Below are 72,089 nucleotides of genomic sequence, written 5' to 3'. Positions count from 1 at the left end.
GAAAAATACAAGCTCAAAGCACATCAAAACAAAAAGAAGATCTTACACCAAATTTTTATTCTTGTGTAAAAGCTAGAGTGATTCTTGTAATCATCTAAAGTGTTCTTTGTTTGAAAAATAGCAAGTCTATATCAATTGTATTATTGAGAGTGTTGTGTTGAGTGCTCGGTGTTGAGTGCTTAGTGGTAGAGAAATCTAAGTGTTTGGTTATAGCACTTAGTAAGAGTTGAGTAGACGAATAGAGGAAGGTACTCTTGCATATTCAACTGCCTTGTAAACGGTTTGTGCTCTACCTTTAAAGAGCTCAGTATTGGATTGAAAAGCCCGGAAGGATTCTGGGGACTGGACGTAGGCAGAGAGGCCGAACCAGGATAAGTCGTACTGAGTAATTTCTAACTCTCTCTCAATATATATATATATATATATATATATATATATATATATATATATATATATATATGTTTGTGCTGCTTGTTATAGTTACTCAACATATTAATTATTTGAGCTGACGCTGAGTAAATCTGAGTGCTGAGTTGAAAGCTGACCACTAAAGTGCCAATTCACAACTCATACGTAAAACAGTCTTAGTCAACATCTAACTAAAGCTGTCTTATGATACAATCGGCTGTGCTGATCAAAGCTGAGTTAAGAAACTCTTAAAATTACATTAAGTCAGCATAATTAAAAGTGAAAAAGTTACATTAGTTCCTAACCCCCCTAGAACTAATCACACGGGACCAACAAGGGCTACACTAAGTCAAACCCTCAAAAAGTTTGTAAACTTGCTAAATCCATCCATGGATTAAAATTAGTAGGCGTTAGTGGAACAAGGAACTGATTGATGTTCTAGTTGCTTTTGAATTTTACAAATCCATATATGATTGTTGTTTGTTCCTCCAAGGTTCTTATTCTAATTTGGAAGCTTTCGTTGTTTATATTGATGACATTTTGATAACAAGATCCACTATATCTATTATTTAAGTTGTTAAAGGTTTTTTTAGACAATAAGTGTACAATTAAGAACTTGGGCAACGTTAAATACTTTCTAGGTGTTGAGTTGGCTCGAGATTCTACAACGCTTACACCCAGTCAGACAAAATATGCTTCTGGCATTTTGACAGACGGAAGGGTTCTTGATATGTACGCCACTCCTAGCCCATTGCCTCATGGAATTATACTCACATAACCTAGAATTGCTCTTCTAGACCCATCTACACATCTCAAACTTGTGGGCATATTGCTCTATTTGAATTTCGTAAGACCACATCTCACTTTTGCTACCTAGTAACTGTCTCAATATATGTAGACCTTATGTTAATATCATTTACAAGATGCTACGCATGTTTTGATATACTTAAAGGGTGCTTTACGTATTGGTTTTATTAAGTATATTCATCATTCAATCTTCAAGGGTACTTTGATGCAGCTTTGGCAATTGTAAATGTGCCAAAATATCTATTGGAAAGCTAAAAAAGCAAGCTACAGCCAGTCGTTCTCCAGTTGAATCAAAATATAGAAGTATGACAACCACTTCATGTGAGCTCAAATGGATATCTTATCTCTTTACTGATTTGGCAATTTCTATACATTTTCTTATTCAACTTCACTTTGATAACACATCTGCAATTCAACTTGCCAAAGATCATGTTGATCATGATTGAACTAAACACATAGATATTGGCATTCATGTTTTTCGAGAGCATGTTGGGAATGGTTTTCTAGTCGGTACATGTATTGAATCAGAACACTAACTTGTTGATCTCTTTACCAAGCCTTTATCTTTTGCTCATATGTTTTTAGCATTGGTGAAAATGAGATTAGTCACATTACCCTCACTTTCACCTTAAGGGGAGGGTATTAAAGTGAGGCATATTAATTCAAATTAGCTAAGATGCATTGTTTTAGTTAATGATAATCTACTACTATTTTACCCTTTTATTTTCTATTATGTTTCAACTTTATCATTTTCTGTTACTTTACTTTTTATATTTAGCTAAGCTTGTGTAGAGTCTATATAAGGCCCCAAGATATCCCATTCAACCCATAAGCACCAGTTTTATTATTTCCCATCATAATAAATTTAGCATACGTTGAAGCTCCACAACTGTAGAGATAGGAAGTAAAAAACACTCATAAAATAAATAAGAATAGTTTGACCTGCAATCCGAATAAGCAGAGTTCGTCCAACTTTAGAGAGAGGCTTGCCTCTCTACCGTTGCAATTTATGCCACAACCTACCCTTAAAATGAGCAAAGATAACATATTTCTTCCTCCCTACGAGAGAAGGTAGTCTCAAATAACAGCATGTATTGATAGGTTATGAAACCCCAAGAATACGAGAAAAAGCTTCAACAAGCTCTTGGGCCACATTACTATTACACATCATGCTAGATTTGTCAAAATTGATAGCTTGGCCCGAAGCTTGCTCATAAACTTCTAGTAAATTCTTAAGAACTCCACATTCTTCAATAATTGCTCTAAAGAAAAAAAAAGAAGCATCATCGGACAAAAAGTAGATAAGAAATTGAGAGAGCTCCACAACCCACCTGACAACCATATAAATAAATTTACCGAAAGTTATGTAGTTAAAATTGATATTTTAATCTCCAGTTATGAATATAATGAACCCTTTTTTATAATCATCAAAATGTGCATTAATTTAAAAACTAATTCAACATCAGTTAAGGATAAATTGAATACTTTTTTAAGAAAAAAAAATTAAAGGATATAATATGGGCTAGGGAAGCAAAGCCCACCTAACCCCTAGTGGCACGACATGGCTATGATCTATAGGTCCATTACATCACATACACACTTTATAAAGACACCCCCGATTCCTAACGGACAATTCTGTCACATTCTCTCTCTACTTTAATACATTATTTCTCTCTCTCTTCGCTACTAACTTGACCGTGGGATGTTCCTAGAGACCGTTCCCAATGCAGGGATGTTAAGAGCTCCAGAGGTCACCTGCTACACCACATCTCTATTATAAACTAATGATACTTTGAAATGAAATTTTCCATAATTATTTTAATAAATGATAATTGTTTTTCATATCTTTGTTTATGAACAGTTTTTAGATCATTCTTCTATTAGTCCGATATAAGATAACAGATGGTCAGAGAGAGGTCGACGTCCGACGGATCCGCTCCGAATGCCTAAATTATAGAGATTGTAAAAGAGTTGAAGATATTCAGAGTATTGATACTAGCTGCGTAATTCACGTACCTTATATAGGTCATATACTTTTCCTATTAGTAGTGGTTACAGCGAGTATTTTTAATATTCTGATAATATACCTTGATGAGTCACAAGAGTTAGCCTTCGGTTGGTTCTACCGTGTTTGGTCTGTTAGTACAATCTGCCATGTTGCACACGCTCTGTGTCTGTCAGGTGGCTAGATTTCATTGGATCTGCGGCCTTCAGACTTCTAGTGTGTTAGACGGCTCTCTGCTCCTTGTCCTCTGTCCTTGACGTAGCCGTCTTTCTTGATCAAACGGTTGCTCTTTCCAAGTCGTACGACTATATAGATGGATGGTAAAGATCTTTCCACGTGGTCGAACGATTTCATTCGATTCTTACATCAAACGGTCATTGTGCATCCTTTGAAACAAATGATGGTATTGGTTTACGTGTTGAGTGTATTTACATATAATATTCTTTAGTATCATTTTTATTTATTTATTTATGTATGTAGTTACGTTAAAATAAAAAATATAATATTTTTCCAATAAAAAAAAGAAAATGTGATATACATTTTTTAATAAGTCCTTACTAGAACGTGAAACTCCTGATTTATTAGAAGATTGATATCCACTTACAGTTCACATCTATGCGACACAACGTGAACAGCAAATTTTTATTTTTTTTTAATTTAAATGTAGATTTAGAGAATCAAATTTGTCATTTTCATAATACTTTATAGACTTATAATACTTCTTTTTAATTTAACTTTTTTTAATGGATTGAAGATCCCAATTTCGCAGCTAATAATATTTAATTGTGAATTACTATTTACCACCTCAAATTACTTATTACCGTCTCCTCTCGGACATTTTTGCCCTTTTCATTTTTTTAAACTCAAAAACTGAAATTCTCTCAAAACCCGAACAACATTCATGGAACTTAAACACGGTAAAGGAAAAAGACTAATGATTCTCCGGATAAGTATTTTTATTTGAAAATTGAATCGAAAACACGAGTTTCATCTCCGGATTCGGAAAAAAAATTCATCGAAAATGTACTAAACGGGTGATTCATACCATTCTGCCTAGGCAGAAACGGGTGATCCACCCATTTCGCCTAGGCAGAAATGGGTGATCCATCCGTTTCCGCCTAGGCAGAAACGGATAGTTCCGTTTCTGCCTCGGCGGAATGGTGTGAATCATCCGTCTAGCATATTTTTGATGAATTTTTTTTATATATTGATTAAATCAGTTAGTTTTTGGAAACGAATTTCAATTAGTGTAAATAGGAACTGTAGTTATTCGATTTCCTCGACGTTCTCGAGTCTATTTTTCATACAACCAATTTTTGACTCGGGAGAGAGAGGATATTAAGTTTTTTTGAATGGAAAAATGAAAAAGGCGAAAATGTCCCAGAGGAGGCGGTAATAAGTAATTTGAGGACGGTGAATAGCAAAACCCTAATTAATTTCAAATCAATTATTTTAGGCATAACACTCGTTTCACTCCCTAAACTAAGGCTTCAAAGTCAATTACGACCCTAAACTATCAAAATCATCAATTAGATTCATGAACTAGTTAAAAATCATCAATTAAGTCCTCATTCTAAACAAAAATCTTCAATTGAGACCTGATCGAAAATCATTCGGATGAACAGTGTTAGATCTTCTTCCCCAAACCTATTTTGAATCAACACAGAGATTATTACAGTCTATATAAAATAATCACAGTTTCCGATTTTAGGATACAATGATGACTCAGTTGATGATTTTTGCTTAGTTCAGGGACCTGATTGATGATTTTGATAGTTTATATACCTAATTGATTTTGAAGCTTTAATTTAGGGATCCAAATAAGTGCAATGCCATTATTTTATGAAAGATGAGTTCTAATCTGATGCGACCTTTATGCGAAAAAATATCCTCAACATTAACAGTTGATATGGTTAAATCTTAAACAATCCACATATCAAATTACAATTATACAGAAGCAAAATCAAATGAGACCATTATACAGTAAATCTTAAATGTCCACGTGTCAAATCATAATTACACAGTGGTAGGAATCTTATTAATACTAATTTTATTTTCAATTTCTTTATATTATTATTATTACAGTATTATTTAATATATAAAAATTCAAATTGTGACAATTTAATAATCAACTAGTATTAATTCCGCTCGCCACTGAACCTAAAAAAATCGTTTATTTTAATATGTAACATGTAACAGCTAACTTTCTAACTAAAACTCAAATAAAAATAAAATAATATTATTTTTTTTTATAGACGTAAACCGGATATTCTAGTATGTCCACACTAGAACCTCTATTTTAATTTGGGATCGTTGTTATTTTTTCCCAATTGAAGATCGCAAACGTATTACAATCTTCGTTATCTTCCTAATCAATTTTCTTTTTCTCTTAATATCACTTTAAACCCTGTATGTATTTATATCTTCAAATTAATTAATTGTATCAAAATTTCATTATTATGTGGTTAAATATAAACTTTTGCAAATAGGACATGTTTTTACCATTAATTATAGGGTATTATTATATACCGCATCCAAATTCCCTATCACCGCCCCTATTGGACAATTTTGCCCTTGCCACAAAATTTTTGTCAAAATTGAGAAAATAATTTTTGAAAGAAAATTTAAAATTTAGCCTAAACGGATGCGGCGTACCACCCGACCCATGATCGGAACGGATGCGGCATCCGTTCCCGCCATGGGTCGGACGGTATGCAGCATCCGCTCCCGCCATGGTGGGAACGGATGCGGCATCCGTTCCGCCATGGGTCGGGTGGTACACCGCATCCGTTCCCGCCATGGGTCGGGTGGTATGACGCATCCGTTTAGGTCAAATTTTGAAATATACAAAATCGTAAAATTTTTAGTGACGAAAAATACTAAATCATTCAATTTTTGTGACGAAAAATTAAAAATTCTCCTATTTTTTGTGACGAAAAATGCAAAATCGTCATGAAAAATATGTATTGTTTTCATGAGTTCTTTGATAAAAAAAATATAAATCTTAATGTTTCCGACTCGTAATCATCCATTTTTGAGGTTCGGATTGTCACATATCAATTATTTTCATAATTTTAATTATTGTTGTTCGGGTTTATGATTTTGGAGAGAAAATGCAAAGAAGTAGAGAAAATTTGAGAAAATTCCACTTTCTTGTTTCAAAAAGTGAGGAGGGCAAATATGTCACAAATGGACGGTAGACCGGAATTTGGATGCGGTATATAGCAGCTCACTTAATTATATGCATGCCACATTTTGTTTTTGTTGTTTTCAAAATGAGAATGTTCTTTTAGATACGTGACAATATAATTTCAATTATATCCATGACAGGATATGTCTTTTCTTATTATTATTTTCATTTTTAGCATTACAACGCATCAAATATCATGGTAATGTAACCAATTAATTTTAAAGAAAATTCCAAAAACAACCCCTGTGGTTTGATGTTGTTAAAAAAAAACCTTGTGGTTTGTTATTACCAAAAAAAAAGAATGTGACTGACGCCGTTACCACAATTACGGAAAAGGGGAAAACACCGTTTAACTAAGTGATGTGGCAAAGGGTAGATTTGCCCGAAAATATTGGGAGACCTATATAAGCTCCAGAAGTTTCCCTTCTTCCCCCAATTTTCTACTTCATCTCAGTTTCTTCTTTCAATCGAAAACCTAAATTCCAGATTCCTTAAAATCATGTTGAGTAATTAGCATATTCGCGATTCTCTTGAAGTTTAGAATGTTAACCCCATGATTTGGTGTTCGAATTTGGCCTAATTCGCGTAGAATTTACTTAACCCTAAAAGCGTGGAGAGATGAGTTCGTCCAATTCGTGCAATTCTCAAATTTCATTGGGTCAATGGCATGAATCAAACTGCTTCTATGGGATTAGAGCTCAAATCTGCCGAGATTCAACAAAGCTAAATAATGGAAGGAGGTTCGTTGGTTGTTCGAAATATCCTGATCGAACTGCTTGTCGTTATTTTGAGTGGATTGATCCTGATGATTTAGAAGTTTGTCGTGCTCGTGTAGATGAACTCGAAATGGAGTTACGGTCTATTTCTGAGGGTAAGCGAAAGGTAGAGATGGAATTGTTGCAGGTGAAGGAAGAAAATGGAAGACTGAGAAAGGAATTGTTGCTGGAGAACGAAGAAAACAGAAGTTTGAAATCAGAAAATGAGTGTTTAAGGATGAAATTAATTGTTATTGTGATTGTAGTGATAATTGGGTTGATTGTGATGATGATTGGCAGTATAGATAATGGTAGTAGGCTAGATGGTAGATTTGGGTTGCCTTAGTGGTAGGCAAACTACACTTTGTAATTCTCAGTGTATACCTATTTGTTTGGGTAAATGTTTGTGTGAAAATTGAAGGTGTATTGAAAAGCAAATTATTGTCTTTTGTTAATTGTTAGCCAAGTTCATTGGATTGTAACTTTGTGCAACTTATTGGATATTGTTAATTGTTAGCCAAGTTCTGTGGCCTGTAACGTTTTACAACATATTGGCTTGTAATTTTATGTTAATTGTTACCTAAGTTCATGGAAAATGACTAGAAATGATGGGATCTTAACCTGCACATACACAAAATGACTACTAATGTTATTTGTGCCACTCAATTTATCTAAAAATGTTAACAAGTTTATATCACACATCTCTGTAAATAGCAAAGAACTTAATTTGCATATAATGTCAAACAAAAGGTATTACATATAAGAACCTAAATTGTCACAAAGGTATTACATATAAGGCATTGGAAATGTACCTATAATGCCAAACAAAAGCTATACCATATAAGTTCATAAGTTTTGATCACCCGACACAAAAATTAGTGCACCATAAAGGTCACAATTCACAAAATATACAAAATGGTAACAAAAAGTAGTGATCCAATGTGCCTGTGCAAACTTCCTAGAAATCTTCGACATTTCCAGTGAAAAGGCCATGCCTCTTGGCTAAATCAGCAAGGTTTGCAGCTCTTCTTGGTCTTTGTGGGACACTTGGCTCTGCTGCAGTTGGGTTCACTCTTTTCCTGGATGTAGAAATTGTTGGTGCCATGAAATTTCTGACCCTGCCCCTACCTCTGCCTCTGCCCCTCACCACTGGTTGGCTTTGTCCTCGTGTTGACGGCTGTGTTGGGGGTGGCTGTGAAGCACTTTCTCTATTAACACAACCATCAGTTGCTTGTTGATGTGTTGGGGGTGGCTGTGAAGCACTTCCACTTACATGTCCTTGCTGCATCAAGCAATAAACAAGTTACACTATTATTCCAAAATCTTAACAAAACAGCAAAAACCTTAATACTCCACCAACTTACACTAGAATGTACATGGTTGGAAGTGGATGCATTAGTGACTTTTCTAGGCCTGCCTACCTTTCTAGGTGGACTACCCTGCAAAAAAACAAGGAAGCATTTGCCTCAATCATGATTAATGAACAATGGCCATCTAATGTTGATTATACAAACAGTAGGACTTACTTGAACTTGGTTACCACTTCTTTTGTTGGCTACTTTGCGCTGCCTTCTTTGCCATGGGGTTTCCCCTGTAATTCCTGCCTTGCAGCCCCTAGCGTTATGGCCAAACCTTTGACATAAGCCACACTTAACACCACCTCTTATCCTTGAAACCTTATGGGGGGGTCCCTTGGTTCATCTGCCCTCCTATTCCTTCTCTTCTTTGGTCTTCCGGGCGGTTTAAGTACAACCCCAGCATGAATGTCAGGTAGTGTTGTCCTTTCCCACTCTTCTTATGATGGCACAGGCCTGAACACATGTTGATACACAACCAAATACGTTGACTTCAAAAAATAGTCATGCACATATTTCTCCGGTTGTTCTCTATGATGAATGATGGCAGCCACGACATGCTTACAAGGAATTCCAGAAATGTCCCACATTCTATATGTACATGACTTATCCTTGAGATCAACAGCAACATTCTTTCCATAATGATCAACTTCATACAATTGATCCCCTGCTCGTGTGCAGAAACAGTTTCGACTCTCAACTTTTATCTTCTCAAGCATAGTCTGCTAATTTGGGCACACATCTCCATTGTAGTTCTTCATACCAGTGAACTTCGTATATTGTCTTGACATTAAGGCTTTCCTGATCCATTCCAGCAGACTAAGTATAGGCAACTCCCTACAAGGTAAAATCATCTTGTTAAACGACTCACAGATGTTGTTCTGAATTGCATCATATTTGGTTCTTGGGTTGAAGTGACTCCTTGCCCATGTGTGAGGATCATGGTCCATCACCCATTGATGAGCCGCAGGGTCAAAAGATTTGAGTTTCTCCATATGATTCTCCCATAACTTCATAGTACCAGCTGATGCAGCCTTCCATAGATGGTCTTTGTATTCAACCCATTTGAATCTCATTTTCATATTTTCGTACATGTGCTTGACACAGAAACGATGTTCCACATCCGACATTAACTCCTTTATAGCTTGCACCAGCCCTTATAAATTAAGAACAAACCATCAGTAGACTAATTATGAATTAACACTAACAAAAATATAATAACTATAACTAACCTTTTGTTGATCCGACATGAAGACCCATCCAGTTTCTCTAACCGCGCCAAAATCATCTTGCAAAACTTGTAGAAACCATGACCAGGATTCTTTGCACTCAGAGTCAACAACAGCAACAACAATTGGAAATAGGTTCTCATTGCCATCCCTACCAATTACAGCCAACTACTACCCACCCATCATTCCTTTCAAATGACAACCATCAAGGCATATAATTGGCCGTAGGCCAGATAAGTATCCTTGTTTTTGTGCAGCCATCCGAACGTACATGTGTTGAAACAAAACAATCTCCCTAGGAACTCCTAACCCATGGTCTAGCTTCAACTCAGTTTTGATTTTGACAACAGTTCCTGAATTAGTTACTTTGAGAGTCTCAGCATAATCATACAACCTCTTATATTGATCCCTGACTTGACCAGATATAATTTCCTCCCCTCACTCTTAGTCCTATAGCATTTTCGAATAGACACCTCGTAACCCAAATCCCTCTTAATCTTATTCTTTAGGTATGACACTTTCAAATCCTTATCATCCCTCATGTCTTCCAAATATTTCTCACAAAGGTATGAAACCTTACAGAATTTCTCATTGTATTGCCTAGGACAAATGTGATTGAGATTACATGTCTTTATTTTGAAAGTTTGAGTGCCCCTTACCATAGATCCTCTAATCCTGAACGCGCAACCATCTGCATCACATTTCACATACACGACTGAAGGTCCATTTTTTCTGAAACAAAAAGTGCCCTCCCTCTATGGCCCAAGCCCTCAAGGCTTTTCTAAACTCCTTAGCACTCCTAAATGTCATACCTAATGCCAAATTTTTGGTCATTACATTGTATTCTACATTTGGGGTTGCTCCCTCATCGTCCGAGCCTTGTAAGCTCCTTAACTCATCATCTAGGTCAGGAGCAGCCTCATTGAATTCAAATTCTACCTCCCTCCTGTTTGAATTGTGATTGAAACCATCACTGTGAACTTCTCTATTAGGGACATTACTGGTACCTTCATTTGGTATTTCATTGAACAAATTACCTTCACTATCTAATGACACATCCTCACTGTCAGATTTCTCAAACCCCGAATCAACTTCAAACTCACTATCTTCACTATCATCCCCATCTTCTTCCTCATCAGTGTCCTCATCACCATCACTTTCATCCTCACTTTCTTCCCCCTATCTTCTCCCATACAATCACCTTTATCTTCACCACTAATGTTACCCACATCTTCCCCCATGTCTTCTCCCCCATGTTCACCTATATCTTCCTCATTAACAACACCCATATCATTGTTAACAAAACAATCTTGAACTTCTACTTCATCTACTGCATCCCAATCCATACCTATATCCAACCCTACTTCATCTTCAAATATGTTTCCTCCATCAACACCAACATCCTCTAATACTTCTTCTCTATCTTCTAATATGTTTCCTCCATCAACACCATCCTCTAATACTTCTTCTCTATTTTCTATACCATCCCCAACTACTTCTTCTCTATTTTCTATACCATCCCCAACTACTTCTTCTCTAGCTTCTACTCCTCTATCTTCTAATATGTTTCCTCCATCAACACCATCCTCTAATACTTCTTCTCTATTTTCTATACCATCCCCAACTACTTCTTCTCTATTTTCTATACCATCCCCAACTACTTCTTCTCTAGCTTCAAAACCATCCCCAACTACTTCATCTCTAGCTTCTACTCCATGCACTACTGCTTCATCACCTACACATCCTCCATCCTCACCATCTAATGACACATCCTCACTATCTGTGCTATCAAATCCTGAAACAACTAAAAAGTCACTATCTTCACTGTCCTCACTATCATCACCTCCATCCACACCTATATTCACATTTTCAACTTGATCATATCCACCCACAGGTACATTGACACCCTCACCTTGTTCATCTCCATCAACACCTACTTCCTCAGCTAGTTGCACTCTAACCCCATCATCAACTATAGTTAAATCCTCTATCTCCCCTACCATCACTGGTCAAGACCACCAAGTATAGAGTGTAGGCTACTATCTGAGTTGGACGCATTTGACTCAACAGTTGCATGTTCATCACCATCATCCAGATTGATAAAAATATCATCCATAATCATTGACACAGGTTTAGGTAGAGCTTCAAATAAACATCCCAAGTATCCCAATTGTTATTCGCATCTGCCACACTAAGACATGATTTATCATCTACTATCTCCCAATAACTCCATGCACCTCTAAGTCCTATCACATACATCCACATCCTACACCCACCTGTATACCTTAGCCGCCTATAATATTCCAACAACCTATAATAGCCTAAATAATCTTTGTCTAGTGTAATCTCAGCTTCATCTCCCCCTAAATATTTCATAGACTCATCAAATGAGGACCATTTGCCTCCGTGGTGAAATACCAGAGTCACATAACTAGCCATCTGCACCCATTCATTCAACAAACTGGCAAAAACAAACAAAACAATAATAAATAGCTACATAATAACAAAAAAAACCACAACTCAACATATATATGAAACCAACAAAGCCAACAGACAACACAAATCGACAACTAGAAACAGAGTGATGCATAAAATGACAAGTCGAAAATCCTAACACCAAACGATTGAACAAAAACACTATTACATGCAATATAACTGTTGATGATTAATATACCCAACAAAAAAACCACAACTCCAATTATTCATCGTAAAAACAGAAAACCCTAACTTACTCAAACAAAACCCAAACCAGGAACACATCTAACATTCGAAAAAAATCGAAATTTCAATGGATATTGTGCCCTTACCTTGGCTGACACGTAACCCCTTGCAAAACCTTGTACTGTAGATGCCCTACCCACTTCGAACAAGCGATTCCAACGTCTATCTAGCTTCTTCGCTTCAGAAAACACACACCTTCAGTAGTATGAACTATGATCGAAGTGGTTATGGGTGAGTTCTGGGTTAGCTGCCACTTCGTATTCCGATTTTGGAAAGTCGATCAATGCAACTGAAATATGAAAAGTCACTAAAGATAATCGCTGTTATAGAAACTTTTGGAGCTTATATAGGTCTCCCAATATTTTCGGACAAATCTACCATTTGCCACGTCACTTAGTTAAACGGCGTTTCCCCCATTTCCGTAATTGTGGTAACGGCGTCAGTCACAGTCCTTTTTTTTTGTAATAACAAACCACAAAGGTTTTTTTTGAACAACATCAAACCACAGGGGTTGTTTTTGGAATTTACCCTTAATTTTATTATTATTTTATAAAGTTTTTTTTATAAAAAACTTCATTGAATTAATTAATGTACGCTCAATAATAATAAAATTAATTGGTTATTGTGCGGAATTTGGACGCTCTTTGGGTTCGGTTATTGTGCGGAAAGTACAGAAAGGATAAGATTTTCGGGGGCCCGAAAGAGAGAGCTCCTAATTGTTCATTCTTATGGAAAGGGGTTAACGCTGTTTTTGCAGAATTATGCTCTGGGATTGGTTGGTCGGTGGGCAATGACAGATCTATTAGTTTCTGGAATGATATCTGGCTTGATAAGACTCCCTTATCGGAAGTGTGTATTTCTCCTTTGCCTCTGGAAATCCGAAATTGGAGTATCGCTGATGTAGTAAACTCGGAGGGCGATTGGGTTTGGTTGAGATTTGAGTCTTACCTTAATCTTGAAACGCTCCTAAAAATCCGTGGAGTTAAAGTTAGTTGTAAAAAGCAGGATGGGGATAGCCATTGTTAGTCCTTGACTAACAGTGGTACTTATTCCTGCAAATCGGCTTTTGAAGCTTTCAGTCCTAACTTGGATATCCCTCCTTCTGTTTCCTGGAATAATATTTGGGCCTTAAAAGTTCCTTATCACATTAGGAGCTTCCTATGGCTTAGCGCCAAGAATAGGTTGCTAACTAATGTGGAAAGGAAGAAGCGCCATCTTGTTGAGGTTGATACTTGCTGTAGGTGCAAAGTGCAGGCAGAGACCATCTGTCATGTTCTTAGGGATTGTGCGAGGAGTAAAATTGTGTGGGAAAAAGTGATTCCGAGGGAGTTGCTTCCTAACTTCTTTTCCCACTCTGATAACAATTAGTTATTAAATGGTATAAATGGCTTGTTATTACCTCATTTGGAGCATGGTGCTATCCTCTTTGCCATTGTCTACCACCATCTGTGGAAGTGGAGGAATACTGAGGTGTTTGATGGTAAAGCTATTGTGATTCCTAATTTGCCTGGTTTTTTCTCCAAGAGAGTTAACACTATTATCAATAGCTACAAAGGGGACTATTTAGCCAGCACTGGCCAGAGATTTGCGGAGCATCTTTTAGGCTGGTTTAGACTGGGGGAAGGGATGGTGAAACTAAATACCGATGGCTCGTGCCTTGTGGACGGTAGAATTGCTGCTGGAGGGGTTTTGAGAGATGCTGGGGGCAATTGGGTGGCTGGTTTTTCTCAGAATCTGGGGATGGGCTCCTCCTTCTCTACTGAGCTCTGGGGTATCTTCTCTAGTCTCAAATTGGCTATTGACCTGGGGCTTAAAAGACTGCTTGTGGATTCTAATAACCTTGAAGCAGTTAACATGATTACTAATAACAAAGCCATGTGCTTGAGTAGCTGAAACCTTGTTAATGAGATCAGAAGATTGTGCTCTTCTTTCGAGACCATCTCCTTTTGTCATGTATACAGAGAACAGAATAGAGTGGCTGACCGCCTTGCGGCTGAAGGCCATGGAAAGATGCTGAAAATTTCAACCTTCTCTTCTCCTCCGAACTTCCTTTGTGCGATTCTGTCGGATGATCAGGTGGGGGTTAGCTTCCCCAGGCTAATCCCGGGTTAGGTTTTGTTTTTTTTTTGTTTTCTTTCCCTTTCCTACCAAAAAAAATTAATGTACGCTCAATACAAACAATATCCGAAATATGAGTTAGACAGTCGTCCATTAAAACAAGGGAAAAGTACAAAAATAAACCTTGTGGTTACACCTGTTTTCGATAGGTACCATTGTGGTTTAAAATTGTACAAAATGGTACATTGAGGTTCATTCCGTTAGCAAACATAGGCCAATTTGACTAACGGTGTTAAAAGTCAAATGAAAAATAGTTAATTTAGTTCTTATATTTATTTATTTTATAAATTAACTTTCATTATTATCTAATTATCACAAATAAACCCAAAAATAAAAAATAAAAATCAAATACGTCATCTTCTACGTCTTTCTTTGATTTCTTATTTTTTTTATTCTTTCCCTCTCCTCTCCCCCTCTTTGTTAATTTCTCTCTCTAAAAATCAATTGGCTTCCCATCAATCCTATTTCCATCTCTTTCTAACTATCATTCCAATTTATGACCAGCGAATCACGAACACTCTGTGCAGTAGCAACAAATGACTTAGGGAAGTGGAATCGTTCCGGGAAAAATGAAGGTGTGAATTCAGCATGGTATTTTATGCTTGAAGCAATGGAGGCAGAATCTGGAACAAAAGGGTCCAAAGAATCTGCTGCTGGAGTTAGAGGTTCCTTCAATTCTTGCCTTGGATCACTGGCAATGTTCCTGGCAGAAAGGTTTGTGCTTTTAGAATGGTTGAAAGATGGGGTTGTAATGAAGAAAAGCCCGGATTTATTAGCTCTGCAATTGAAATTTATGAAGCTAGAAACGAGTGTGGATTTTGATTGAGTTGCTGCTGGAAATGGTAAAGAAGCCATTAATTTTGAATCTATCTATGGCTGATCTTGGATTGGAAAGGGAACCGCTGTTAAAAGAGGAGAAAGGAAGAAGAAGAAGATGGCTTAAAAATCAAAATAAATACATAACAAGAAAAAGAAATAGAAATAGAAAATGAAAATGGAAGAGAGATATAGATATTGGGGGGTTACAGTAAGTAGGAGAGGAGCTGCAAAACAAAAGAGAAAACAATGATCTTATTCCATGCGGAGAGGAGAGAGTGGGAAGAGAGAAAGAAGTTTTATTTTAATGGATTCATTTGAATTACTGTTCCAGTTTCCCAGAAATTGGATTAATTGTAATAGATTTAGAGTAATAAGTTAATTAAAGATTAGATTTAGAAATAGATGGAAAAGCCAATTGATTTTAGAGAGAGAAATTAACAAAAAGTGGAGAAGAGAGAGAAAGAATAAGAAAAATAAAAAATCAAAGAAAGATGTAGAAGATGGTGTATTTTATTTTTATTTTTTATTTTGGGGTTTATTTGTAATAATTAGATAATAAGGGAGGTTAATTTATAAAATAAATAAATATAAGGACTAAATTAACTCTTTTTCCTTTAACTTTTAACACCGTTAGTCAAATTGGCCTATGTTTGCTAACGGAATGAACCTCAAGGTACCATTTTGTACACTTTTAAACCACAAGGGTGCCCATCGAAAACAGGTGTAACCATAAGGTTTATTTTTTCAACTTTTCCCTTAAAACAATCATGAAAGGTAAATCTTGTACCCAATTTGCTAGCAAATGTGCTACATTATTTCCCGTTCTACGAATAAAAGAAAACTGACATGACAAAAAAGTATGCTTTAAATTAAGAGCATTTTCATAGAGAAACGATAGATAAGAATATGGACATGAACCACTAATGAGTCGATTAACGATAACTTCGGCATCCGAGTCTAGTATTATTTGGTTGAAACAGCAGTCCCGCGTGAATTTGAGGCCTTTGATAACAACTAGAAGTTCAGATTCTTCAACTGTTTTACAAGGGGTAAGAGAATACCGGTTGTCGCCATAATTTGTCCTATAAAGTCTCGAGCAATAATTCCCACACTACATCTCTCCCCATTCGATCTCCATCCTGCATCACAATCAATTTTGATAGTCCCGAATATTGGTGCAATCCATTTTTGAAACGTATTTATCTGTTGTCGTTGTTGTATTTCTGTCTGTTGAACCCGTATAGCCATATTACTGATTCCATTCTTCCACAAAATTTAGGATCTTGTCTCTGATAATTGTCTGCGTAAAACGGACTCCCTCGTGAATAAATCGGTTCCCACGGTACCAAATCCACCATAACGTCACAACAAAATGCTCAGACGTCGACACGTTCTGGAGGACCTCCTCTATCCAATTCTGCATTGTACTGAATACTCTTTTTCCGTTCGATAAGACATGATTTTAATTAATATAATGTTGTATTTATTATGAATAGATCATTTTTAGTTATAGCTTTTTCTAACGCCTTTCCCAAATTTTTAATTTACACATAAAATTATTAAATTCTAATATCAATAATAATAGATTTATAATATCAAATTGATTAATTAATAAGTACAAAAAAAAACATAGTACATCTAATATCAAGGTTATACAAATTGAAGATTTTTGACACAGATGTAACCGTTAATCATCTAAATTTAAATACTAATTGTTTTTTTGGCCGAACTTTACAAAAATGATCAGAAAATAGTTCGTACAAAGAAAAGGTTTGTGATTGACTATAAACCCTTTAATGGATTTTTTAAGGATGACAAATTCTCTCTTCTAAGGATTAATTTCTTATTTGCCCATCTCAATGGAGCGCAAATTTATATTTTGATCTCAAAGTAGGCTTCTGGCAATTAGGGATCCATCTGGATAATTAGTACAAGATGACTTTTTGTATTCCTACACCCTAGCTAGTAACAATGGAGAGTTATGCCCTTTATGCTAAAAGCAATCACATCTTTATTTTAGAAGGTCATGATCAAAATCTTTGAACTCATTCTTTATAGTGCTCCCATCTAGATTAATGACATACTCTTCTTTAAAGATGTCCATGTCCATTATGATGTATTGGCCCAATTTCAGCACATTATAGATAAATATGGAATTATGCTTTCTGAAAATAAGAGCACGGTTGGATAAAACTCAATGGAGTTTGAGGCATGACATTCCATAATGGGAAGTATCAACCTGAAGCCGACATTGCTAAAAAATTATTGAAATTCCTTGATGAGAATCTTTCGACAAAGAAAATTTAGCAATTTTTGGGAATTATCAATTACAAACTAGAATTTATCCCTCATGTCTTTGAGCACACCTTCCAATTATAAAAAAAATATTGAAAAAGAATTCCCCAACATGAATTCCTGTCCAAACATGAATTTATCAATTACAAACTAGAATTTATCCAAACCAAAGTTGCTCACCACTTAAAAAATATTGAAAAAAATAATGCCTCAACAAAATCCTCTAGCATTAAAGATACCCAGCACTAGAAAACGTTTTTATAGAAAATTGCTAGTGATGAAGATTGGGGTGCAATATTAATTGAAAAAGCTGACGAAACTTCTTATTACTATGAACATGCTAGTGGATAATTCAAAGATGCAAAAAAATATATATTATCACACTACGACAAAGGAAATTCTTACAAGAAAAAATAGAATCAACAAATTTGAATTTCATCTCACCGGTCATCATTTCATTATCAGAATGGACAATTCATCGTTTCTAAAAATAATTGAGTTCAAAAATAAGTTTCTCCCTAGCCAACAATTATTAAGACTTTAAGACTGGTTTTGCAAAATATGATTTCATGTTGAGCATATAAAAGGCAATCAGAATCTCATCCCCGACTTACTCTCTAAAACTGCAACCTTCACTTATTACCTTCATAACTTATTTACTTATCATCTTCATATCATCCTCCACTCCCGAGAATCCCATCAATCTCCACTCTTTTCCTCCTAGAACTAATTTCAAAAGCCTCCTCAAAATTCAGTGTTATGAAAAAAATACCATTTGTTTCTTCACTTCAAAAACTTCCTCAATACAAGAAACCTCCTTAAACTTATCAACATTTACTGGAATTGTCATTTCATGATCCTTTTTCATCTGAAACCATCACAAGATCTCATATCCTCTGAATTATGCTGCATTTGGTGTTCAACAGTTCTCAATCATCTTGCCATTAAAATACCAGTCATGGAAATGTTTCATCACCTCAATGAAGACCAGCAATGTGATTATCTATTATGGACTTTATTGGATTGGTATGCCCGATGGAGAAAATAATTTTAAAAAATAATCGAAAGATTCAGGTTTTGGACTAGCTCAACTTCACTTATCAACGAGTGCAATCTTCATAATTCATAGGCCATACTTCCAAGATATATAAGAAATTTCTGGACTCAAAATGAAGCTTATGAATAAAATACTTCCAAGAAAGGAGGCTTAGTCGAAGCCCTAAAGAACTTTGATAGTCGAGAGAGAGGGGGGGGGGGGGGGGGAAGACATGTCATAATAGTGCCAATTAAACTAGTATACCACGTGGACCTAGACCCGTTCACGGGTCTGGGTACCCGCCCAGGCCTGTATCCCCTAGACCGGGCTTGGATATGAAAATTTGTCTCTAGGCCCAGTCCGGCCCAGGTCCACTAAAGTCCATCTCTTTTTAGGGCGGGCTTGGGATTTATAAAAATAGCACGGGCCGTTCCAGTCCGGCTCGCCTACTAATATTAATTATTAAAATTTATATATTTATATATTAATATTTATTTTTAGTATAAATTGAATTCTTTTATTAAAAATTATACATATATATTTAGGTGTGGTTATATGGGCTGGGCTTGAGATTTGATTTTTGAGTCCGAACCCAGTCCGGTTCGAACCCGCCTAAATTAACAATGGGCTAAGCTGGACTAGGAATAAGCATTTTTAAACAAAAACCCGCTGAACCCGACCCAGTCCAGCCCATGAACAGGTCTACATGGACCAATAAATGTCTCGATCAAGAGTAATGATGAAGATAACCACCTTGGACACATAGCACACAAGTTGTCCAAAAATTGTCATCACACTTTACACGGCTTACAATTTGTATATGCCAAATCTCATTGGTTCGACCAGATGGAAGGATTACATTACTTGATATCTAGATTTGTCAAATGTTTACTTGTTTACTTGTTCATACTTTTTCAATCAATATTGCACAACAAGTCAGTCCTAATTTATACTTGTAGTTTATAGCCATTAGGCAAAAGTTTAATTTCTGCATAAGTACTTTTAACATAATTCAGCTCACTGTCATAACTAGACCTGGGCATGGGCCGGTGAGCCCGTTCAGCCCGTCCAGACCCAGACCCATTTAATCAGGTTTCGACACATAAAAATATTGTCAGGCCCGGTCCAGGCCAATCCCGTGTAAACCCATAAAAAACTGGGCGGGCTTTGACTTTACCAATTTTACATCGGTCCGGCCCAACCCGATATATATATATATATATATATATATATATATATATATATATAGGGGAGGGATCAAGTGAGAACCCTCCCCTAGGTGAGAACTCACCTTAGGTGAGAACCACCCAAAACTACGTAGTTTTGGGTGTACAATTTAATAAAAAAAGCTGAAAAACGCTGCTGCTGCTTGGGGGGTCGAACCCTGGCCTCCTCCATTACACTCCACACTCCTTACCATTAAGCCATTTGCTTTTCTTGTATATTTTGCCGCGCGTTAGTTAATATACCAATACCCTTGTAGCTTCTATTGTTTAATATTTGATGCATGCACTTATTAATATTGATTAAATTCGCATAATAATTATTAATAGAAAAAAACAAATGTGCATAATTAATTATTAAAAGAAAAAACCAAAAACATGCTCTAATTTCTTATTTATTTAATTCCTCTATATTTTTGTAATTTATGTTTTAAATTGTTAAAGACGGTGTTTTAAATATTGTTACATATATTCTAAACTTTATAATTTGTGTTCTAAAAATTAAGATAATGTCTTAAAAAAATAGTAATTATATGGGCCATTTTTTTGTCAAAAAAAAAAATCACATTCTAAATAACATAACGTATGTTCTAAAAAAACATAACATATGTTCTAAAGTTTATAGTTTGTGTTCCAAAAATTAAGTATAATTTTTTAAAAAAAGTAGTAGATATCTAGATCATGATATTACCAAGCACAAGATTCTGATTGATTACAATTTCAAGTTAGTCAAGTATAGATTGGAAACATTGTATCTAGAGTGGATATAGTTAGTCAAGGATGAGGACTCCAATAAAACAGACTAAACTGTTAAACACTCAAAAAATGCATAACTTTATTTTTACCAACACGGTCACAAATTGGACATTTTGGATTGTCCAATTATGGATAAAATATAACTAAACATTATTTAAATATGATGTTTAAAATCAAAAATTTTAAAAAATAAAATTAACTATCTAAAATAAATACTTGATTGATTCATTGTTGGAGAATTTTTATGTTATAAAAGACAAAATTTAGAAAACTTTTAAGTTTAATCTAAACTTTTCTCTACAAAAAGTAAAAAAACTTAACTTTTTTCCTAAACTTTCAAAGTAATTCAATAGCATCTTTATTTTTTTTTAAATATCTTAATAGTTGTTTTAATTTGTTTAAAATGTATTGAAATAATCACTCAATCGTAAAATAGTAAGCTGTATGTGAAGTGTTACACGAGTCTTAAAGTGTTATTAATATAATTCACAAAATAGGGTTAAATGCCACTGGTCACTGGATTTATATTGTTGTCTTAAAATGGTCATCCAACTTCACTGTGTCTCAATAAAATCACTCAACTTTAAGTTTTGTCTCAATTAGGTCAATCTGGCGATTTTAAGAGTTAAAATGGATCAAAACGATGTCATGGATGACATGTGAGCATGATTTAACTCAGATATCTAACTGAAACGACATGTGACAACCACATGTTGGTTATTTTTACGAAAAAAACTAAATTTTGTTTTTTTCATAAAAATAACCGACACGTCATCTGTCGTTTTGATAATATATCTAAATTGGCCCATGTGTCACTCATGTCATCGTTCCGATCTATTTTAATCACTGAAATCGCCGGAGTGACCTAATTGAGACAAAACTCAAAATTGAGTGATTTTATTGAGATAAATTAAAGTTGAGTGACCTACAATGCATTTAATCCTCACAAAATATATTAAAAAAGAAACTCTTACTTCCTCCATAAAAATATGTTCTCTAATATTAGAATCTCATACCAAACTTTAGGCTTTGATTGGATGGAAGGTTTTGAAGGGTAATTAAACGAAGGGTAGGGAAGAGTTAGTGGAAACCCTTGTTTGGAAGATTAGAAAATAAGAGGGTAAGAGTTTTGAAGGGTTAATGGAGGGTTTTGAATAGGTTTTTAATTGATTTTCAACCCACCAAATTGGTGGGTTTTGAAGGGTTTTAATGAACCCATCCCTTTCTCCCAAATAAGGGTAAGGTAATATCCTCTCTCCCCTTCCTTCCCCTTTGAAGGGTTTTAATGAACCCATCCCTTTCTCCCAGATAAGGGTAAGGTAATACCCTCTCTCCCCTTCCTTCCCATTAAGCAGGCGGTTTTGAAAGCGTCTCTTGATGGATTCCTACATACACGGATATCGTTGCCTTCCATCTTTGCTAGATGGTACATAAGACGAGTTGCGTTCCTACGGAATTTAAATTGACAAAAAATACACACTACTTCAGAGTTACTGTGCTTGGTAGTGTACTTCCATAAATCGTAGCCGGCCATATCAACACAAAGAAAAATAATTTCAAAATATTGTGTAGTCAAGGTAATGGGTTTTTAACGTTTAAGATGGTTATTATTTATAGGGTGCCTTGGAAATAATAATTTATAAAAAAAATTATAAAAGAATCTAAGCCTAATTACTCTGCCAAATTTGGAGAATTGGAGAGATTGGGTTACTATTTGTTAATATATGATATAGCAGGGGAGATTGGATTACCATTTTTAAATAAATGATATATTATGGGAGATAGGGTTACCATTTGTTAAAACAATGCAACATAAACTTATTTGGGTAAATTACACCCATGGCCACTGAACTTTATCCATTTTTATATTATGGCCATTGAACTTCATTTTTTATCGGTATGGCTACTGAAGTTAACACATTTTAACCCTGATTGCCACTCAATTTTAACTAACTTCTCAAAATGACCGTTAACGACCTCAAAATGAAAATATTCAAGAATTAAAGTTGTTCAGAACGATATTTATCATGAAACCACATTTTTTATTTTCAAAAATCACAATTTTTGTAGTTTTCTCTCTCTAAAAATTCACTTTCTCTCTTCTAACCAAACAACACCGAAATGACCTCAAAACGAAAGTGTTCAGAAATTCCGATAAACGGAATGCCTGGGGTGTTTTCTGGTCAGAAAAAAATGTCCAAAAAATTCTCAAAAAATTCCAGAAAATGTAAATAATTATTCTAAGAAACTTTAATTCTTGGGCCGAAGCGGGGTTTCTTACGGTTTAGTCCCAGTAAAAAAAATTTCCTTACGGAATTTCTTAAAATGGATAAAATTAAGGAAAAAGTTTTATTGGAACTAAATCGTAAGAAATCCAGCTTCGACCCAAGAATTAAAGTTTCTTAGAATAATGTTTTACATTTTCTGGAATTTTTTGAGAATTTTCTGGACATTTTTTTCTCACCAAACACCCCACGGATTCCGTTTACCGAAATTTTTTTTACTTGAACTTCAGGGACCTTAAAATAACCGTCTAATTTTGACGAGTCTAATAGTATAAAAATTTTCAAAAAACGAGGCTAGAAATGTCGTAAAAATGTATTTTAAAGAAAAGAAATAAAACATTTTTTTATTAGAACAATATAAGTATTATGTTGGAACAAATGGTACACTGATTTGGAAAAATATAAGTAGAACAAATGGCTACTGAACTTTACACTTTTTTAACACCGGTGGCCACTTAACGCTTCAAAACGACCGTTGTCGGCTAAAAATAAAAAAATCCAAAGCGTTAATAATATTCGAAGGAAGTTTGATTCTTGAAAACTTTCGTTTTGAGGTCATTTCGGTGTTGTTTGGTTAGAAGAGAGAAAGTGAATTTTTAGAGAGAGAAAACTACAAAAATTGTGATTTTTGAAAATAAAAAATGTGGTTTCATGATAAATATCGTTCTGAACAACTTTAATTCTTGAATATTTTCATTTTGAGGTCGTTAACGGTCATTAACGGTCATTTTGAGAAATTAGTTAAAATTGAGTGGCCATCAGGGTTAAAATGTGTTAACTTCAGTGGCCATACCGATAAAAAAATGAAGTTCAATGGCCATAATATAGAAATTGATAAAGTTCAGTGGCCATGGATGTAATTTACCCAAATAAGTTTACGTTGCATTGTTTTAACAAATGGTAACCCTATCTCCCCTAATATATCATTTATTTAAAAATGGTAACCCAATCTCCCCTGATATATCATATATTAACAAATAGTAACCCAATCTCTCCAATTCTCCAAATTTGGCAGAGTAAATAGGATTAGATTCTTTTATAATTTTTTTTATAAATTATTATTTTCACAGGGCACCCTATAAATTATTATTTTCGCAGGAACGCAACTCGTTTTATGTACCATCTAGCAAGGCAACGATATCCGTGTATGTAGGGACGCTTTCGAAACCGCCTGCTTAATGGCAGGAAAACCAATATCTGCCCCTGCTGCACCAATGCCGGAAAATGTAGCGGAAGACGGTGATTTGCTTGAAATAGCAGAAATACTTTTGTCCCTTCGAAATTCTGACGATGTTGATCAGGCAACAACCCGTGCATCCCCTATTGCTTAAGAAAAAAGAAAAAAAAGAAAAAAAATTCATTTAGTCTTTCTCTTCATTTAGTCTTTCTCTGCTATTTTTATTTCAGGTCTGTACAATGACAAAATTGATCAAAGGAAAAAATTCCTCCTCCGCCGTTTCCCGCCCCATTGCATTTCTCTCCTGTGCAGCGATTCACAGAAGGCGCGAGACGGTAAATATCATACCGCCGGCCGATTTATAAACTCCGACATAGGTTTGCGAACGTTTGAAATCGAAGTCCCCTTGGAGCCGATGTCAGAGCTATCATTTAGTCTTTCCCTGCTATTCTATTTTTCAGGTTTCTAGAAGGAAAATTTCCTCCGCCGTTTCCCGCCCCATTGCATTTCTCTTCTGTGTAGCGATTCACAGAAGGCGCGAGACGGTAAATATTGCACCGCCGGCCGATGTATATGCTTGTTTGGTCTGCGGGAAGTATTACCAAGGGAGAGGGAGGAAATCGCATGCGTATACTCACAGCCTTGAAGCTGGACACCATGTCTACATCAATCTTGAGACTGAGAAAGTTTACTGCCTTCCTGATGGTTATGAAATTATTGACCCGTCTCTGGATGATATACGCCATGTTCTGAACCCAAGGTCTGTCTCTCACTTTCTTGTTGTGTGTATGTCTTCTGGGGTTATAGATTTTTGTATGCTCGGCTCTCAATTTTTGACACGTTTACGCGATTTACAGGACAATTTCTGTTTTTGGTTGCATTTATATTATGTACAATCATGTGGGATATAGATCATATTTATGACACGATAATCCGCTGCTCGGAATCCCCTGTATCAATTCATTTGTTTGCTTTCATATAAAAAATTTTGAGCTGTCAGCTAATATTGGATTCAATGCTAAAACAGCAAAATTTGAAGTTGTTTCAAAGGTTAAAATGAATAATGCTAAATGATTTGGATCCTTGGTGCATCCTGGCAAAAAATTAATAAAACAACAAGCTCTTTTTTATGTGGTTGTATAGTGTTTATTTATTTTGTAACAAACTAATTTGAAATGGTCATTTGGTTCTGAAATGTTTTATTTCTGACATCTTATTGACATAATAAGATTGCCTGGATATATGGAAGGACTTTAAGCACCATGTTCTTGATGTTTAAGGGTATCCTTTATGCAGGTTTAGAAGGGATCAAGTTGAACAAATTGACAAAAACAGGCAGTGGTCAAGAGCCCTTGATGGATCTGATTATCTTCCTGGAATGGTACTCATACTCACTCTTCTACACTGATTCCTTATATACTACATGCATGTGTTGTATGATGCCAATTCCTGTAGTTGAACAGTGTTAACTTTATTCTTTGATTTTGAAAAATTTCAGGTGGGCCTCAATAACATTAAAGAGACTGATTTTGTTAATGTTACAATTCAGTCTCTAATGAGAGTTACATCCTTAAGGAATTTTTTTCTTATCCCTGAAAACTATCAGCATTGCAAATCTCCTCTTGTTCATAGGTTTGGGGAACTTACACGGAAGATATGGCATGCTAGGAACTTTAAAGGACAGGTTTGATGTTTATGATTGTATCATTGGAGTTGCTGTTTATTGCTAGTAGTTTTATGTTTTGAGCGTTTCTTTTGTTCTAACTTACAGGTGAGTCCTCATGAATTTCTCCAGGCTGTTATGAAAGTTAGCAAAAAAAGGTTTCGCATAGGACAACAGTCTGATCCTTTAGAATTCATGGCATGGCTTCTTAATACACTACATGCAGAGCTCAAAACTTCAAAGAAAAACACTAGTATCATTTATGAGTGCTTTCAGGTCGTTCCTTTCTCTCTTCGCTAATAATATTTGATGTAGTACAGTAAAATGGTTCATACAGTTTTACTTGTCAATTATTTGGCTGTTCTATTCTTACCTAAATAGTTTTGGTGATTTAGGGGGAGTTGGAGGTTGTGAAAGAGGTTCCTCGTAGTGCTGTTGCTGATGACAAAGAAAATGGTGAGGACCAAAATGGCATTAAAAAAGGTACTGATGGTGGAAATGGACATGGCGTTGTTGCAGAAACTTCTAGAATGCCATTCTTGATGCTTGGACTGGATTTGCCTCCACCGCCTCTGTTTAAAGATGTGATGGAAAAGAATATAATACCCCAGGTACTATGGTTGGTTTAGGGGATTGAGAAATTTGCTTGAATTCCTCTTCCTATGATCGTTTCATATCATAGTTAGCACCTAGCAGTGAAGTATTTTGGTGGATATATGTTTGCAATGAACTGATTGCAACATAAAAACTCAAGGACTCGATTGCTATTTTGATATTATGCTATTTTGATATAAGAATTAGCCCTTTTTTAAGTTATTTTGGTTTACAAGTTTAGAAATTAAACTATCCTTAAGTACTACTAGTTATTGAGTTAATTTAATTTTATTTGACTTTCTAATTTTTTGTCGCCTCACGTGCGGAAGGCCGTCGCCTCTCGCCTCGCCTCAAGGCCATATTTTGCCCTTGTCGCCTTGACTCGCCTTTCGCCTTTTAAAACTATGGGTTATGACATGCTAGACGTCCTTGCTTAATCTGGAATTAAGAATTTCTTTAGGTGTTGAATAAATATCTGCGAATAAGAATCTTAAAGTTCTAGTGATTTGCTGATACAAACCACATTTGGGAGAGCTCAAGTAATTATAGGATTGGGTTTAGGGAAAATTAAACCCTGGTAAATTGATTGTTTTTAAAATTTTGTATGCTTTATTGTTGGCATTTTGAAGGGCTTGATTTTTCTACTTGCAGCCCCTTTTCTATTATTCACTCATATGCTCTGTTTTTCTTAAGTGAGTAAAGCTTATATTTATTTTTTTGCTCTTAGGTTCCTCTGTTCAACATTTTGAAGAAATTTGATGGTGAGACGGTTACTGAAGTTGTCCGCCCTCGTGCAGCCCGAATGAAATACAGAGTGACTAGATTGCCACAATATCTAATTCTCCACATGCAGCGGTTTAAGAAGAACAACTTTTTTATTGAGAAGAATCCAACCTTAGGTGAGCTTTATTGGGATTTGAATTATGGATCTTGATTCAATTACAATGGCTTGGACATTATTTTAGTATGCACAACTTTATGCTAATTGATTTTTAACATTGCAGTCAACTTTCCTGTGAAGAATTTGGAACTGAAAGATTATATTCCTCTTCCAACGCCTAAAGAGAAAGAGAGACTGCGATCAAAGTATGATTTAATAGCGAATATTGTTCGTGATGGAAAACCCAAGGAGGGGTTATACAGAGTTTTTGTTCAGCGGAAATCTGAAGAACTATGGTACTTCTATTCCCTAATTGTGGATTTTGCAATAACTATCTATCTACTGTGTTGTAGAAGACGTCAATTTTAAAGTGTTTCATGTTTCCAAAAGGTTCCGGAAACCGAAACTCCTTGGAAACTTGTGCAAAATGTTTTGGTCACGTTTTCTCTGTAATTCAAAGAAATTGGAAACTCAGTTTCTTAAAATTTGGAAGCTCGTTTCCTAGGAGTGAATCAATCCTAATCTAAACACATGTTCAGTAAATCCCTAATATTTTGTAGCTTCTACAAGTTCTTGAACTGAAAATGTCCTTCCGCCCCCACCCCCCTCTGTTACATAACTTGTATGTAATTTTCTTAATCTAGATATATTTAAAAATTAAAAATACATTATTTTTGAAAAATTTATAGATATAACCATATATTTTTGTTAGTTGCACATTCCCCATGTTTCCGTTTCCTACAACTTTTTACAAATATTGTATTCGTTTCTGTTTCAATTTCTGTTTTCATGTAACAAAGCTAGTACACAGAGTAACATTTGTATTTTGTTTCGCAGGTACGAAATGCAGGATCTGCATGTTTCAGAAACTCTTCCTCAAATGGTTGCGCTATCGGAGACATATTTGCAGATATATTTGCAAATGTACAAGGAAAAACAAGGCTTTTTAAGTTTTTCAATTTGTTTCATTGGATTACTATATTTTAAGACTTTTAAAACTTACCGGCGAAAATCAATTTGCTGACTGGATGGTGAATTTCGCATGCTCTCAACTTCTAGATCATATCAAGTGTGGTGCGCCTTTCACACGACTCTAGATCATATAAAACCCTAAAATCAAGTCGTGTCAGCAACACAAATTCTCAAGTGGTTGCGCTATCGGAGACATATTTGCAGATATATGAGCAGCAGCAGTAGGATCCGCAGAAATATCATTATCAAGTATTTCTTAATCAATCTTTATCATGAACATGGAATTTCAATTTTGTTCTAATATTTCCAGGAAAGAAAAGAATGAGAAAACAATCCCTAGAAAGAGCTCGTGATTTTGGGAAGATGTTTACTTTTGGCTGTACAGGTAATATAGGGCTAAGATAAGGTATCCAACAATTTGAATATGGGAACAATCTTGACCATGTAATGAACATGAAACATGTGGAGATATACTGTACAGATTGAAGATGTAGCACGAGCATTTCAATTGCAGCTTTATTAATAAGGTCATGACTCATTTGATATGTTAGTATTGCATCATGGCGGATTGTGAAATAATCACGTTATGCTATCTATATGTGTCATAGATAAATGCAAGAAAAATGATAATCTAGACCCTGGTTAACAAGATTGGCAGGTTAATCTCACCTTTCCTGTTAGTTGGTATGTCATCTTTCATGTTAGATGTAATCCTTTTAGTATTCATCGAGTCAATTAATAGCGTGGAAGAAGATAGATTCAACAGATTTGATTTGGTCTTAGCTGACTCTTGTAGTTTTAGACAATGTAGGTTCTGATTGGCAGGTAAATCTCACCCTTTTTGTTAATTGGTGTGTCATCATTCATGTTAGATGTAATCTTGTTAGTTTTCTTCGAGTCAATTAATAGTGTGGAAAATAGGTTTCGACGGATTTGATTTGGTCTTAGTTGTGTACTTGTAGTTATTAGATAATCTAGGCCTTGATTAACAAATTTGGCAGGTTTATCTCAGCCTTTTTGTTAATCGGTGTGTGCCATCTATGTCCGGGTACAATCCTCTAGTCTTTGTGGGGTCGATTAATAGAAAGTGGACGATACAATTTGATTTGGTCTTACTTAATAGTTAGCTGATGGTTTTTAGATAATATAGACCCTGATTAACTAAATTGGCAAGTTTATCTTCCCTTTTTTGTTAACCCATGAGACATTGTCCGCATCAGATGTAATTCTCTTAGTTTTTGTCGAACAAAATATTAATCAGGGATCTAAATCCGAAAATTGAAAATTACAAGCATATGGACTAAATAAGGTTAAATCAAAGTACAAGGGCTTATTAAAGAAGTTTAGACAAATGCATTATCTGCAATATAACGAAATTTAGGCAAATAGAGAGTTGGCTCTTGTGAGTTTCACTCTTCATCTTTTCATGGTCTGGTGTTTGAATGTTTGAATTTGATTTAGAATATGCTTTTTGAGCTTCTTTCAAATAGTTTACAAATATACAAAGACAAAACAAGGGCTTTAAGTTTTTCAATTTGTTACTAAATCTTAAGACTTTTAAGACTTACAGGGGGAATTCAATTTGCTGATTGGATTGCAAATTTTGCATACTCTCAACTTCTGGATCATATATGTATACTCCTATTAGGTACTCCCTAAATCCCTAAATAAATTTAAACGGTTTCCCGTAAACATTAGGGGTGTCAATTTCTAACACGATAATGCTATTTATGGGGCTCATTTTCCACAATTATCATTTGTGTTAGGTTTGTCCAAAATTTCAAATTTTCTAATTTTGTTTTGGCCCGTAGGTCTTTCTAAATCCAAATTTCTGATTTTTCTTTTTGCCTGCCTCCATAGATCCAAATTTCTATTTTTAGTTACCTGTTAGGTCCTCTTTAAATTCAAATATTAATTTTTTTTGGCCGTCAACAGTCATTTTGAGTAAAATAAATGATCATACCGTTAAAAATTGAAGCTCATTAACCACAATATTAAAATAGGTAGAGTTTAGTAACCATGGGTGTAAGTTACCCATACGAATAATTAGGATAAAAAATATTTTACTTTCTCAATTAATCAATCAGATTTCAATATAGGATATATCAACGACATAAGTTTTGTACCTGCTTCACTAAACCAGTAATGTGCTGCAAATTACCAGCTGCCTCGGGCTTACCACCAAATGTTCTTTCAAAACGTTGCTCATGCCTAGAATCACCGTAAGATCGTCTGAAGGAATAAGCAAAAAAAAATGAAAATACCATCTCTGCCATATTTTAGAACAAGAACTAATAAACAAAGTTTAAATCTAAGAAATTGAAATCAGATTAATAAAAAATTATAAGGAATAAGGTTCCAAAATAGGGCTACGGTTTTTGAAAAAATATTAATTTAAGTTCCACGTTTAAAAAAGAATACCAATTGAGGCCTCGATAAAAGAGTAATAGAAATGACATGTCCAGTCCGTTATGGAGACTTAAATTGATATTTTTTAAATGTTATTATCTTCGAACTTTATCCCAAAATATAAACAAAGCTCTGCTCTAATATAAACAAAGATAGACCTTTGTCGAGACCTAAACTAATCCATGACCGGCGTATAAATTAATTAACTTTAACTGTTTAATCTATGCTGGCATTTTGTCTGAACTATTCAAAACTAACCAACAGAATACCAATTAAGTCGTACAACTTAAATAGACCTCAGTAATCAAAAGTGTTAGAAGGTAAAATTAAATTAAATTTAAAGCAGTTTCATTCAATATCAACCAGAAAGCTAAGAATCTGAAAAACAAAGATTCGAGATTTTCGTCTATTAGATTCAATGTTTAACTGTGGAAAATTTTAGAACACTAATATATACTTTAACACCCATTTTAAACAAAATAAAATAATAAATAAAGAGTGAATATGATATATCTTAGCTATGTTTAAATCACTATATTATTTTTAGTTCATCGGCTATAAATGTTAAAAACTAAAAGGAGTCAAAAGCAGAAATTGATAAATTACCTTAAACACAACGATAACTGCAAGAATGGAGCAAGAGAAGTTATCGGACTAAATACTGAAGAGAACGGAAGAGATAATCCTTCAAATAGGTTATCGGACTTGATGGATATCGATCTAAGGAATAGAGAAAAGAACTTGATGGTGAGTGTCTTAACGTTTAGAATACGTTTAGAATACGTTGTAAACATTAGGTTTAGAATAATAGTTTATATATATATATATATATGAATATAAAATATTGACATTATGATACTAAAATAGAGGATTAATGTTTTTGGGAAAGTACTAATTTAGATTCAACGTTTAAAATAGCATCAATACTTAACCTTTACGACATAATATCAATTTAGGCTTAACATTTACAATATAATACCAAGGGAAAAGTACAAAAATAAACATGGTGGTTACACCTGTTTTCGATTACAGTCTTGTGGTTTAAAAGTTTACAAAATGGTACTTTGAGATTCATTCCGTTAGCAAACACATACCAAATTGATTAACGGTGTTAAAAGTCAAAAGGAAAAGAGTTATTTTGATCCTTATATTTATTTATTTTATAAATTTATTACTTATATTATCTAATTATAAAAAAAAACCCAAAATTAAAAAAAATACAATTACATTACCTCTCTCCTCTTTTTTTTCTTCTTTCTTCTCTTCTATCTCATTTTGTTAATTTCTCTCTCTAAAATCAATTGAATTAACAAAACACTCTTTCAAATTCTACATTTTATTCAAAACAAATTCAGTGGTTCATTGCGTCGATTTCAGACTAGCCAAAACCTTGGCCAAGCAGGGAGATGCTCATTTTGTTAATTTGGGGCTTTTATGTACTAGCAAATTACCATCTAATAGGCCTTCTGTGAAGGAAGTTTTGCAGGTTCTAGGTACATATTCATCCAAGGATAACAACTGGAAGTGAGTTTGATGTTAAATAAAATACAGTAAAACCTCTATAAATTAATAATGTTGGGTCCATGGAATTTTATTAATTTATAGAGTTATTAATTAATCGATAAATTAATAATTATTAATTTATAGAGTGATTTTAAATTTTTTTTTAAATAAATTTTAAATTACTAATTTAAATAAAGTTTTGTCTAAAATCAATGAACAAATAAAATTAAATGTGCATTATATGAGTTGGGACAATCCGATACAGAAAAAGCTAATGTGTTAGATGCTATAAATCTTGTAGCTCAGCTTGGAAAATAGATATCAAACAAGAGACAATAGCAAATTATTTCAAACATTGCAAAATTTGTACAATGGATGAATCTGTCACAACAAATTTAGAGGAAGCAACCACTAAAGAAGATATTCATGAACTTGAGAAAATGATTAGTCAGCTTGGTTACCGCAATCAAATGAATGTCAATGCAACATTGGATTATCCAGGTGAAAACAATGAATGCTCACAAGTCCGAAGTTTAGAAGAAATTGTGTCGAGTGGTATGCAAAATTCAATTGAGGGTGAAACTGAGGATGACCCGGTACCTTTGAAACCAGTCACAAGAAATGAAGCAATTACAACATCATCCACTCTTTACAATTTTTTTGTTACAATTTGATAAGGATACACTGGAACTTTTGAATGCAGTGAGAATAGTTAGAGATAAAATTCAACTAGATTTAAATTTCAAGAAAAAACAAAATACTATATATTCATATTTTGCTAAATTATCGTGAATATGTATATCTATATATATTTCGCACATGTATTTGAGAAATTATTAATTTATAGAGGTAATAATATAATGTATTTATAAAGGGTTGTTCCAGAAAATTATTATCTTATTAATTTATTAAAATTGATAAATTTTTGAACTGGCCCAAATCGGGACCAGAAGAAATTATTATTTTAAAGAGTTTATTAATTTATCGAATATTAATTTATAGAGGTTTTATTGTATATAATTTGAAAGGGTTTGTTTTGTTAATTCAATTGATTTTAGAGAAAGAAATTAACAAAGAGGAGAGAGAATAGAGAGAAAGAAGAAAAAAATAAAAGAGAGACGAGAGGAGAGAGATGGTGTAATTGTATTTTTTTTAATTTTGGGTTTTTTTTTATGATAATTAGATAATAGAGAGTGTTAATTTATAAAATAAATAAATATAAGGACCAAATTAACTCTTTTCTCTTTAACTTTTAACACTGTTAGTCAATTTGGTATATGTTTGCTAACGGAATGAACCGCAAGGTACCATTTTATAAACTTTTAAACCACATGAGTGCCGATCGAAAACAGGTGTAACCACAAGGTTTATTTTTGTACTTTTCCCTAACATCAATTTAGGCCTCACGTATAAAATAGCACCAATATAGGCTTAATGTTTACAAAATAATACGAATTTAAGCTTAAGGTTTACAAATATATACAATTTAAACTAAAAGTCATAATTAAATTAATATTATGTTGTAAACGTTAAACCTATATTGGTGCTATTTTGAACGTTGAGCTTAAATTGGTACTTCCCCAAAACCTTATCCCTTATTTTTATAGGCATAATATACGGGTCAAATGCACCATTGGTCACTAAACTTATATGATTATCTAAAAAATGGTCACTCAACTCAATAAAATCACTCAACTTTGAGTTTTGTCTCAATTGAGTCTATAATGATTTTAATGATTAAAAATCATCAGAATGATGACATAAGTGATACGTCAATATGAGACAACTCATATTTCTAACCGAAATGACATGTGACATCCACGTATGCGCCACATGGCTATCATGTGTGGATTATTTTTATGGTAAAAAAACCAAAATTTAGTTTTTTTCATAAAAATACCCGACATGCGACTGTTACATTTCGTTCCAATCAGAGATTTGAGTTAACTCATGTTGACATGTCATCCATGTTATTATTTCGATTCGTTTTAACCACTAAAATCGACGGAGTGACCTAATTGAGACAAATTGAAGTTGAGTGACCATTTTGAGACAACCATGTAAGTTCAGTGACTAATGGTGCATTTAACCCCATAATATACATTTGGGTCCCCAAAGTAAAGGTTCAAAGTCAATTAGGACCTTAAACTATTAAAATCATCGATCAGATTTCTGAACTAAGTAAAAATCATCAATTAAAGTTTTCATCCTAAGTAAAAATCGTCAATTAAGTTCTCACTGAAAATTATTCGGTTTAACAGTTTCAGACACTCTTTCCTAAATCCATAAGGACTTAATTGATTTGGGGAAGAGAATATGAAACTGTTCAACCGAATGATTTTTTATGATGACTCAATTGATGATTTTTGTTTAGGAATGAACTCAATTAATTATTTTTACTTAGTTCAAAGATCTGATTAATAATTTTGATAGTTTAAAGTCTTAATTGAACCTTTACTTTAGGGACCCAGATAAGTATTATGCCATTTTTATAAAATAAAATGTATTATTAATACATTATTTGTCCCTTGAACTTGTCTAAAAAGTTTGATTGGCTCCTTAAATTTTGAAAGCATCTCGATAGCTCCTGAACTTGTATAAAATATTTTGTTAGTCTCCTAAACTTGTATAAAATGTTATCAATTAATCACTCGGTTCTAAAAAATTAATTTAAAAGCGAAAAATGTATTGCACGTAAAATTTAATATTAGAGAAGACAAGTTTTATTGAATATAAATATACGGATGTGGAGCTTATCCCATTTAGTGTTGGTGATGTTGCAAATAAGCCTTCAAGAATGGTGACTACAGGTTATTGCATAAAATCATACTAAATATTATGCTTACTCGTATGATGCCACTAGGTTCGTTTTTGGAGGATTTGCTCTCAGATATGTATGATTTTTTGGAGCTTTTACGAAGTTCGAATCCTATATTGAAATATATGATGGTGCACCATATCGCTATGTTGAGCGGATCAGAGAGATTACAGATTGTGTTTGGAGTACATCATCATTTGAAGTCCTTACATCAAGCTTTTCAAATTTATTTTGAACTAGACATGCCCATGGGCCGAGCCTATCGGGTTTTCAGATAAAAATGTTAGTCCCAACCCATTCCACTATTCATTTATCAACATTAGACTTGTTTATGAGCCCGGGTATCCACCCGGCCCGTCTAGACCCATATCTCTTGGACCGGATTTAAATAATAAAAATTGTTTATAGGCGCAGCAGGCCTAAGCCCGCCTACTTTTTGGACGGGTTTGGGATTAATAAAAACAACACGGGTCGATCTAGTCCGATCCGCCTATTAATATTAATTAATATATATATATATATATTAAATATTTATTTTTTATAATTACCAATTTTATATATACATTTAGGTGGGTTTATATGGGTTGGATTTAAAATTTTATTTTTAAACCTGAACCCGGCCCAGCTCGCACCCGTCTAAATTAATAGTATGCTGGACTGGGCTTGGACTGAGCATTTTTACCTAAAAACACGATAGACCCGGCTCGAGCCTCGTCCAACACGGCCCATGAATCAACAACATCACCAGCATCAAATGGGATAAACTCCACATCTGTATATTTAACCGTATTATCATCAAAAACAAAAAGTTTGGAATACTGCTAATATAGGGAAGGATATTTGGGACTCCTACTTTAATCCTTTCGATATCCTATCCATAATCGTTCCCTGTGCGCAAATAAAACCTCAATGAGTGAAAAACTTCATACCGACGGCTCCATATTAATTATGAGATATAATTGTTGTCGGCTACTGTGTTGACCATCACAATAGCAGAGATACCATTAATCTTCCCTCGAACACGGAGAAGATAACTCTTCGGGAAAACAAATCCTTCTATGTAAGTGCAATTATAGGGGTTTACTTTTGCACATGCATATAAGGATTTGTTTTCTTCGAAGAGTCATATTCTCCATGTTCAAGAAACGATTGATGATATGCCTATTCTTGTGCTGGTCGATACAAGAGTAGACGACAATTATATCTCAGAATCATTAACAGCAAGCTAATGTGCAGCCGTCGGTGGAAAAAAAACCCAGCCATTTAGGTTTTGTTTGTAAATGGAGAACGAGGCAGCTTGTACACAAGATATAAAAAGGATTAAAGTTGGAGTTCCGTAAATACTAGCAATAAGTTGTGAAAATCGATGAAGCTGCAATTTTAGGGGTCGAATGGATGTCAAGTCTTGGTGAATTTCAATAAATTTTCGGAGCTACAAATCTCATATGACACTATAGAATCTAAGTTTATGCATCTTTTAGCCCTATGTTATCGGAAAAAAATGTTAAAGAATGAAATTATACATCTTTTAGCTTTAACGTTTCCAAGTAAGATCAAGTTGAGCTCTACGTTATCGAAAGTTAAAAAACACTAGTTTGGCCAATATTTAACTCACTTCAGACCTAAGTTCAAAAAAAAAAAAACCTCACTTAAGACATTTTAAATATTAATTATATCTTAGATATTTATTGTATTCCTAACAAAATTACAAAAAAATTTGTTAAAATGCTAAAGACCAAATCTGTTATATAATGTATAAGTTAATCACAAATTTTTTGATCAAGCTGTCTAAAATATTTACCGTGCTACTAATATAGTTACAAAAACCAACAAAAATTTGTATGAAACTGCTTCAATTTATCGACAAACTTGTTTGGAATGCCCGATGTGACCGTTAAATAACAGTCAAACCAGTCTTTTCAAATTTTCGGTAGCGCATGACTAAAATTGATATTGCTTGAGAACGTTAAGTTCAAAGTTACATTATTTCACACGTTAGGACTAAATTTGCACTTCAATTGAAATGTTAGGGTTAAATTTAGCCTTTATCCCGAAAACAAAAAACAAAATATAGTATTATAATATTCAGGTTGACTCAAACTTTCCAATTGCCATGTTATGCTAAAAATATATTGGCAAGAAGAATATTTTTTTTTCATTAAACTGTTGATTTTTTATTTAGATAAATTGAGTAACTAATCTTATTTTTTTTTTCTTTTTTTTATCACAGTAAGCTCACATTTTTAACTCAATTAGATATTTACAGTTAACTAATTTGGCAAATAATAGCTTAATGGAACAAAAATAAAGTGATCCATAAACTAATGTGTCTAAATAAAAGATCAATAGTTTAATGAATCTAAAGGTCTGTTTGGTTACATGATGTTTGTTGTTGAAAAAAACTATTTTAAAAACAAAAAAAAGATTACCTACTTTTAGAAAAAACTAATTGTACAACCAAACATCTAACATTCTCATTTTTAATACAAGTATGGTAAAAGAACAAAGTTTAGATTCAAAATTTGCAATTGTCTAATCATTTGTACAAAACATGTTTGCAATTTTGCTAATTAACAAAATCTTAGGGTAAATTACACCCCATGGCTACTGACCTGTTACTAATTTTTACTGTATGATCACTAAACTTCAAAACATAACATAAAAATCATTTAATGTGAGACTTTCTAACATTATGACCACTAAATTTTAACTAACATCTCAAAATGATTATTAATAACCTCAAAATTAAAATATTCAAGAATTAAAATTCTTTATAACAACATCACGATGAACTCATATTTTTTATTTTCCAAACTAACAATTTTTGGAGCTTTTTTTCTCAAAAAATTTAATTTCTCTCCAAACCAAACAACGCCTAACTGACATCAAAACAAAAAAAAGTTGCTTAGAATATCATCAATTATTAAAAAAAATTATTTTGAGATTGTTAACATTTGGAATTTGGTTGCCATAATGTTAGAAAGTAGAAAGTTGTATAACTTTTATGTTACGTTCTAAAATTTAATAAATTGTGAAAATGACTAAAATTCAGTGGTCATGGGTGTAATTTACCCCCCAAAATCTTATATATTACTTTTATAAATAATTTAATGGAATCCACAGCTAAAAAATTATTGAAATAACAAAAGAAAAAATACTTACAAAATTGTTGCCTTGTAGCAGAGAGAGAGAGAGAGAGAGAGAGTGAGGAAGATGAAGTGGGACTTCATTTAGGAGAAAAAGAAAAGAATGTGCAAATTAAAACACCCTATGTCCGTTGGTCTTTTATACAAAGATAAGTTAGGTAACTTACACTTATGGCACTGAACTTTACTCATTTTTACGGTATGGTTACTGAACTTTAAAATATAACATAAGAATTACTCAATTTTATAATTTTGTTGGTCATTAAATTTCAATTAACTTTTTAAAATGAGTTTGATTAAAACTAAATTTTTTCAAGAATAGAAGTGGTTTAAAATCATATCAATACTTAAAATTTTTTAAAATATTATCAATATTTAAAATTTTTTATTTTGATATCTTCAATTATAATTTTGAGTCGTTAAATAAAGTTTCATAATTATAATATTAAAAAATATAAATTAAAAGACAAATACCTTACAAATGATAAAGTCTGAAAGTGAAACAGAGAAAAGAAGAAGAAATGATTTCAATATATCGACATTGCTCATAAAATATCAGCTATTTATACAATTAGAAATAAACCCTAAGGCTAATTACAATATAACTCCTTCAACTATTATTATTCTCTAACACCCCCTCCTCAAGATGAAATACTTTTCATCTTGTATTTCACAACTGTGTTGTTACTAGGTTTATTTCCATCTGCAGTAAATGAAGATGAAATGTCAACACTTTGATACAAATGCATTTGATTCAAGGCTGAAGCCATCTGAGCTCCTGTAAGAGGCTTTGTGAACAAATCAGCAAGCTGATTAGCCAAAGTAATATACGGAGTATATAGAAATCCTGACTCCATATATTGTCGAACAAAATGACAGTCGATTTCCACGTGCTTCATCTTCTCGTGGAAAACAGGATTGGCTGCTATATATATGGCTGCTTGACTGTCACAAAACAATGTGATTGGTAATTGAGGTGCAATATGAAATTCAGCCAACAAATACGTCAACCATTTCAATTCACAAGATGTAATTGACATAGCTCTGTATTCTGCTTCTGCAGAACTTTTGCTAACTGGCCCTTGTTTCTTTGATTTCCAAGACACAAGGCAATCTCCAACAAACACACAATAACCTGTCATCGATCGTCTAGTAACTGAACACCTACCCCGATCTGAATCACAATAGCCTCTCATTTGAGATAAATCAGAATTGTCTGTGTAATACAAACCCATCGTAACGGTGCCCTTCAAATATTTCACGACATGCCCGGCTGCCTCCATTTGGATACAAGTAGGAATACTCATAAACCGGCTTAATTGTTGTGTAGCAAAAGCAATATCAGGCCTGGTAAAGCCTAAATATAATAATCTCCCAACTAATCTTCTATAGCTCTCTGGTTTTTCATAGACAGGAGATTCTTCATCTAGCTTTAACCCTGTGGGAAAAGGATTATCAACACTGTGAGCTTCACTCAAACCAGCATCCTTGATCAAATCCCTTATATATTTAGACTGTGAAATAAACAACCCTCTATCAGACCTGGCCAATTCAACAACAAGGAAAAATTTAGCCTCCCCCATATCCTTTATAGTAAAACTAGCATCCAAAGCTTTTTTAACTTCTTCAATTAGCATGATGGAAGTGCCAGTGATTAACACATCATCCACATAGACTATAAGTGCCAAAAAATTCCCATCTTCAGTTTGTTTGGTAAACAAGCAATAATCATGAATAGACTTCACAAATCCCAACTGTAAAAGCTTTTCTGAAAAAGCTTTGTTCCATTGTCTTCCGGCTTGCTTCAAGCCGTACAAGGACTTATCAAGCCTGCAAACAAGGTTACAATTAGAGTTGATATACCCCTCTGGTGGCTGCATATATAGTTCTTCTTCAATAGAACCATGCAAATACGCGTTGTTGATGTCAATCTGTTGTATTGGCCAACCATTCGTAGTTGCCACCGCAAGGAACACCCTTACTGTTGTGATTTTAGTGACAGGAGAATAGCTATCATGATAATCTACACCAATTTGCTGATCATAACCTCGAGCAACTAATCTTGCTTTGTACCGAGCAACTGATCCATCAAGGGCATATTTAATCTTAAAAATCCACCTGGAAGTAATTGTACGTTTACCAAGCGGCAATTGCACCATTGTCCAAGTTTTGTTTTTCTCCAAGGCTGAAATCTCTTCTGCTATAGCTTTCTCCCATTGAGGTTGCCCTTTTGCTTCTTTATAACTTCTTGGTTCATGCTCTTTACTCATAGAAACCAAAGAAGCTTGATAATGATCGCTGTATTGAATAATATTGTCATCATGAATCACTTGATTGACAACAAAATCTTGTAACCACGAAGGTTTTTGAGTGACCCTCGTAGATCGTCTTGCTGTAATTTCATTTGCAACAACTGGAATATTGTGATTAGTTGTCGGTGAGTCAATTCTGGTAATTGTTGGTGAAGGAATTTGTGGTGTATTTTTTGCTGAATAATCGTCATTTTGAGCACTATGATGAGGATCAGGAGGTTGTGAAGGCTGTAAGGAGATGCTTGCTTCAGTATCAGTGAGACCTTGATCATTATCAAGCGAAGACTGGAACAACATTGATGATGTTAAGGGCCTGTCATGTACTGAAACAATAGTGTTAGACAAAAAAAAAGGAAAAATATGCTCATTGAAATGAACATCCCTGGACACACACAAACGGTGAGTTGCCATGTTATACATCTTCCATCCTTTTTGTCCAGTTGAGAGCCCAACATAAATACACTGTTCTGACCGGTCATCAAATTTCCCTCTCTGAGGATTGCTGTTCAACACATATCCTTGGCAACCAAAAATCTTCAAATCTGTCAAACTTGGTTCTTTTCCATATAACAAAAAATAAGGAGATTTTCACTGCAATACCTTAGTCGGATAGATATTGAGGAGTGTAGTGGCATATAACATAGCTTCACCCCAAAATTTGACAGACAATCCTCCTTGCTTGAGTAATGCCCTCGCTACAGTAGTCAGACTTCTATGCCGCCTTTCAACCACCCCATTCTGCTGAGGTGTGTACACACATGTTTTCTGATGCGTGATGCCATGTTTTGCAAACACTAACTGTGTTGAATGCCCAACAAATTCAGTCCCATTATCACTTCTAACTGTCTTGACTTTAGTATAAAACTGAGTATTTACCATTGTGATAAAACCATCTAGTAAGCTTGACACTTGATCTTTGTGTTTAAATAAAATAGTCCATATCACACGGGAAAAATCATCAACTATAGTCAACATATATCTATCACCACTAATAGATGTTTGTTTATAAGGCCCCCAACAATCAACATGAATCAGATCAAACACTTGCAAGGTCTTAATGAAACTTAATCCAAAAGAATTTCTAATTTGTTTAGCTCTTAAGCAGATATCACAATCAGCAAAACTAATAATAGAACTCTTAGGCAAATTGAAAACATGTGATAATTTCTCATGTGAGAGATGCCCTAAACGTTTATGCCATAATTCGACATCAACATTATTGTCTATAACAGATAAAGACAAATCCGTTTGGCTTACAACTTTTTGAATTACATTCCTATCAAAGGAATCTTTAGCAAGATAATACAGCCCTCTCTTCAATCTTCCAACTGCTAATCGTTGATTAAAATTCCGGCCCTGCAAGATACAATATGTGGTCCAAAAACATACTGAGACACCTTGATCTTGTAGTAGTTTACTAACTGACATCAAATTGTATTTGAATTTGGGAACATAAAGCACATTCAATAATTTGAAATTCTCAGCAAATAATACTTCTCCTTGATGACTGACTATTTGAGCCTCACCAGTTGGTAAAAATACTCTTTTAGGGACATCTAATTTGACTATATTCCGCAATAAACCAGCATTATATGTCATATGAGTTGTTGCTCCTGAATCAATTATCCATTCATCAATGCTAAGAGAACTTAAGCCAGAACTGTTACCTGCCCATGCCCCTGCAAATGCTGAAAACTCTTGTGGAAGATAGTCCTGTGTTGTTTTCCCTTTAAGTATCCTCTGTACTTCTCTCTGCACTAGTTCTTGTACAGATTCTTTCTTAGCAGAACTTCCTTCACCTTCTTCAAAATCATCTACTGGAGAAAACTCTTGTTGCTCATGAGACATATGTGCCTGATGATTAACTGGAGCTGGACCTGTAACTCTCTTTCCTTTAAACCAATCAGGATATCCTTTAATATGGAAACACTCACTCTTCTCATGTCCTCCTTTCCTGCAATAAGAACAAAATTTCTCCTCTTTGCTTTTCACCGAGGAATTAGCATTATTACCCCGATTACCGTAATTGCCACCATTATTAGTACGATTGACATTTCCAGTTTTTTGATTGCTGAAATTTCGATTTCCAGTTGTTAAATTCACAAAATCATTATGAATAGAAGCAATGGAATTAGGATTTCTCTGCTTTTCGATACGTATAAGCATCGAATAAGCTCTGTTAACTGGAGGTAGAGGATCATTCAACAATATTTGATCTCTCACATGATCAAACTCTAGATTTAATCCAGATAAAAATTGCATAAGTTGCTCTTCCTGGACCTGTTCCTGTACTAATTTTCTTGCCTCACAAGAACAAGCAATTGGAGGCTTCACAATAGTATATTCATCCCACATTCGTTTCATTTTATTGAAGAAATCAACCAGAGACATACCTCCTTGATTCAAGCTACAGATCTCTCGACGCAATTGAAAAATCAATGGTCCATTACTCTCGCCATATCGTTCCTCCAGTTCCGTCCATAATTTCCTGGTTGTTGGTGCATACAAGAACACATCGGCTAAATCTCTAGACATTGCATTTATAATCCAGGAAAAAACAAGATCATTCTCCCATTTCCACTTCTTGTATGCATCTGAGGTCTTATCTGCTGGTTCTTCATCTTGAAGAATATGATTTGACTTGCGTTTGGCGCTCAGAGCGAGCAACATCGATCTCCGCCATGGTATGTAATTAGATCCATTCAAAATCGTGCTGACAATAACAAGTCCGGGATTATCATTGCTATTGTTGACAGTTGATGAATTCGAGTTTGAATTCATCATTGAATCGCCTTCTCTGGAATCTGAATCGCGATTGTTATTGGAATCGCTACTTTCAGATCTCCCTTCAGGTTCACTCAAATCTTCTTCTCGTATATTCTGACTGGAATTCAACGCATCAATATACGATTTGCGCTTTCTAATCATGAGAAATCTTTGTGATGATCATCAAAGGATCTGCCATTGTTGCTCTGATACCATGAAAGTGAAACAGAGAAAAGAAGAAGAAAGGATTTCAATATATCGACATTGCTGATAAAATATCAGCTATTTATACAATTAGAAATAAACCCTAAGGCTAATTACAATATAACTCCTTCAACTATTATTATTCTCTAACAAAGTCCAATGACCTTACGTAATTTACCCGAGATAATAGGCGTTGGATTGCATGATGATCCAACGGCTACTATCACTTTGGATTGCATGGTGGTGATCCATGTGAAGGATAAATATAAATTTGTGACTGTTGGATTAAGTTTGAATCCGAGTGAAGGATGGAAATACATACCATCACTTGGGTGTACACCCATGTCCACTGAATTTTACCTATTTTAATATTATGGTCACTAAATTTTAATTCTTTATGATATAGCCACAAAACTTTACAAACTTTATACTTTGTAACACATTTGGCCACTCAACATTTACTAACTCATCAAAAACCGTTAACGACATCAAAATTAAAATATTCAAGAATTAAAGTTGTTCAGAACGATACTTACTATGAAATTACATTTTTTATTTTAAAAAATTACATTTTTGGGAGCTTTCTCTTTCTAAAAATTCACTCTCTCTCCTAACCAAACAATATCTAAATGACCTCAAAACGAAAATTTTCAAGAATTAAAGTTCTTTAGATTATCATTAACTTTTCGAATTTTTAATTTTAAAGCCGTCAACTGTGGAGTTGAGTGGCCACAGATATTAAAAAGTATAAAATTCAGTGACCAGAATATTAAAATAGGTAAAGTTTAATGACCATGTATGTAATTTACCCTCACTTTTGGTTTTTTCCTAATCACCTCACCTCCACCATGAAAAGGTATTATTTATATGGATAAATATGTAGGGCATAAAATATAATATTAAAGGCTCCTTTATTTTATCTACTGTTTATTATTACTATTGAAAAACAACTGTTTTTCAAAAAGCAGAGATTTTTTGCCTTTGTAAAATGCTACTTTTCATGATTAAAAGACAAATAGTAAGTCACTAATCAAACATCTAAAACTCTTCATTTTGAAGTGAAAAGGCAAACATGAACATAAAAATGAGCTACCAAAGGGTGTTTGTTTTAGCTTTTCAGAACAACGTTTAACTTTTCACTCCAAATCGTAAAAAATATAGCGTTTGGTTAGTTTTTGTAACAACGGCGTTTATCATAATTTTTTTTTATAAAAACAACAACGTTTTAGAGATTTTTGTGAAAATTTGTTTATATATATTTGATGTTGACAAAATTATCCTTCTAATTTCAAATATATTTTTCTTTAATATTATTCTTATTTTTGTGCATTATTTTTAATATACAATACAAGTTATATCCCATTAAAAAAAATTACTATTATTTTTAATTAATTATTTAGATTGTATATTTTATTAGAAAAAAATATAACTCTGTAGTTTTTCCCAATATTTTAAAAATCGGACAGACAACGAACCAGATTGACAATTGGATCAAGGGTCAATTGGTTCAACCGGTTGAACCGGATTGGTTGAACCAGATGATGTCATAAATAATATATATATATAATAAAATTCTATTCAATAAAGCATAAAAATTCACATATCCAAACAATAATTTCTTAGTTTGATACAATATTCAAGATTATAATTAAAACCAATAAATATAAATTAAATAGTTCTTCCATAATTCATGGAATTTTCATCATCAACATTGTTAACCTCATCATCGTCTTTATCAATTTCATTATCTCTATCTGGTGCCATCAAATAATCTTTACCATTCACTAAATAAATAAGATTAAGATAATATTTACTAATAAATTAATAACTTGTATTAAATAGAAATTTTTTGAAATACATTAAACATTTTAGGTTTTTTAATTTTTTAGACTTATTAGTAAAAAACCGGGGTCAATCTAATTTTTCGGGTCAAATACCAGTTCATGGTTGAACCGTGGTTCTCTACGGGTTGATAATATTGACCCTTAATACATATAACCAGACCGGACACATGGACGGTTCACGGTTGAACCGGTCGAACCAGTCGGTTTGGTCTGGTTTTTGAAACATTGGTTTTTCCAGTTTACAAATAAGTGTTATAGGTTCTTTTTCTTCTAAGAGAGGATTAAAGTCTCGTCGTCAGCAAAATTAAGAATTTTTTAGTTGACATTGTTAATTTTGATTATTTATAACTTAAAATTAGAAAATTTCAAAAATTAAATCTGTTTAGTACCATATTTATCATGGAACTACGTTCTCGATTTTCTAAAATCATAATTTTCTATTTTAGGTTCATCAACAGTCAAAATGATTGTCAAACTACAGCTCTCTAGTTTTGCTAACGATGATAACCTCAATCCTCTTTTTACATAAAAAAACCATAGACACCAATTTGCAAATCAACCAAACCACCTCAGTTATATTTTTGTAATATTACACCTATGATCATTGAACTTTAATCATTTTCATGATATAACCTTCAAATTGTATATTTCGCGGTTACGCAAAATATAATAGTTGTAAGTATAAAAATTGATTTCATGTATCAAAATGTAAAAACTATATAGTTTTGGGTATCAAAAATATATTATATTTTAGGACTGATTTGATCATAGTTTAATTTGACCTTCCGTACTAACTTTAAAAACTGGATTGATACTTAAAAATTGATTTGGACTAAATTACCCCTTCATATCAACTTAAATGACCAAATTTACCCTTTATTCCAATATTATTATGACCATAAAACTGTGTTTTTCCCAACACGTGGTTAACCAGAGAGTCTCATTTGGCAACTACAATAATTGCAACTAAACCATTATGTGCATGTTTATTTGACTAATAATAATCGAGTTTAAACTTTTAAAATTTCCATGAACAGAAAAATTGATAATAATTCTCAAAATCTTAGGCTGCAACAGGGTAATGTGAACAGAGGTGGAGCCAGCAGCAGAGAGTCGGGTTCGATCTCCGTATGCCACCGGCTTCATTTCTTTTAGACCATCTCCAACCCAACATCAAATTGATGTTGGGAAGCAGATTTCATGATGGTTGGTTCTCTAACTATCATCAAACTATATTCTTATTTTGATGAATACAGTTTTTCTCCATCAAATTTGATGTTGCATCAAAAAATTGATACTAACATCAAATAATATTTTATTGTTATTTTTCACTGCTTCTATACATAAATATAATTATTGTATATCTTGTTATATAATATTATTATTTGAAAGGAAATATTTGGAGAGAGGAACTTGAGAAATGGGTTGGAACAAAAATAATAGTAACATAAAAATAGAGAGAAATGAAAAAAATACGGTTTGATGTAGCAAAAATATAATGAAATGGGTCAGAGATAGTCTTAGTATTTGTCACACCCGACCCTAAACGACCTCAATCGGCATCGGACGTGAAATAGAAAGATCATAATCAATACTTAGGAGTCTCTAATTTATCCAAATATCATTATATTACAGTTGCAATACCAACGTTCTAACCATAATTCTAACAATAAGCAGCCAACTTCCAAACTCCGCCTAATCGGTCGGTAACCTTCTCTATATCCTGTACTTTCTCACCTAAAAACATTAAAACATTTAAAAACGTGAGACAAAAATCTCAGTAAGAAACTATCAGCTATAAAAATCAACTTTACTTAACATAACTACATATATACATTTATTAAAGGATTTAATTAAAACCTTATAAAATATACTCAAAACTTAAGTTTATATAACTTTGTATATATAATGCATCTTGTCAAAACGAATCAAAACAAATAAACGTTTCATCAAACCAATTTATAATCAAATAAATGTTTTATCAAACCATCTTGTAATCAAATAAATATTTTATCAAACCAACTTGTAATCAATCAAATGTAAAGCCTTATATCAAAATCAATCATAACCGAAAATATAATCCAAAGGAACTTAAAACATTGTATCCATCCTCGAGTTTTTTCCCTTAAGTATCAATCCATAACACATATATAGTCGAGACCTCTCTTAATATTGCCTATCTCATATGGTCTTACCTCACACTTCGTTGCCATACCCAATAGATCTTCACACTGTGTACACAGCCATGTCCCTCACTGAACATGGTCTTCAAATATAAAACCACCGATCCGGATAACTCTAGATGGATATAAAATCATAAAATCATAGCGTGCTCAAATATCATTTTTACAATCAAATTCCAAACTATTTCATAACCATAAATTATTTGGCTTCAATTAGCTCTTTTATAAAATAATAACAATTATTCAAAATATCAATCCTTAATCAATAAAATTCCAAATAAATCAATCAAATTAAGTCTTAAATCATCATAATCAAGTAAAATCTGAAATTCACATAGAAGCATAGTCAATAGCTTCATTTGAACCATAATTTCACAATAAAAAGCAAAATCGTGAAAAACCTTAATTTTACAAAATTCCTGCATAACCCCAAAATATCAATTTCTGGAAATTCTTTGATTTTATATATATATCTATATGCATAAAACTCAAAATATAGTTGATAGTTACTTACCTTGAAGAAAATATATCCGTTCAATTTTCCTCTAAATCATATCTAAGCCGTTTCTCTCTGAACATTGCCAAAATTCAAAAACTCTTCTATTAGGTCTTAGATCTATACATAACGATACTATAGGTTTAAATTTCGAGTGATCCGGACGGTCGAATCTCCGTAAATCAAAGAAACGGTGGAAAAACGGTCGTAGAGAAAACTGATGAAAAAAAAAAAGCAGGAAAGAAAAAAAAGAAAGGAGATCACGAATGGAATTCTCTGGAATTTCATAATATATATCCAAATTTGTTAAATATCATGTTTGATTCTTCATTTTTATACAATCTTTTAAAATTACTTTACACTTTTAATTTACACCTAAAATCATCGAATTAACCTCAAACTTTTTCTATAACACCAAATTAACTTCACAAACCCAATAATTATAATATATACTAATATCAAAATATAAATTGTAGAAATTTAGACACGGACGTGACAGTATTGGTTTATATTTACACTTTGTAATTAGGGCAAAGACATAGGGAGGACTAGAAGGATCCATGTCCCCCCTCCGCCGAAACCATCCCTATCATGGATGGTTTTGGTCCATCTGGTCGTTAAAACTATCCCTGCTATCAATGGTTTTGGCCTCCTATTTCTGAATAATTAAGGTTTGGGTCAATGACGAATACATGATTGATCGGTTGGACGACTGATTTTGCATGTACGTACGTAAAATAATTTTCTTTTGCTAAATTGAACTTGCTTAATTTTTTCCATATATATATATATGTTATAATTTGAGTGGTTAAGAACCAATGTTTAAGTACCAATTTAAAACTTCTCAGAATTTTTTTAGAAGTATTGAAAATTTTCATAATTGTATCTAATAAAGTCGACAATACAATTCAGTTCGGTTCTAAAAAAAGTTAACAAATTTTCAATCTAATTCTAGATATTTTCCGGATATTAAGTCTGGTTTTAGAACCTCCAACATATTTATTCAGTAATATTAGGAATTTAAAAAACTCCAGAATTGTATATAATTAAATCAAAGGTACAGTTCAGTTAGATCCTAAAGAACAAATCAACAGTTCAATTCAATTCTGAATTTTTTTATTCGGATATTCGGTCTAGTTAAAAAATCTCAAAGATCCACACTCGGTCCTATTTGAAATGGTCTAACCCAAATCCACAAAAGTACCAACATAGAATGAGTTAAATTTGATATTTTAACTTAAATTCTAAGCTTAGCTCAACCCAACCCGATCACTCTTATAAAAAATGTTATTAATTTTTAATTATATTTAATAATCTACTTTACATTCATGGTTTATATTTTTTCTATTACAACTTACACAGTATTGTTTTAATTATTATATCACGTTTCTTAAATTTATTTATTAACTTATAATGCATTAATAGATGTAGTTTTCAATTATTCTATCATTACTAGAATAGGAGAGAACCCTGAAGTTTATCTAAAAGAAAACAAAAATAACAGAATTAACAACAAAGAAACCCTTGAGGTTTCTCTGAAAGAAAACAAAATTAAGAGAAAACAGAATTAACAACACAAAATAAGAGAAAACACAAAGTTTATCTAAAAAAGATGTTGAGCCACATACTATCAATTGTTTTGTGAAAATTACAAAAGAAACGAATTAAAAAAAAAGAGGAGTTAGAGTCCCAGTTGGAGAAGAAGTTGTGAAGAGAAAAAGAGATTGAAAGAAATTGAATGCGTTCGTGACTTACCATATATACATATATATATATAGGAGATGGCTCTTGTGAGAACCCTTTCTTAGATGAGAACACTTTCTTAGGTAAGAACCACTAAAACTACGTAGTTTTGAGTCTAAAAATTAAAAAAAAAATGTTGTTGCCATGAGGGTTTCGTGACTTACCATATATATATATATATAGATCCAGCGTGACAAGGGTTTAAGTTGTGACAATTAGCTTATTGTGTTACATAACAAAACTACGTAGTTTTGATAATAATTAAAAAGGGAATGTGACAAATTGATAAATAAAATGAAAGTGATTATAGAGAAAATTGTTTTATTTTTTTTCTTTAAAATGCATTTTCTAAACTTTTCCAACCTCGTTTTTCAAAAAATTTTATACCGTTGGACTCGTCTTAATTAAACGGTCATTTTAAGATCCATAAAGCTCAAGTTCCGGTGAACGGAATCCTGGTGGGCGTTTTCTGGCGAGCAAAAAGGTGTCCAAAAAATTCTTAAAAAATTCTAGAAAATATAAAATATTATTCTAAGAAACTTTAATTCTTAGATCGAAGTGAGATTTCTTACGATTTAGTCCCAATAAAACGTTTTCCTTAATTTTATCCATTTTACATGTTTCAACAATTTGTTGGGAATTTACCGTAAGAAATCTCGCTTCGACCCAAGAATTAAAATTTCTTAGAATAATGTTTTGCATTTTCTGGATTTTTTTTGAGAATTTTCTGGGCAATTTATTTCTCGTCAGAAAACGCCCACCCGGATTCCGTTCACCGGAATTTTTTTTACTTGAACTTCAGGGATCTTAAAATGACCGTGTAATTTAGACGAGTCTGATAGTATCAAATTTTTAAAAAAACAAGGTTACAAATATCGAGAAAATGTATTTTAAAGAAAAGAAATAAAACATTTTTCTGTTGGAACAATACAAGTATTATGTTGGAACAAATGGTACACTGATTTGGAACAATGTAAGTATGACAAAAAATATGTCCAGAAAATTATCAAAAAATTTTAAAACATGTAAAACATCATTTTAAGAAACTTTAATTCTTGGCTCAAAGCGAAATTCCTTACAGTTTTGATCCAATAAATTGTTGAATCGTGTAAAATGGATAAAAATAAGGAACAAGTTTTATTGTGACTAAAACGTAAGAAATCCACTTTGACCCAAGAATTAAAGTTTCTTAGAATAATGTTTTATATTTTTTGAAATTTTTTGAGAATTTTTTGGGCACTTTTTGTCTCGCCAGAAAACGCCAATCCGGATTCCGTACACTGGAATTTTTTTTACTTGAACTTCAGGGACCTTAAAATGACTGTCTAATTTAGACGAGTCTAATAGTATAAAATTTTTCGAAAAATGAGGTTAGAAATGTCGGGAAAATGTATTTTAAAGAAAAGAAATAAAACATTTTTCTGTTAGAACAATACAAGTATTATGTTGGAACAAATGGTACACTGATTTGAAACAAATGGTACACTAATTTGGAACAATGTAAGTAGGACAAAAAGCATGTCAGAAAATTATCAAAAAATTCTAAAACACGTAAAACATTATTTTAAGAAACTTTAATTTTTTGGCTCAAAACAAGATTCCTTACAGTTTTTACCCAACAAATTGTTGAAACGTGTAAAATGGATAAAATTAAAGAAAAAGTTTTATTGAGACTAAACCGTAAGAAATATCGCTTCGATCCAAGAATTAAAGTTTCTTAGAATAATGTTTTACATTTTCTGGAATTTTTTGAAAATTTTCTGGACACTTTTTTGCTCACCGGAAAACGCTCACCCGGATTCCGTTCACCGGAACTTGAGCATCATGGATCTTAAAATGACCGTTTAATTAAGACGTGTCCAACGGTATAAAAGTTTTTGAAAAACGAGGTTGGAAAAGTTGGAAAAATACATTTTAAAGAAAAAAATAAAACAATTTTCTCTTTTATTTTATTTACAAATTTGCCCCTCCTTTTGGTTAATTATAAAATTGATCATTGTCACACAATAAAGCTCGTCACATCATAAGAAATGTGTCACATCTGATCTCTCCTCTATATATAAATATAAAGATAAATATAAATAATTTAAGTTTACTGATTTTATTTTCTTAAATATATAAAATGCGTTGTTAGGGATTTTTATTTTTTTTATTAGTGGGTTTAATTATTATGTTAATTCATTGAATTGTTTATGGTATTATTTTAAATTTAATTGTATTTTTTTTAATATAAAGATGGGCTTGGACTGACGGGTTTGGGATTCATTTCTTAGGTCCGAGCCCAGCCCGAGCCCGACTAAATTTCTTGCGGAGTGGGCTGGGCTTGGGCTCGTCAAATTTTATGAAAAGCCCGACATGCCCGGTCCGAGCCCAACCGAATCCGGCCCATGCCCAGGTCTACTCATAACTCGAGCATCATTATTTTCTCTATTTTTTTTATTGTTGAATGGTGCTTCGTAACATCTACTTCTAGTAATGAAAAATATAGTGCATCATAAGCAATGTTATCGGGCTCAGATCGGACCGACCGGTCGACCGGTTTTTTGAATGTTCAAAAAACCGGAGAGACCCAGGGTTGGACCGGGACCCGACGGTCCGGCCAGGAACCAGGGTGATCCCGGATCTCTAACAATGAAAAGAAAAAAGTCTGGGCGGGATTTTTTTGGTTTTTAGGCGGGTTGGAAAAAGTGGGGGCGGAATGAATTTTGGGTTGAAAAATAAAAAATTATGTTAGGCACTGCTCGCAATCAATTCACTTCATCTACTGCTTTATTTATAGTACTTAGGCATGCTTTGTTCTGCTCATCTTTGCCGATGTGAGAAACACATTATTGGAAAATTACCAATATAATCCAGCCACTTTTTAGTTTCTACAGAAACAACCACAATTCTTTATAAAAAGCAGTTTTTTCATTTTTTTCAAAAGGGACCAATTGTTTTATTTATTTTTTGGAATGGGGGACCAAATAAACACACTTGATTTCAATATATTATTATTATACCTCAAATTATATATAAGTTATCTTATGTTGATGTATTGGATTATATATAATTTATAAAAAAAATCAAATTATATACGTATATATTTAATATATATAATATTATTTATTTATTTATTATGTCATCCGGTTCGACCAATCCGAGTCATCCGATCCGATCAAGTGACCCGTGACCCAGTCACCAATCCGGTTTGATGTCCGATCCGGTTCTGATAACATTCATAATGAGAACTGCAAGTTGAGTTGACTTGCACTTTGTTGAACACTACTAGCCATGTTTATGGTACAGTATTAATATCAAATTAGGCATTGTTACCCTTGACAACCTTTATTGCCTCGGTAATTGAGTAACTTAGGCATTGTTACCATTGACAACTGTTATGCCTCTGTAATGGAGTGACTTTGGTTGATTGAAGCTGCTTAAAACAACAAATGGTTGACTACTTGAGAAACTATCTTCTTAGTTAGTTTTTAAACTGTTAGAGTGCTAACAATTACTAAGTTTTACCAATTGAATTACTTTATCAATTGGTAAAATTAATTATTATGCGTTTATATTTTGGTTATTTTTCTTTCTAGAAAGGAACTCTCTTCAATCCAAATATAATATCCTATTTTTGTGCAATTAAAAAAATAAAGAATAATAAAAGTTCATCGACAGAAAATGTGTCGCAAGTACTTCAGTTATGTCGGTAAATCAAGACTTGCCACGTCTCTGAAGCACAACTGGAACTGCAATTTACGGTTTACTGACTAAACATTTAGTCTGAAACTTAGCGACGACTTTTTGTGACTACCTATTGTTGGTCGCAAAGTTTACGACTAAATCAAAAAATTTGTCACGTTACCAACCAGCGAGTTACTGACTGAATGAATTCAGTCGTTTACTCATGATATTCGGTCAGTAACCACGTTTAGGGACTAAATTGCGACCGAATTTTTAATCCCTAACTACTGATTTTCTTATAGCGATAACATGGTACACATGTCTCGAACATCAGTTATGATACAAAAATCTGTACTTTTCGAAAAAGCTTATAGAGCCTTATAAATATAAAAAGAAATTGCACAACCAAGATACACCATTCTTAAACCCTAACATTTTACTATTTTATTATTTTCATCCTTCGAAACTCCCTCTACTGTCCCCGAACACACAGGTTATCGCTCCGAAATTCTTTCGGCAGAAAAAGTAGTTCCTCTATTCTCAGGCAATTCTACTAAGCCCTTTCTTTCGGCCCCTATCCCGCAGGCCCGTCTTCTTAGTAGCCTGTGACCTTCAAAGCTTGCTCAATGATCCCTCCCTTTCCCTTCATATTCTTTGGAAACTAATTCCCCTACCCCGGCAACTCACTCTTTTCCATCATATCATAAAAAGAAAATTTCCCTTTCTTGGCAGCAGTGGGCTTGGTAGTAGCATAGTAACTTAGACATTAAAATGAAAGTAATTGGATTTCGACCTCTCATGTGACCATTTTTTTTCTTTTATCCAAATGTTGTCACAACTGGAACTGGATATATATTGGATTATGCACTTTATTCAAACAAATGAATCAGATTGGTTGGACTGGATTATATAATAAATAAAAAACAATATATATACTTATATATAATTATTTTTATAAATTATATATATAAACAAATAAAAATTAAAAATATAAATGATATTTGAGATAACCGCTCACCTTGACTTTACGCATTCATTAAGACGACAAACAATTAACATTAGTCAAGTTTCAATTCATCCTTTCATGAACACATTATTTAAAAAATAATTTTTTTAAAATGTTGCAATAGGCATAAATTCCTCTTAAATCATTTTAAATTTTAGTTGTTTTAGGTTCTACTTTTTCTAATGTTTTTAAAAAAAAATAAAAACAAACAACTGGGTCATCTCAGCTCACGATTGGACTGTCAAATACCGGTTCGACTACGTTTGACTCATTGAATATTCATAAACTCATAAAAACCCTATGGTTCTCGGTTGGACCAGTCCGGTCCGAGTCTAACAAATGTAATTCTGTGGCATGACATTTTCATCCCAAATCACATTTCAAGACATCCTCTCTAAAAATTTCACATCATGTTTATACCTAAACTAATAGAAATTATTTTATTAAAAAAAATGAGGTTACAAATAAAATTAGCCTTATAAAAAGTTTAGCTTATTGGATTCTGGACTCATCTCGAGCTTTCTATCTATGTTTTTTAATCATCAATGGTGGAAAATCAGAATTAAAAAATTCAACAAAACCTAGAAACTTCAAGAACTCACTATCCTTTTTTTACTATCAGAAACAGCTATAAATACTGGATTAAAGATCATCGCCAACAATCGAAAATCAAAATCAAATCAAAATAAGTTTAGATCATTACCAGTATCAGAGCGATTCCAATGTCTCTTCTCCATTCTGTCTTGAATCAAATCCAGATGCCAGATCCGATCGACGGGATCTGGACTCCGATGAACTGGAGAGAAACAAGTAAAGCACACATATACGAAATCAGTTTACCAGGAGTTACGAAAGAGGAAGTGAAGCTTGAAGTTCATCAAGGATCGGTTCTCAGAATCATCGCGGAGAGAAAAGAAGAAGAAGAAGAAGGAGAAGAAAAGGGAGGGATTAAATGGCACTGTAAGGAGAGATTGAACGGAGAGATGAAAAGAGAATTCCGATTGCCGGAAAATGTGATTTCGGAAGAGATTAAGGCGTCGATGCGTGATGGATTGCTGGTTGTGATTGTGCCGAAAGATGAAAGGAAGAAGAAGAGTACTAAGCTGAAATCAGTTGATATTTCCGGCAATGATGAAGGAGAAGATCATCGGAAAGGAATCGGCCGTTTTATTTGCTGTAAAGCGTGAAACAATTGAGTCTTTTTCTCTACTTACTTTTGTGATTTTTCTTGGTTTGATCTGTGAGAAGGTGCTGATTGTGTAAATTACTCCTTTGTAGTTGTATATATATATATATATATGTAATATTTGTGAGTACAGCACAACCTCAATAAAAGAATATCTTTGGACCAAAAAAAATATTCATTTTGCGAGATTATTTATTTATCAATTAATGAATATAATATTTATTTATCGATAAATAAATAATAATTCATTTAGATGATATTTTTAGACTTTTTTTTTTTATAATTATATCATTTTGTATATATTAAGTTCAATTTAGATCGATGTTGAGCCACCTTATGATGCGGTTATGGAATCTCCTACGGACGAAGAAATCATTGAAGTTGTACTAAATGATGAGGCAAATGATCCCGAACCCGATGATAGTATCACGATACCACAAGTGTCCTCAAGAGAAGCTTTTCAAGCTATTGTCACTATACAAAATTACATGGTGCAACATGATTAAAATATTTCAAAAGTGGTGCATGCTTTACAAAAAATCAAGGATCAGATGCATTTTGGGGGAGGAAAGAAACAATCAACTTTGGAGGCATTTTTCAAAAAAATATGACTTATTAATGTATTTGAAAATTAGTCATTGGATGAAATGTATTCATGATATATTATATAAATAAAAATATATTATTTGAAATATAGTGATTATTCATTTATATTTACATAGAGCCTATAAAGAGTTCATTTGTATTTATTCGTTAATACATTAAGCGAGGTTATTCGTTAAGCCTATTGGACCAAGTTGGGACCGAAGAAATTTATTCATTAGACGAGGTTATTCATTTATCGAACATTCATTTATCGAGGTTCTACTGTATATATTTGATTGTAAAAATATGAAATTAATAAAAAAATATTAAATTTGTTTTCACTTTTTTTCCCCTTTGCAAGCCAAAAAAATTCCAATTCATTCTTGAGAAGTAGGAAGGAAGTTTATCATTAGATTTGGTTTTGTGTGTTTTTTTTTTTGTTTTTTCCTGTTTATATATTCATATCTATGTAGTATATTTTATCTGCTTCCAATTATTTTTTCCAATTATTTTTTCATTTATATTTTCTTCGAATTAAGCAAAACAGGATTTAGCAAATCAGAAATGATATCAATGGTTACAACAAAAGAAATAATTGTTATCTGAATGTTCGAAAGAGTCTGAGTGATGAAGATCGGATTACAGTTGCTTTTATGTGGATTTAGATTTCTAAAAGATAAAATGTGGATTTAGATTCTTAAGGAATATATGTTTTATTGTTTCTTTTAATTTTTTATACCTTTTATAGATTTTTCATGCTTTTTGTAGTCATTTTCGTCATTTTGTAGATTTTAAAAGTTTTTATTCATTGTGGTTTTCTTATTGTATTTGTACTTTTTTTCATCTAATAAAAATATAAGGGGATGTCGAGGACTGGAATGGAAGTTAAGTGCCAGAGGTCGTCGGCTAGGAATAACGTTGACGCGGGGCAATTCGGCGCTGGAGCTGTCGTTACGGACCATTCGGGGATGTTTTTTTGCCTGTTTCAGCAACATTGACTCATTGAGTCGGGACGTCTTTCGGCTCCACTTGCTGAAGCAATTGCAATTAAACAGGCGATGGAGTGGTGCAGATTCGTGTCATTTAGCAACGTGATATTTGAGTCAGATACAAAGACTATTACAGAAAAGTTATCTACTGCTGTTAATGATTATATTGAGTTGGGAGGAATTATTGATGATATTCATTTGTTACTTACTATACGTTCAGATTTTATTGTGATTTTTGTTTCGAGATTAGCGAACGTGCGGTTCACGTTATGGCTAGGTATGCTCGTCTCAATACTAATTTTTCAGTGATTTTTTAGTACCAGTTTGGCAAGGATTCAGCTTTTAATAAATTTTAGTTTTGTTTCAGAAAAAGATATAAATATTGTTTTTTATTCGGAAAAATTATACTATATGTCTCAGAACGCTAATAAAATTAAGGGTAAATTCCAAAAAAACCCCCGGTGGTTTCACCGATTTCTAAATAAACCCATGTGGTTTGTTTTTATCAAAAGAAAAGGAGCGTGTTTACGCCGTTACCCGAAAAACGGAAAATCGGTTAACAGTGTTAAAAATGAAGAGTAAAATTGAAAATTCCGAATTTTTTTAATTTCTTCTTCTTCTTCTTCTTCTTCTTCTTCTTCTTCTTCTTCTTCTTCTTCTTCTTCTTCTTCTTCTTCTTCTTCTTCTTCTTCTTCTTCTTCTTCTTCCTCCTCCTCCTCCTCTTTCTCTTCGTTTTTTTTAATCGGAAATCTCAGATTTCCGATTCTGGAAATCTAGAATTTTCAGTTTTATTTATTTTTGTTCTGTTCCTTACTGACTACTACTTCACTCCAGTTCAAGATAGAGATGTTTACTGAATATTAGATCTGGATGTATTTAATATCTGTTTTCATCATTTATTGTTATCGAGAATCAGAGAACTGCAATTCATTAAGTTATTACTATTTTGTTGCTTCTTGTTCTTCGGTTGGTGTGCAATTTGTAAAAAACGTCATTGCTGATTTCAACTTTTCATTTTCTTTTTTTTTTTTAAATTCTCAGCAGCATTTTATTGAAGGCGGTGGTAATGGAGGGAACGATGGAATTAGAGGCGCGGTGGCGGTGGAGTTAAAAACGGAATTGTCGGGAATTAAAGGAGAAGGAATGGAGGAAAAAATGGAGGCGGTTGAAGAATTGGGGGCAATGGCTGAAACGGATTCTGAAAATTTCCAGATCTAGAAATTCTGGAACCAGAATCCGTTTCATCAGAATTTTTAAAAGAAGAAGAAGAAGGAGGAGGAGGAAGAAGAAGAAGAAAAAGAAGAAGGAGAAGAAAGAAAGAAAAAAGAAAAAAAAACCGTTTTCCAAATTTACCTTTCGCCACGTCAGCATTTTTAACGCCGTTAACCGATTTTCTGTTTTTCGGGTAACGGCGTAAACGCGCTCCTTTTTTTTGGTAAAAACAAACCACAGGGGTTTATTTGAAAATCGGTGAAACCACATGGGTTTTTTTTAGAATTTACCCTAAAATTAATACACGTGACATTTAGTTTAATTTCTCTAATATAGATTGCAAAAACTCTACCTTTCTTCTCTTTCTTTTCCTTCCCGTTGTTATAGGGTAAATTACATCCATGGCCGCTGAATTTTATCTATTTTCACATTATGGCCACTGAACTTCATTTCTTCCCGGTATAACCACTGAACTTTACACTTTTTAACACCGGTGGCCACTCAACGTCTCAAAACGACCGTTGACGGCTAAAAATAAAAAATCCAAAGCGTTAATAATATTCTAAGGAACTTTAATCCTTGAAAATTTTCGTTTTGAGGTCATTTATGTGTTGTTTGGTTAGGAGAGAGAAAGTAAATTTTTAGAGAGAGAAAGCTCCAAAAAAATGTGATTTTCGAAAATAAAAAGTGCGATTTCATGGTAAATGTCGTTCTGAGCAACTTTAATTCTTAAATATTTTCATTTTGAGGTCGTTAAGGATCGTTAACGGTCGTTTTGAGAAGTTAGTTAAAATTGAGTTGCCACCGGTGTTAAAAAGTGTAAAGTTCAGTGGCCATACCGGAAAAAAATGAAGTTTAATGCATAATGTGAAAATGGATAAAGTTCAGTGGCCACGGGTGTAATTTACCCTGTTGTTATAGAAACCATCGCCGGCAACCATTGACGGTAACCATGCTGTTGTTCCATTCGTTCATTAACGTAAACACCTATTGTGCTATGTTTTTTTGAAGAACCCGGATGTAATTTCAATGTATTTTTTTTCTATCAACACTTTATTATCACTTGTAAAGAGGCATCCTTGCTGATATTTGTGGATTTTTTTTGGCAAAACAAAATTGATGGGTATGTTTTAATTTAGGGTAAAGTTCAAATAAAACCCATGTGTTTTCACTAATTTTCAGATAAAGGACTGTGGTTTACTTTTTGTCAAAACGATGACTGAGGTTTTCAACTTTAGCAAAATAAGGACTTTTTCGATTGATACTATTAAAATCACCATTGATGACTTCAAAAATGACATATTTTATGAATAACTAATATTCTAAGCAACTTTAATTCTTCAACTTTCTTATTTCGAGATTATTTAGATGATGTTTGTAAAGAGAGAGAAAGTTCTAAAAAAGATGATTTTCTAAAATCGAAAATGTAGTTACATAGAAAATATGATATTAAACAACTTTAATTCTTGAAAATTTTCATTTTCAGGTCGTTAAAGATAGCTTTAATAGCATTATTAAAAGTGTGAAACCTTAGTCATTGTTTTGACAAAAAGTAAACCACAGTCATTTATCTGAAAATTAGTAAAATCACGAGGGTTTTATTTGAACTTTATCCTTTAATTTATGTTAGAAGCTTGATTTGGGATTTTTTTTTTTTTTTTTTTTTTTTATGGTTAATCATGCAACAACAGTCCATCTTTTTCCCAGTTAGAAATTTCACAACCCTAATTCCCTCAATTTTAACAAATCATCCTACTATCCAAATAGGCAGCCCAGCTTTATTTGGGTTTGGTTTAGAATTTGAAATTTATATAAATAGAAGGACCCTGTTTGGGTTAAGGCCCAGTCTAAGTCACCTGGCCAGCTCTATTTATATAAAGGGAAAACTACAAAATGGGTCAAATGGAAGACTCATTTACATATTTAACCCATTTACATATTTAACCCATTTACTCAACCTACTACATATCATTGAATGCATGTCTGGACAGATCGAACGAATCCCTGTACCCAGTGACGGATCAAAGCACTGATGACAAAGTGAGTATCGGTTCCGTTACTAACTGAATCAAAATTTTAGTTAAGCAAACTGATATTTATGTAATTTTTAAAATCGAACCGTACCAAATAGTTAAAATAAATTTGACCAAACTGAAAATTCTCGATTCGGTTTGATTACCAACCAAATAACCGAAATTTTCATATTTTTAATTTAAATGTTTAAATGTTATAAATTATGAAATTTAAGTTTCAAGGTCTGTTTGGTTTATCTATTGTTTGTTGTTACGGTTCGTTTTTTGAAAAACTTGTTTTTTTAAAAAGTAGTGATTCTTTACTTTTGTAAAATTCTGATTTTCAGGTGCAAAAGGAAAAACATAAGGTTACTAAACAAATACTTAAAACTTTTCATTTTGAAGTTAAAAGACAAACATAAGCATGAAAATAAGCAACCAAACACCCCCTCATTGATTTAGAATTTGTAATTCCAAAACCAATTAACCAAGTACCTCACATATTAACCAAGTACCTCGAATATTACAAATGAATTCAATAATGTTATAAAATATAAGTAAAGTTATATTTTTTATTTAGACATAAATTGGATTCGGTTTTTTTGTTAAATTGATCTTTTTTCGGAATAACTAAACTCAGTGGTGAATACATGCACTGTTCAAAACCAAGTCTGTCTTGACCACCTAGGCTCTGTCTACGCACTCGAAATCGAGAATCCGCATCGATTTTCTCTGATTAGTCCCTCCAAGCGGTTTTTGGTGCCTAGGCGGTTTTTAGCTGTCTGGACTCCGCCTAGACGGCCTTGGCATCGCCTAATCGACGATGAATAAAAATATTTTTTTATTGTGAATTTATTTTTTGTTTTATTATAATTTACTTTTGAATTGTTTCAATGATATTATTGTTAAAATGTTAATATGTGATATATATACAAATATACATATTTTTTTACATTAAATAATTTTATATTATTATTTTTTCATAGTATAAAATATATTTTAATTGAATTTATATAAGAATTTGTTGATTAACAAATAAAAGTATAAAAACACAAATCCGATTACTCTTCCACTAATCCTCGAGGGTCTTGTCTGCTCGACTAGTGTCTAACTTTTTTACAACCTTGAATACATGATTGGTCGGTTGGGGGACCAATTTTACACGTGCATACATAAAAAAAAATCAACGTGTAAATTTTTTTTTTCCTAAATCTAAGTTGTTCAATTTTTTTCCCGTATATCTACATGTTATAATCTGAGTGGTCAAGAACCAATTTTTAAATATCAATGTAAAACTTCTCAAAATTAAGTTAGATTGTGTTTAAAAAATTGTATCTAATAAAAAAATTGGATTTAGAGAGGGCACAATAGACTAAAAAAATTAGAAATTTGGATTTTTTTTACCAAAACGTTTAGAAATTTGGATTTTGGGAGGGCCTAACTTTTGGCCATTCTTGGATCAATTTTGGGGTGCTAATTCAACACCCCGTCAAAATTTCTTAGAGACATGGGTCAGAATCACCTCAGATTTGGTAATTAAATACAACCTCAATGATTTTATTTTGTACTAATCATATAACAACTCCTATTTTATCAAATACTCAATCAAAGTTTTAGGTCAAATCCTCAATTTATTAAATATCCAATCAAAGTTTAATCAAATCACCAACTGAGTGCCTTACAATGTCAAATTTTGTGGAGAACCCCTGGTGTGGTTCCGGCGGCTGGAGGGCCCCGGAGCTCTCCCTATATCCGCCCCTACCTTGAACAGATTTACTTCCAATAAAGAAAGAAATAAATAATAAAAAAACATGTTAGCAAGTCATATATTTGGATTCAAATAGTGCTCTCCACGTACTTAATTTAATAAATAAACTTTACAATATAAATCACACACAAAATTAAAATTATTTCCACTCTTCCAATCCCAAAAATGAATAAACTTATTATTATTGGGTATTTATGTTTTTTCTTGATAAATATATCATCATCATCATTACCAAAAAACCCAAATTTTCATACAAAAATTTTACCAAAAAACATAGGATTAAATGAAAAAGAGGTGTTATCACCCAGTTATTATGCTAAAAAATGCCCAGAAGCTGAAGGAATTATACAGCAGAAGGTGAAACAATGGTTTCTTAAAGATTCAACAATGGCTGCTTCTCTCATTCGTTTGCACTTCCATGACTGTCTTGTTAGGGTTTGTTTACTACCTCTCTTTTGCATTTTTTTTTTTTTAATTTGATTTTTTTTTAATGATTGATTTAAGTCTCGTTTCGATTAACGAAACGAAACGAAACGCGAGCCAGGCCAAATTCATGACTCTCTTGCACTTCCATGACTGTCTTGTTTGCACAAATTCATGACTTTGAATGGAAAGTAGAGATTTTGTTAAGTATGTATTCAGGGGCGGAGCCAGGCCAAAGCTTCGTTAGATATTAATATAAATTATATGATTCGACTATAACTATAAAAAGGCCGGCCCGGTGTATTACGCGTCCCCGTTTAAGTGAGGATCCGGGGAGGGGTCCCACCACAACCCTACCAATATTTTGGCAAGAGGCCGCTCTTAAGATTCGACCATAACTATCCGCTTAAATTTTTAGTTACAGTCCAATCATGGAATTTATATTAATCTCTAATAGTTACCGGTGCAGTCATAGAATTTAGGGCAAATAATTTATTAGTTCCATATTTTTACGTAACATAATATTTAGTCCTTCTATTTTAGAGAACTCATTATAAGATCTCTATCTTTTGTCAATATTAACCCTTTGGTCTTTTTGTCTGTATTTTTTAGATTTTTAATCGAACATATTTTAGCTTTCAAGACTGTCATAGTAAGATACAAAATGATCATGTTACTCTGTTATTTTCTGTTTATCTATATATGCTAAATATAACGGTTAAAAATATAAAAAAAATAGACAGAAGAACCAAATGGTTAATATTGACAAAAGATATGAACCTTATAATGTGTTTTTTAAAATAATGAGACTAAACAGTGTATTAAGTAAAAATGAGATGACTAATAAATTATTTACTTTAGAATTTATATTAATCTCTAACAAGCACAATCCACTAGCCACCGGCTCCATTCTTGAATAGCGGTGGTTTTTAGTTAACATGATGGTTTTTAGTAATATTATTTCAATATTTCAAAATAGATAAAGTTATAAAAAATTAAATATGTCTATACTTTTTACGATTGTAATTTTTTATTTTTCAGTTAACACGACGGAGTCTAAAAAAAATTTGCCCTACAGTTAGACTTTGAAAATTTATCCCCCATGGCACAGTTAAAATTAACTCTTCAAATATAAATTTTTGGCTCCATCATTGGGTGTGATAAGGCATTTATAAATAGAAAGCAATTTTTTTAATGCACATTTTAAGGGTAAGTTAAAGAGTGACTATAGTGTTCATCTAGATCCTGAATGACCAAATTAATTTGGTCATTCACCGTTAGATCTAAGCTCATTATAATCGTATGGTAGGTATCTAAAATATCTAAGATATAGATTTAAGAGCCAATTTGAACATTTATTCAATTTTATTTACACAAATTAAACTTTTTATGACCTTTTTGGAGATATTATCCAAATCGTTACCATTTCCGCAACAAAAAGTCACGTTATCCTTAATTATCTCCCGACCGATTTTCAGGGATGCGACGCGTCCATACTCCTCAACCACCGCGGAAGCGAGAGGAGAGCGACGGAAAGCAAAACGCTAAGAGGGTTCGAAGTGATAGATGAAATCAAACAAGAAATAGAAAGAAAGTGTCCGAAAATGGTGTCATGTGCAGACATTTTAACAGCCGCAGCACGAGATGCAACAGTTATAATAGGAGGACCATTCTGGGAATTATCATACGGTCGCAAAGATGGAACTATTTCGGTCGCTAAAGAAGCTTCTTTGGTTCCTCAAGGCAATGAAAATGTTACCCAATTGATCAACATTTTTCAAGAAATTGGGTTGAACATTCTTGATTTGGTTGTGCTTTCAGGTACGGTATCGCACTTTTTACACGATAATATGATTTATGGAGTACGTATTTATAAAATACTAGATTTGTTTATGGATCGGACTGTATTGAACTTAACGAGTGTACAAAAAAAAAAAAAAAAACTCAACTCAATCCCAACTTAACCAGTTATTACTTTGGATCCGGTCGGGTTTGGGTTCGGATTCAAACTTGAAAATCAAATCACTAAGTCCAACTTGTATAATATCATTAAAAAAAATTAGAAGTTTAAATTTAGTTCTTATATATAGAATAAAATACACTTATAGTTTTCGAACTTTATATTTACTTTCATTATGATCCTTAAACTTTAAAACTGAACATTATGAACTTTATTAATATAGTGATCCTTATCAATATGATCACTCCAATAGCAGGTAACCCTCTATTTTAGAATTGATATAAATGATGTTTTGAGCAACTTTAAATCTTGAATTTTTTTATTTTTTTTATTTGTATCATTCAGTTAGGGGGTAGGGGGGGAGGTGGTTGTTAGAGGGAAAAATATCCAAAAAATTTCTGATTTGGAAAATAAAAAATGGTGGTTCTTCTGTAAGAAATATAGTGCTAAACAATTTTAAGTTTTGGAATTTTCCATTTTGAGATCATCATTGATCATTTTGATATGATTAATATTAAAATGGATCATTATGTTAGGTGTTGTTTGATAAAACTGAAAATTAAGTGCTGAAAAAATAAGTACTGAATTTTAAGTGTTGAATATTATAAGTGCTGAAAATATTGAGTGATATAATTATTATAAAAATATTAGTTGATAATGTTTAATTTAAAAGGTTAAAGTTAAATATTTTGACTTACCAAAATAAGTGTTTTTTAACTTAATTTATTAATTTAAGTGGTGAAGAAATAATTATTATTAAACGCACTTAAATTAAATAAGTGTTTAATATTTTAATTTAAGTTATTAAGTGACTTATTAAACAAGACCTTAATCAAATGTGAAATTTAGGGATTATAAAAACCGTTTTTAAGTTCAGAGATCATAATGAATGTAAATGCAAAACTCAAACACCATAGCTAAAAAAGCTTCCATGGTTCTACGAGGCAATGAAAATGTTACCCAATCGATCAACATTTTTCAAGAGATTGGTCGGACATTCTTGTACTTTCAGGTAATTGTATCGAATTTTGATATAATAATAGAACTTATTTATACAACACTAGAATTTTTCATGGATCGGATTGTATCGAAAACTTAACAAGCATACACATAAAAATAAGATAAATTATATATATGGTCATTGAACTTTACCTCAACTAATATTATAATTATTAAACTTCAAAACGTAATATAAAAGTCACTCAATTTATATTTTCTAACATTATGACCACTAAACTTCAGTTAACGTCTCAAAGTGGCTATTAATGGCCTCGAAATAGAAAATTTCAAGAATGTGGGTATTCTAAACAACTTTAATTCTTCAAGTTCTTTGTTTTGAAGTCATTTAGGTGTTGTTTGGTCATTAGAGAGAACGTGAATATTTAGAAAGAGACAGTAAAGGAAAATTGTAATTTTAGAAAATAAAAAACGATTCTATAGTAAATATGGTTTTAAATAATTTTAATTTTGGACCTTTTTATTTTGAGATCGTCAAAGGTTATTTTGAGGCGTTAATTGAAGTTTAGTGTCCATGGTTACCCCAACTTAACTCGATACTATTTTGGATCCGTACAGATTCGAGCTTGAAAATGAAATCACAATTCCCACTTGTATAAGCCCATTTTTTTTATTTCAGTCTCTAACCATTTTATATAGGGTTCATATATAATTTCCGATATCCACAAAATCCATACTCATTATCATCCCTAGACGATTCTTTTGGAATATAGTAAAATTGAGCTAGAATTTCTATTATGAAACATATTCGATCATTTTGTATAATAAGTGTAAAATTAATTTCCACGAATAATTATAAACGTAAAATTAATTATTTATTCACAACTTATATAAACATATAAATAACATAACACGATTTTCAGGTTCCCACACAATCGGAAGAAGCACGTGCCGGTCAATCCTCCACAGAATACTACCAAACTCCGGCGGAGAACTTGACCGGAATTACAAGAAAAACTTAACAAGATCCTGCAAATGGAGCACAGATTATGTGAATCTTGATTCAGTAACTCCAAAGAAATTTGATAATCAATATTACATGAATCTAGAGAAGAAAATGGGATTATTATCAACAGATGAAGCTCTGTTTATGGATCCAAGAACTTCACCTTTTGTCTCTGCAATGGCAACTCAGAATCTTGATCTTTTTTATACTCAGTTTGCTGTTTCCATGGTTAAACTTGCTAATGTTGTTCTTCCATCTAAATATCCTAAAGAAGTTAGATTGAATTGTAATATTGTTAATTCTTGAAGGACTTTTTGTGTTTTTTTCATTTTATTATTGTTTTGTGAATCATTTTTGTTTGTTATTTTTGTGGAAATAAAATTATTCATTGACCTTTTCTTTTGTTAAAATTTCTGTGTTTTCTTTTTCTAATATTACTATTATAATATAATGACATTGGTTAAATCCAGCCCGATTCAATTTCGAATCGGGCTTAAAAGTAAATTTAGTATTCATACACGATCCGATTAAACGACACGCAATTTTAATATTTGAATTTAGCTTAGTAAGTAACATGTCATTTTTGGATTGAAACGAAACTAATACATAATTTTTTTTACGTTGGATTAGGATTGATATGCCAACCAATCCGGAAATGACAGGAAATAACACGAATATTTAATATTATTATTTTATCCTTTTTTATACGTTACTTATTATTTGGTCACATTTTGACCCTTACTTATATCAATCGGTAAAATTTGACTCAACTTGGATGCAAATTTGACACATGTGACAATATTTTAACACCCGGACTTAATAGATTTTAGTTTAATGATTTATTTTTTATTTTTTTCTTCTGTTTAACCTAATTATTTATTTCCACGTAAAAAAAATTATGTAGCAAAAAGACTTCAACACATACCACGTGTCAAGTCCAAATATCAAAACATTTCCACATGTTAAGAGGATAACGATTTTGTCCAATCTTCATCAAAATTGGACGGAGTTTCACTAATTAAGTCAATAGCCAAATAACAAAGCCGATAGTAACTTATTTCATGATATTAAAAAATAAAGCCAACACAAAAAATTTAGAACTTTACATTTTATATACAAATCTACAAAAATCCGTTTTTTATGAAATAATAATATGCATAAGTTTGAAGTTTAACTACATCGTTGACTCCGTTTTATCAGGTGTTTCAGAAATTGACAGCACTAACAAAGCATAAGTCCAAGGAGAAGCCAGCCCGGCCAGAAAAAGCTTAAGCATCCACTGAACGCCTTGCGGGACACACTGAAAACTCCATGGAAGTTGTGCACAGAGTTTTAACTTCTAATGTTTTCTGAAAAGCATCCCAAAAAAAATATCATTGAGCATTCCGTCATTGAATTATGTATCAGTCACTGCTTCTTTTCAGTACGAACACGAAATGTCGGAATCAACGACAATAATTCTTTATCCTTCAACAGTAAATCTGTTACGATTTCAAACGTAGAATCATCCGGTACCAAATTTCTTTCTGCCATTTTATGCAGAAGTTCAATTACTTTCTGAATCTCATCATTTTCACAGTAACTTCTCATCAGTGTATTGAATGTCACCACATTTGGAGGACACCCTTTCTCTTCCATTTCTAAGAACAACCCTTTTGCTTTCTCCATTTCACCTTCTTTACAGAACCCATGAATCAGTATCGAGTACGTTACGACGTTCGGCTTTAATCCCTTCTCAACCAATCCGGAGAAAAACTCCACAGCATCAGCAAACTTCCCTGTTTTGCACAAGCCATCAATTATGCAGTTTAAGCTTTCGAAACCGAGTTGAAAATCGCAGTTTTCTGAACTTCGAAACATGTTTATCGCCTCTGAAATGCAACCGTTCTTGCAAAGCCCGTTTAGATATATGTTATACGTCGATGAATCTGGGAGGACCGACCGCATTTCACTGAATAACTTCTGTGCTTCCTCAACCTTACCTTCCTGGAGAAGACCGCCCAATAAGGTGTTATACGTGACAACGCTCGGTTGAATCCCTTTCGTCGTCATTTCGGTGTATAAGCTCATAGCTTTATCTACCTTTCGGTTTTTACAGTGAGCATTCATTATAGAATTGTAGCTAACGACATCGTTCGTAGCCATAGAATCAAAAAGTTTGCTGCCCTCGTCGATCATACCAATCAAGCAATATCCATCTATCAACGCATTGTAAGTAAACGTGTTAGCTTCTACCCCTCTCCGCCTCATTAGTTCAAGCAACCCGTGCGCTTCTTTTACCCGTCCGCCTTTACAAAGCGCACTGATCAGCACATTGAACATCCGCACATTTGGAGGTACGCCATGATCCAACATATCGATAAACAAACGCTTACCTTCCTCCCATTCACCTACATTACAAAGACCTTGCAATAACGAGCTATAAACAACCACATCCGGAACAATACTCTTACCCTTCATTTGCTCGAAAAGCTCTTTCGCCTTTCCGATCAAACCTTCCTTACATAAACAATCAATAATGCAGCTATAAGTCACTATATTAGGCTTACAATCACTACCAAATTCGCCACACCCGTTCACCATCTCTTCGTGCAGCTTAAGGGCCGCGATCGGATTCCCTGTTCGACACAATCCGTTGATCACAGTACCGAATGTAATCACATTCGGCCTACAACCGAAAGCCCCCATTTTCCTGAAAAACCTAACAGCCTCAGCAATTTTATTCTCCATACACATTCCTCTAACTAAAGAAGTAAAAGTCTTAACATTAGGGAAATAACCCCTTCTTAAAATCATCCCAAAAACCACAAATCCATCACAACTTCTTCCCAAATTGCAGAAGGAATTGAGAAAAATGTTCAATGAAATGAAATCTAATGATAATCCAACTGAATTCAATCTCTGGCAGAGTGAAATAACATCTAAGTAATGATTATTCTTAGCAAGTGAACCTAATAAAAGATTAAATTTTGACATTGCAGGAGTTAGATTTCTATGGAGCATTTCATCAAACAGGTAGAGTGCTTCATGGCGAGTGATAATTTTACCTTCCTTGTAGTTTCTCTTCAAGAATTGCTCAAGTGCCGTGAATTTAGGGGAAGTTTTAGAATTGTGATGATTGACCTCATTTGAGAAATTGGGGGTGGAATTGGGATCGGAGATTGTCTGAGAAAGTGGATTTGTAAACAGAGATGAGAGTTTGGCGGTTGCCGGAGAAAGAGATGGTAAAGGTGGAGTTCTGAGCGCCATTTACAGATGGGAATTTAGGGTTTGAAATTAAAGTTAATCTCTCCACATAATCTAAAGCAAAATCAAAGGAAAATTTCATAATCTCTAGCAAAAATAGGAATTACTTAACTGGAGAAGGAAGGCGGAGAAGAGAAGCGGCGGAAAGGCTAGAGGTGGAAGCTGTTAAGCGGCGATGTCGGCATCGGAAAGCTGATGAGGAAAGGGTGCGGCGAAGAATCGGAATATAAATATACTACAGTAAACGACGTAGTATAGCTTTGCAACGCATTTAAACGGGTATAAATGGGACCAGCTCACCTAGATCTATAACTAACAGGTTTTGCTGTTTTATGTTTGGGTTTGTTGTTTGTCCGCTTTTTGTAAAAAGTTACTTTTCAGTTCTAAAAGATAAATACGGAATGTCTAATTAAACATCTAAAACTTTATCTTTTAAAATAAAAATGAAAACATGAGGTGAAAAGTAGATAACCAAATATCTTCTAAATCTAAATCTTCCAATATTTTGAATTTATATGGTTATTCAAAGTCCGGACGATCACTATTGTAAATATGACAGTGTAAAACACAAAAAATAGAAAAAAAACACATTAATATTATTTTTCTTTGGTTTTCGTGTTTTTCTATGTTTTGCTTTTCACATTTTTCCTTGTTTTCCATGTTTTCCTATTTCTTTTCTTGTGTTTCTCCGTTCTTCATTTTTCAAGTTTTTTTTTATTTTTACTTTTTTTTCACGTGTTTTTTGTTTTCACAATTTTACCGTTTTTTCTGTTTTTTCTTATTTTCTTATTTTATGTCTTTTTTGTGTTTTTTCTGTTTTAACGTTTTTTCCGATTTTTTGTTTCTCGTCTTTTGTGTGCTTTTCGCATTTTAGCACTTTCACGTTTTTGACACAATATTTACACATGACAATTATTCTTTTTATTGAAGAGACATTCTAATTAGTGGTGAAACTGTTAGCCTGTTGGTTGAGAGTTTAACTATGATCCTAGAGGTCATGGGTTCGAATCATATGGGGTGGGGTGAGGTGGATTGAGGGTTTTCCTTTGTCTTTAATATAATCTTCCGCCGTTTAATGTAAGTGCATTGCGCACAACTTAAAAAAAAGACATTATAATTATTTTTTCTATATAAATATATATAGATAAACAAGAAAAAAAAATAATTTCTTATTTATTCATCTATTAATTTTATAATTAAAATAATTGGTACGTATATATACCACATGTTAAAAATACCTTGAGAGACAAATAACAAAATTTTGGGAGAACTTTAATACTTTCTAATTTGGATAAAGGGCCAACAAAAAATTCAGATATATATAAATATATAATTGAAGATTCAGTTTTTGAGAGAAAATAAAATAAAATAAAAAAAACAAAAATAGAAAGTTATAGATAAATAATAAATTCCAAAAGACACTACATATGTAGCCAATGATATTACATTCAATGCTTACTTATAGGGCGATTGCTGGGGCGACGGGAGGCGCGGCTGACGGATTGTCGACGGCGTTGGGGGATCGGGCGACGGGGAAGGCGGGGGCTGTCGATCCAGATCGGGTTGGGGTGGTTGATGGGGGCGACGGGGTTGCGGCGGGATTTTCCCGTGATCGTCGAAGGAGCGGGGAGAGGGTAAGGGACCGATCGGTGGATCAGATTCGACCGGCCAGTAGGGTTGGGGAGGGGCTAGATTTGGGGCTGGGCGATGGTGGGAAAGGCGAGGGGGTGTCGGAGCAGGTTAGGGTTAGGGCATCGGCGGGGATCGGGGAGGAAGGGGTTGGGCTTCCTGTTTTGGTCAGAGGGTTGGGGAGTGTCGCGGGTGAGCCGGCTCGGGAGCCCGGATCTGGGTTGGGCGTGCAGCGGGTCGGCGATGGTGCGAATGTGGCCCGCGTCCCGGAGTTGTCGGCGCCTGCTTCTTTATCGCAGCAGGATGCGCTGGCAGCCCTTGGCGAGCAGGCTGCTTCTGCCTTGCTGGCCGCATCGGCCATTCGGACCCCGCAGGACGCGCAAACCAAAGTTGTTTTACAGGTCGTGCATCCTGCACAGACGATACATTCCGCGGGAAATCCTACTTCGGGTCCTGCGCCCAGGGAATTGAGCATTATACACCCAGGGCATGTCAGGGATCGGGCTTTGTCCCCATGCCCTAATGCTATCCAGGTCCAGCAGCAAGTTGCGTATTCAGTTGATAACCATGTTTATCAGAAGGATGGGGGAATTTCCTCCTGGAGGGATAAGGTGTTAGGGGTGGTTGAGGAGGAACCCATGATGGAGGAGGATACTATCGAGGATGATTCTGAGGACTTCCTTTCCGACTCCGATATTGAGGATGGAGAGCCAGAGAACCTGCTGTGTCCTA

General features: G+C 33.4%; 4 protein-coding genes across 4 annotated transcripts; 3 read left to right on the top strand and 1 right to left on the bottom strand.

The window, feature by feature from the left end:
- Positions 1-24,105: 24,105 nt before the first annotated feature.
- Positions 24,106-28,811, top strand: LOC136207480 (uncharacterized). Its single transcript, XM_065998733.1, has 10 exons — positions 24,106-24,303; positions 24,410-24,514; positions 24,641-24,939; positions 25,476-25,560; positions 25,678-25,863; positions 25,951-26,118; positions 26,238-26,453; positions 27,164-27,335; positions 27,441-27,612; positions 28,154-28,811. The coding sequence occupies exons 1-10, from the start codon at positions 24,181-24,183 to the stop codon at positions 28,338-28,340; spliced, it is 1,713 nt and encodes a 570-aa protein (XP_065854805.1). The 5' UTR covers positions 24,106-24,180; the 3' UTR covers positions 28,341-28,811.
- A 26,091-nt stretch (positions 28,812-54,902) lies between these two features.
- LOC136205153 (17.8 kDa class I heat shock protein-like) lies at positions 54,903-55,730 on the top strand. Its single transcript, XM_065995643.1, has one exon. The coding sequence runs from the start codon at positions 55,107-55,109 to the stop codon at positions 55,569-55,571; it is 465 nt and encodes a 154-aa protein (XP_065851715.1). The 5' UTR covers positions 54,903-55,106; the 3' UTR covers positions 55,572-55,730.
- A 6,145-nt stretch (positions 55,731-61,875) lies between these two features.
- Positions 61,876-66,788, top strand: LOC136207439 (peroxidase 7-like). The gene is made up of 4 exons (XM_065998689.1): positions 61,876-61,900; positions 62,414-62,571; positions 64,038-64,380; positions 66,400-66,788. Exons 1-4 carry the CDS (start codon positions 61,876-61,878, stop codon positions 66,786-66,788), a joined length of 915 nt encoding a protein of 304 aa, XP_065854761.1.
- Positions 66,789-67,563: 775 nt separating this feature from the next.
- On the bottom strand, positions 67,564-70,003 carry LOC136207145 (putative pentatricopeptide repeat-containing protein At1g12700, mitochondrial). Its single transcript, XM_065998431.1, has one exon. It carries the CDS (start codon positions 69,729-69,731, stop codon positions 67,890-67,892), a length of 1,842 nt encoding a protein of 613 aa, XP_065854503.1. The 5' UTR covers positions 69,732-70,003; the 3' UTR covers positions 67,564-67,889.
- Between the last annotated feature and the right edge of the window lie 2,086 nt (positions 70,004-72,089).

This window comes from Euphorbia lathyris, chromosome 9 (assembly GCF_963576675.1).
Source record: "Euphorbia lathyris chromosome 9, ddEupLath1.1, whole genome shotgun sequence".
NCBI classification, from domain to species: Eukaryota; Viridiplantae; Streptophyta; class Magnoliopsida; order Malpighiales; family Euphorbiaceae; genus Euphorbia; species Euphorbia lathyris.
Note: the sequence above shows the minus strand (reverse complement) of the source record. Positions and strands in the feature narration are given on the sequence as shown.

Coding starts and splice junctions, on each gene's coding strand:
- LOC136205153 (XM_065995643.1), top strand. CDS start 55,107: ATGTCTCTTCTCCATTCTGTCTTGAATCAAATCCAGATGCCAGATCCG.
- LOC136207439 (XM_065998689.1), top strand. CDS start 61,876: ATGGGTCAGAATCACCTCAGATTTG. Junction 61,901..62,413: donor TCAGAATCACCTCAGATTTG/GTAATTAAATAC, acceptor CAAAAAACATAG/GATTAAATGAAAAAGAGGTG. Junction 62,572..64,037: donor TCCATGACTGTCTTGTTAGG/GTTTGTTTACTA, acceptor ACCGATTTTCAG/GGATGCGACGCGTCCATACT.
- LOC136207145 (XM_065998431.1), bottom strand. CDS start 69,731: ATGGCGCTCAGAACTCCACCTTTACCATCTCTTTCTCCGGCAACCGCC.
- LOC136207480 (XM_065998733.1), top strand. CDS start 24,181: ATGGCAGGAAAACCAATATCTGCCCCTGCTGCACCAATGCCGGAAAAT. Junction 24,304..24,409: donor ATTCTGACGATGTTGATCAG/GCAACAACCCGT, acceptor TTTTTATTTCAG/GTCTGTACAATGACAAAATT. Junction 26,119..26,237: donor TCATTTATGAGTGCTTTCAG/GTCGTTCCTTTC, acceptor TTGGTGATTTAG/GGGGAGTTGGAGGTTGTGAA.